Below are 72,089 nucleotides of genomic sequence, written 5' to 3'. Positions count from 1 at the left end.
GAAATTTGAAAATATATAGTCGACCTCGCGGTAGAGTCGTCGTACTATTAAAATTTCTAAAAAACTAATTTGAATAAATTATGCAGAAATTTAGCATAAAAATAGGGTGAGCAAAACTAGAAAATTTACCCTGCTGAAACGTAACGACCGGCACAACACGCACATATTATTATAATAATAATAATACAATATCATAACATAAAATAATGTGTACTACGAGTCTACGACCAACTGTGCAGGTATGTACCACTACCGACTACCAACCCCACTCCACCATATATATATATATATATATATATATCTGTCTGTAATATACTCACGAAGTTTATCAATTATATTGTATTATTACTCGACCCGGCCCCTCAGCCGACGCAAAACTTAAACTCCGGTCTAACACGAATATCGGAATATCATAATAATAATAATAATAATATATAATGGCGCGCTGTGCATAATATTTTAATATGCATCAATGCATTATATTTCACACACGTACACTGCGTGTGCAGTGGTAGTCTGCACAAATGCATCTGTCACGTGTACGCGCGCGGCGCCGCATGTAATAATAATATAATATTATAACTACTGTACCTACGCCCGTACGACATAATAATATTATTATTCACGTGTACGGCTATGGGCAATAATATAGGTCGGTCGGTGTGTCTGTCTGTCTGTCTGTCTGTCTGTCTGTCGGCCTGTATAATGTACGCACACAGCACGTCCCGCGTTCGAACAGCGACGTAAATAATGTCGTCCGCGTCGTAATTTCTGCATTTCGATAAAACGACTCGCATGACATTATAATATGTGTATTACGGTGTGCAAATAAACACGGTTTCTGCGGAGCGTATCGAGACAGCAACGGCGAAAAATACCGCACGTATTCGTGTGTCTTTTCCCGACTTTTTCGATACTCGAGGCACGGCTGCATAATAATAAGCTCGACGTACACCGCAATGGATCACCAATTAATTATGTTTTTGGAAGTCCAATATTAAGGAATTCGAAATGTGTTCGGGGGGGCTTCGAAATAATTTTTAATTTTCAATATTATTTATCTCAGTAAATTATGAAAATAGAATAAAATTTATAAAAACCTCGTTTAGTTCACAATAAAAATAATAATAATATTTTAAAAATACAAATTATCCGTCTATGGATAAGATAAAATTTGTCCGTTGACTGCGTGTGATCCACGATAGACTGAAATTTGGTAACACCTGATCTATACTATAAAGGGAAACCGTATTTGAAAAATAAAATCTTATTTTTATTTACACCCCACTTTAGGGGAACCATAGGGTTTCGTAACAACCCCCAAATCAATTTTAGTATCCTCTCTTCGTCCAACAAAATAGTTCCAAATCGTTAGGTTTAGTGAACTGTGGAAAGGATTTTTTTTAACTATTATCAAAGTTTTATTGATTTTAGTTTAAAATATAGCACCCAAACTATACAATTCTATGGAGAATAAATATTATTATATTTGACAAAACGTTAGGCGTTGTACGAGCCCATACATATTATATATATAATGGTAAACACTAAACAATAATCGTTTAATTTTATGAAAAGACATTTAAATGATAACTTCATCAGCACTATATTCGCTAAATTTTCTTGAAGAGTAAGCCATAAGTAAAATATAATATGCCAATCTTTATTTCCGTTGTTCTTGGGAGAGTAGTTGATTTTTGCATTGTTAATTAAACTGTTTAACATAAACAAATAAATTCGTGTTTAATTCAAATTTTCAAAATATTACCTTATAAACAGTTTCTTTATATTATTATTCTAATTTATTTGTTTAAAACAACTATTAATAATACTGAAATTTGTAAAGCTATTGTTAAAAGTTGTGATACTCTGGTAATAATACAGTCTTAATAAACGTTTTGTTATAATAATGTATGCAATGTATGTAGGTATATTGTATATATTATATATTACATTGTATGAGATGTTTAGTAGGTATAAACTATTATATTTGAATAATTTAATACTTGTGTCCTTACTGAACAAAAAAAAAAAAAAATATGTGAACAATTAATTTTGAAATATAAAAATTAATATTTAAATATGAAAATAAACGTAATAAACTATATATATATATATATGTGTTTAAGTAAAATAAAATAAAAAAATAATTAACTTTATGGTTACAAATTAATTAACTTATTTTAGTAATGTGAGATATTAGATATTTACATAATTTTAAGACTAAACAGCTAAACGTATAGCCTAAATAATTGTTACAAAAGGAGTACTTATATCGATTATTAGGCGACTGCTATAAGTTAATATACCAACTATATATCAATTTCTTAATGTAATATATATATATATATATTACGGTGTATGTCCATAGTTGGCGAATGCTGACAGTCACCTGGTGAATGTCGACATGAACATCATAAATTAATCAATTTCGACACACACAACACGGTTTTGGTTAATGTTATATAGTGTAGACTATAGAATAGATGATATATAAAATACAACGTGTTCAATTCAATCAATGAATAATACATTATTATTATTAGATAATATATGTATTATTCATTTAAATTATGTTTGTTTTATTAAAAAAACATTGTCGATCCCTTAGCACACCAGTGATTGATAATAAATTTACTTTATAAACTAAAAACTGATATCTGGCACGTAAAAGAAAATTATTTAAGTTGTTGTGCGAATCAATTGCACACAATGTATGACTGCGATGAATGACAATTATAGCATATTAAATGACAGTATATAACTAGCCCGAGCGAGGCTCTTTGCCGGTATATAATATTATAAAATTTGTTGGGTAACTTGTACAATATTATCTAATATTTTATAGGTAGTTTGTATGTTAAAATATATTATTTAGTAACTTTTCCGTTATTATGAGATTAAATTTAAATAAAACATATTCTATATCATCGATATTCACCAATATCGCTATATAAATTTTGTTATTCACTACTGAACAAAACACACGTAAACATTCACAGTAACACAATATATATATATTATTTAAATTATAAACTAAAAAATGATGATAAACGTTCGTTACGAATATTAAAAAAAACCTTTAAATGGTTAAACTATATTTAATATATGTATAAAAGTTATTATTTTTAGCTTTTAGAAAAATTGAATTTTGGTAGTATTTTATTAAAATATTTCAGAGATCTATACAATTATAGATATTTACAGTATTAAATAATTCTCATAACTAGCTAATGGCATTTCAATTATGAGAATAAGACATAAAAATAACATTTCAAAATAATTAACAAGAAAATATATTTTTAATTTTGATAAAAATATTCTAAAAATATAAACATTATTTACCGTAAAATTTGACTATGAATATTAAAACATTCTGTCAAAAAGTGATTAAATAATCTCAAGTTGGGCAAGTAGCAAGTTTATAATAAATTAAGTCAATAGGACTAATTAAAATAACTTTTAAGATAATGATTATTTTTTAACACAATTAAGTAATAATATAGAAACCAAAATTAACTTATAAACTTAGGAAATCAAGTTGTTTTATAAATAGTCAGTATATTATAGAGTTTAAAAAAAATGAAAAAAATAACTATAAATATAATTGATGGCATTGCTCACGCAATATAATATTTAGGATTTAATTTATAAAAATTAATTTGAAAAATAATAGCTCAGACAAAAATAAAACGTAGTAGTAAGTTTTATGCGTTAATATACTAAATTATTAACATAAATAATAATATATTAAAATTCTTAATACTTATAAGAACAAGTAGGTATAATATTTTATGATTTATTGACCAACCAACAAAAAAGTGGTATTGATTAATATTAAAATATTCCTCGACTATTAATAAACATAGTTTATAGTTTAATTAACATGACACTAGACATATTGATAAGGTTCAAAATATGCAATCGCTGAAAGATAGTACGCGAAAATATAAGTCAAAAATTTAAAAAATATTTATTCGAACTATTCAAAGAATAGTTTTTGAATCATTTAATTCTGTATGCGTAACTGTAACGTTTTCCTTGGTAAATAAATAAGCTGTATGAAACATTGTTGTGACGTGTTTTTTTGCGTCAGATTGACTGTCTATAGGTACCGACGGACACGCGCAACAGAGTCCGTGCTAGCAAACCTTTAAGGGCCCTGGGAGGCTGGAACAGGTAATTGATTGTGGGCCTCCAACAATGTAAAAAAACATACTTCTTATCACTGTGTAAACACTATAAAATTTATTATTGCTGTATTCGCGGTGCACACGAAGGCATGATAATTTACCATTGATTAAATTTACCTATTACGTTGATTTAATTAATGATTAGATCTCACATTGGGAACTAAAATTCTACACCAAATCGAAAAAAAAAATATATTTATTTTATATATTTTGCTTTTTGCGAAGCAAATTCTTTTAATGTCTGTTCAAAGACAAAGTGTTTAATAAATCATTTTCTATTGTTTGTATTAAAAATGTTAAAATGTAGTATTTTCGTACAAAAGAATCACTAAATAATTGTATGTTAATAAATCCGCAAGCTCTCTTAATTTTTTCCTATATTCAATAGTAAATGAAAATAAGTCTCAGACGAGACACTTGAAGCACGTGTGCACCAAGAACGGCTTTTTATATTTGCGGACGTTTGAGAAATGGTGTCACCACCATACTGGTCAGTACGTGATTTCAGCCTATAAAATATATGATACATTCGACGTTTATTATATTATAAATACATTCATCGGATAATCGGAAATGTAACAGGATTAACTATGTATACGCACATTAAAGACGACGATATCGATGTGTGAATGTTACAGCCAATTGAAATATTTTACTAAAATATTGTGTTAGCTGTTGATGATAAACTAATAAAAAACAATTAGTTAAAATTAATTTTTTCGACATACTTCTGAGGTAAATCACAGTTGCTGAGGTTCTTTAAGGCGATATAATGCTATTGAATATTTATAATTCTGACTCGTACGCACCAATGTGCTATATGCGCTAAAATGTGCGAAGACCCAGAGCACAGTTCAAAACTGACATTAGTAATTTGTCACAGGACACTCAAAATATAAAGATTTTTGAAAATATAATATGTATTAGGTATGATTACATGAAAAAAAAAATAAAAATGCCAGGAAAAGTTAAATAATAATAATAATTAGGGCAATTCCTTCTCGGCGAATCGTGTGCGCCCAAGCTTTACCGAGGCATATATTATAAAGTGGGTTTCGCAATAATTCCGAATTTAGCCGTGAATAGAATATGCGATTACTATTCGCCGTAGTGGTAATTTGTGTACATTATATTTTCAAATCGAATTACCTACAAATCCACAACACTGTTCGGCGTATAATACTACGGAGTTGTCGTCTCATATTATACGCCACATAATGATAGTAACCACCAACGACTCCGCAATTAAACTCTATTGGGTTGCTGTCACGGCCTATGTGACGGAACACCGTCCGGATAGTGTCGCTCGCCCGTGTCGCGCTAAAAGTGCGCACATTGATTGCACGCGCGTATATTTACATTGTCACGTAATTCATCTTGTTTGCTACGAAATCTCGTATCTCTCTCACTATACTACAATATTAGTATATACTATACTATAATATTATTATAAATCCTGCTTAAATTATACAAACAACAATAATAATACGGACATCGCAACCGTTCGGTGTTATTGTACGTTGTAATTTACACGCAGTGTTTTCGATGAGCTGGAAATCGCCAAGAGAATATATAATATTATAATATGATATTTCAGTGTGAAATTATTGAGATATCATAATACATATATATTATCGGAATCTTCTCGTCGTTGTAGCAAAAATAATCTGAATCCATTATTGTAAGGATAGCCGATGATCTATAATAGGATTTTTGCCAAAAGTAGATATACTGCGCGTAACGACGTCATTTATAATATTATAGAAATTAAGGAAATTATATGGGAAAAACTGTTACTAATATAAAATATGATGTACAATAGCGTAGATATGATGGGCACACATCAGAATGCATATAATTTTATATCGATAGCGTCTTGGCTGGTGTTGAGGATCTTCGGCGGGCGGCTCGAATCGTCGTATATGCGTATTGTGATAATGTGACGGTATACTTGTAGGTATACGATAATAATACGGCCGAGCTCAGTATAATATAACAAATTTCGGTATACATAATTATCATGATAATGTTATGCGTGTGCCTCTGCCACGACCAGAATATAGAACGGTGGTAATAACAACGGTAATAATAGTATTGTAATCAGTTTGCGTTTGTCTTGAAGAAGACACGTGACCAGACCTAAACGTAAAGCTTGTACGGCGTGCAGTGCAGTGGGGACTCGTCTCTCCCGGAGCACAGCTGGTTTTGCACGCGCCGACGTCATTGCGCCGCGTGTGCGGCCCGCAAACATCACTATAGTAACAGAGTCTAGTGGGTTTGTGAGTGCTCACGGAGCAAGAAAACACACACACACACACACATATATACACATATATATTACTGTTCCGAGTCATTTGACCGTTGCGCTGTTAGGGGGGGTGGGTGGGTGAGTGGAGGGACTACGGTGGTATATAACGGTGTAATCGAGTTATTCGGCGAGAAGGGACTTTTCCGGACGCCACCGCCGCCGCCGCTGCGGAGAAACTGCCGGAGAAGACGATATATTAATAAACGTGTGTTGTGTACAGGTGGGTGTGTGTGTGTGTGTATATATATATATTATAAGTTACACTCGCCCGTGGGGAGTGCGCGAAGACGATTTTCGATCCCTACCCGATCGTGTGGGCAAGTGTATGTGATGGGTATAATATATATATATATATACATACGCGCTTGTGTAATACCGAAACGTCTGAAATCCGCCCCCGTCTGCTTACACACTGCGTATATTCTGACGGTAGGTATTTATATATTATATACGAATACGAGTTGTATATTATATTATATTATATTATATAGTCGGCGGCAGTGCTTGAAAACGTTATGCATGACAAGAAAACGATTGAAGAACGTAAACGTAGTTAAAACGGATGATAACGATAAACAAATAGATAATATAATAGAATTACACTTGAATGAAAAAAAGGAAAAGAAATATATATACATATAATATGATATTATATGGATCGTCGTTAAATAAAAAATAATAATGTCAGACGAAATAATAATAATATTTATTGTATATTAAAACCGTTTTATTTCAATTTTACGACGTGATCCGTTTAATGTAAGACGCTAATTATTTCAGAAAACTGTAACGTATAGTAGTTACGGTACATGATTTTGAATCATAACGAAACGTTGTTTTTGGAAAACAAAATTATATTTATATCGTTCTTAGTCGGAAAATTTCGGGGGATAGTATATGACAGCAGATTAGATCGAATTGGTACTTTGGGGATCAAAAGTTTAAAAAAATACAGTGCTTTTCTTAATAATCGGAAACAAAAACAAAACAAATAAATAAAATGGGAATTGTTTTCGACAAAATTGAAAACGACCGTACCGACTTGAAATGTTGACCAAGAGAGTTTATAATATTATTTTATATACATGGAATAACGCTTAAAATACTTTTTTAAGCAAATTAATTATTCGATTTTTTTTTTTTTTTAGGTTTTTTTCTCTACATGTTAATAAACAATATTTTCTTCGGTAAATAGCTTCAAAATTGTAATACAAGGTTCTTCTTAAAATGTTGTATAAAATAATTTATTTTACATGATACAGTTTAGTTTCAAATTTACATGAAATTATTTGTAGATGTTTTAAGAGCCTATTTAATTTTAAACATCTCGATGAAGTGTAATAATAGTGAGAATATCAACTGTCATTCATTTAAAATTATATTACAATTATATTATATTATATTATTATTATTTACACTTCTTATGTTCTTTTCCACAGTCCGATATAATATTTTGTTTTGTATGTAAAACTTTAAAACCACATTTTAAAATAAGTAAAATATATTATATTACGTATTAAAGTAATTATAGGTAACTATAATTACACCAAATGATGAGGTATACATTTCTCAATACGATTTATGCATAACAAGAATTTATGGCATAAAATTCCATTTACATCGATATAAAGGTAAAAAAAGTTAACATGTATTTGTCTTTATGATGATGATCATTATTACTTTTTTGAAATATCTATATACTTAAAATCGAATACTTTTTTTACTTATCACCAAATACATAGTCTTAAATACTTTCCACAGTATATGTGTCTATAGTTTGGTTGAGTCTGTACATTTAAAAAGTATATTTTTCAATACTATACTTAGTTCGTATATAGCATGAATATTAACTGGTGTACCTAATTCGTAGTAATTTATTACACTTAAATAAAGAATATTATATCGTATATTATTATTTTAATTTACTTAAATAATAGTAACTTGTTACACGTCTCGCTGTAATTGAGAACTAAACACTATAGTATAAACTTAATTATTAACTTAATTTAAATGTCCATGACAAACTGAAAGTTTAACGCTGGTTTTGCTCTAAAATAGTTGTCCGTATTCCAATTTCCCAGCATTACACAAATTTCTCTCAGATTAAAATCATAATATACGTCCCGTTAAAATCCCTAATCTACATATCAAGTGTATAATGATATTAAATCGGAACCCGCCTGCACTGTATGCGGTGTACGGAATACACTTCGTGTGTTGTAGAATGTCAAAAATATGGAAAATTCAAAACGTCACGGATGTGCGTGTAGAAGTTCACGAGAGTCTGCAGCTCTAGTGGCCCTCGATCTGAGACCAGACTAGTGGAGAAATGTGTTGACAATTATTGTCATTATTACAATAACCTGAATCGCGAAAATATTGTTGCGTTATTTTGCACGTACGCATTTTAAATATTTTGACAAAATCTTGATTTTTCTCGTCAAATCGAGCAGTCAGCGGCTAAACAATTTTTTTGGAAGAAAAGAAAACTATTACTATCGCTCTCGACCAGTCACAGTATGATAATAATATTATACGGATAAACTCTATTACCCGTTGTTAAAAAATGGCTTTCTCGTGCCGTGACTGAAGAAAACCAGCTCAAAGTCCGTCCACTTTCAGACACCGTTTCCTGTCCGTATTGTTTTTACTTGCGTGCTCAGCTTTTCCTAATGGTAGCGAGGTATATACATTATATACAATATAATATTATGTTAATGATGGTAATAATTACAAATAAAAACAATGCACTAATGATTGGTATACATATTTGTTATTTTAGGAGGCAAGTCTAACTTATACAATTACGATTGTTTTTGGGCGTGACTAAAAAAAAAAAACATTAATTTTCTTAAACGACAATAATCATAATAATAATAATAATAAAGACGTCCATCCAAGATTGACATTTTACATGATATTATTATATATTACGTATGAATAGTAAAAAATAAATCCTCATTAACCATCCGATTTCAAACAAACATAATATTATATCGATGAATACAAAAAATTAATGATAGGTATTTAAATACATTTAATATTTAATTGATATTAACTGGAGTACTGGACTAAACCGAAATATTACTAAAACAATGTAAATAATTAAATTCACTTTAAATATTATTACTGAAATAATAATTAATGCACAGCAAATTACAAAAGTTACTAAATGACAATAACGTAGTGCATACGAAAATAATTAATATAATGTCAATAACGTCGGTCGCATTCAAATTTCGAAATATAATTTGTGCTTTGCGGTTGCATTCGTCCATTAGCAATCAGACGAAAAACGAAATAGAAGAAACCGCCGCGGACTATCATAACTAGAGCGCGGATTTCTATGCAATTGCATATTTTTTTCCTTTTAATATTTTTGGATTTTGGTCAGTTATCTTCACGAATCATCATAATTTTAAGCTAATGGTGAAGTTTTTTTTTGCATATTTCTGCATATTTAAATGTTATTGCATATTTTTGCATATTTTGGCAAAATTCAAAATTTATTGCATATTGAAGCGAAAATTTAAAAAAATGTATAAAATATTATTTTGTCAAGTAGAAAAATTAAAAGTAAATTTCGAAAACATTTAGCTCGAAGATCTTTATCAAGACCCGACAATACTAAGTTGCTACAAATATGCCCCAATAACTTCGGTTGACGTCAAACGTTCGTTCTCAGTCTTTAAAAATACGTAAACCGATAAACGACACAGCTTCACAAAGGAAAAACTTGAAATGCATATGATTATTCATTTTAAAAATAAATTAAGTTCAGAAAATTCCCTAAATTTTTTTTTATTAAGTATTTAAATAATTAATTATTATAAGTTTTATTGTAAAATTTAAATAAATAAAAAATTCTTACATATTTTCATAATTTTGACTGCATATTTTTTTACATATTTTCATGATTTAGACTGCATATTGTTTGCATATTTTCATGATTTTTACTGCATATTATATGGCATATTTCGATAGTTTTAAGTGCATAAAAATCCGCGCTCTAATCCTAACCTATTGTTGTGTACAACTAAATATTATTATTGTTCGTGTGAAGAATAACAAATAAATAATTTATACCAACATAGTTATAATTTTTGTTTATCTGAAAATTAACTTTATCTGCACAGCTACACATCATTAAACCAATATAAATTGAATTAAAAAAACGCATTGGAAAATATGACAACCCCACCATGAACACTGCCATTATATACTTTTATGTTAAAATATCCTGATTTTTTTATCATATTATTTATCAAATTTTTATTTTTTGTTTGTTTTACTTTTGTGTGTATTTATTTCGGTATTTTATAACTAATAAAATAATTTGAACTGTCATGAGATATATAAAATATATTTGTATATTACCATATAATACTGCCTACTTACACTGCAGTGTTACGACATATTGTATAGTATAATATGGTACGCTGTAATATTAATTTCTGTATATTATGATTACGAAACAGTCGTATCGTAAACCTTTTAAAAAATAACATTTTTTTGTTTGGTAGTGTAACCACGTCCCATATTGTCACGTCTCGTATCACCATTCATACCTATTATACGGTAAAGAATATTTTCCATTATTATAATTTATTACTCAACTTGTCAACTTTCTTCTTGTTTATTTCTAAAAAAAATATATGATATCATACACTTATATCACGAGACCCGAGGAGATTATCCGGACTGAACCATATCTATGATGACTAGACATCGAGATAGGTAATTCAAAAATAAAAATAATCAGTAAATGGCAACTGCGATCGAAGGTGACTTTAGCCGGGAAACCATTACCTCGAGCGTACTTCGGCGATGCTCTTTGCCACCGTGTGGTAAATGTGTTATTTGGTAGCTGCAGTGTATTATTATTATATTAAATTACACAGGCTGTTCTTCAAAGTTTAATAGAATATTTAAGACGAAAACGAGTATGACATGACGTTATACGTTATTTCGTATGGTTTATACCAATATAATAATATCTTATTTACCGATCAATATTTTTTAGACACAGATTTTCTAAGCATTTTTTTCCATCGTTTCTATATCAAAGTAGTGAAGATTCAGGATATATAGCTCTGCTTAAACTATGCTTATTGTTATTATTACATTACATTTTTCAAATTTGAGCTTAATAAACATATATTATAATTATGAAAATATAAACATGGCGTATTACAATTATATATAGGTATTATGTGATCTACGTCTAACGAGGTAGACCGCTTATTACGTGAGCATGTCGATAGTCGGCATATGAGAGCAGTACCACAATATCGTAGCTCCTCGAAATGCTATTAATAACAATATTATAATAAACAGCTACCGATTCCATAGGTATTTCACAAGCGCATCAACATTTGGCTGCAATATTTGTCATTAATAAAAAAAATATGAAATTAAAAACACACTGTAACACGCGTAGTATAATAACGGCGTGACGAGGCCCCCGGGAAAGACGGAAACTTTGGTTTTCGATGGACGAGGGAAAGAGGAGCGCAAAAAAAAAATAACGAGTAGGCCAATCTCTTCGGGAGAAATAAAATATTATGTCGAACACAATCGGGAGCCGCAGATTGCGGTGCACCGGACACGCGCGGCGAAGCCACAACAGATGATTTTTACGAATCGTATTTATGGAAGATAATCCAAAATAGAAAAGTGATCACTGGCAGTATTAAGGCGGCGACCGGTAGTGCGTAAAAAACAAAATATAATATATTATAATATTATATTCTAACCGTTAGACCTACCGCCGTTTACACAAACGAGCGTATTACGTCGAATATCCTTAAAATGGGACGCAAAAAACGGAACCCGTTACGAGGAGGATGGGGAGGAGGAGGAGGAGTTATCGTGTTTTAATATTATATATATATACGACACGACGGCGATATTATATATTATGTAATGTAATTATCACGATGTTTGTTCACTGCGGCAGGACAGTGGACGGTAAACACGGTAAGTATATAGGCACCGTAATTTATCACGTTTAGATGTTTCGGGCACAATATTTAAGCAAATACAAACATTATATTGTGATATCACATTAATAACAATATCGTACACGTGCGGGCGTTTTCGCTCTGCCGCACCGTCGACCGCCGCCGCTCGTTTTCGGTTGGGGGGAGCGGGCGGCCCCACCTGCCGCAAACGGCAGGTATAAGTGCCTATATACTGCGCGCACACGGCAAGTATAATAAATTTGTTGTTATTATACGTATATTATGAACTGGAATATTCGACCGTCGTGGCGTTTTAAATTTTTTTCCGTTCGCCCGGGCGGCGCCCTCCTCTCCTCCGCACGCGCCGACGAAACGTTAACGCGCGCGTATAACGATAAATTATTGCAAACATAATAATAATAATAGTATCGCGACGACGAAATTTCTATATAATAACCGCACACACCGCCAATATTGTTATGTGCCGCGACGACGCGCGAAAAAAACGAGAGGCGCGTTATACGATTACATTCCATAGGTATAAACCATAGTGTTATACGATATATTCTGTGTGTCTGAAATCCCTTAATGTGAGAAAATTGTCCACGCTCTGCTCGGCTTTCGCGTCACTCATAAGCCGTATTATTACTGTTCGATAAACGCGCGGGTATGAATAATTTTTTTTTATCGAAAACGAAAGTCGAGCTTTTCGATTTGCGTCGAGCGACGGAATTTATATTTTAATGCTGTACGGGACAGGTATTATATATATATATATATATAGCAGTCTTTGTGACTTGTATATAGAAAAACCTCGTATTGTACTCCTGTGATAACCTCCGATGGGCCAAAAATATTATATAAGAACTTAAAATAAACGCGCCGCCACTCCGTATGTGTTTTTAATACAATAATATAATATTTGTCGGATTCGCCGGAATCGATGATGGCAATAATGCGTGTGATAAAAAATAAAAATGTGAAATCAATAAGCAACACAACATTCGTCTGTCGTCGGTGTGGCGTTTTATTATTGCGTGCACACACAAAACATGATAATATAATATTTTATTATAATATAACAATATAACACTGCATCGGCGTCTCGGAGAGGTTATTTCGTTCGTCTTCTTTTTCTTCTTTGATTTTAATTTTTTTTCTCTTGTTCTCGTCCGTGAAACACAATAAACAAATAATGTGGTAATACGTAAAATATAATAATATTATAGAACATACAACAACGAAAGCTTATACGAACGCTTAGCCAAGACAGTAAAATAGTGTGGTGTGTGGTGTGTGTGTGTGTGTGTGTGTGTGTGTGTGTGTGTGTGTGTGTGATTTATAATTGATATTTGACCACATACATAATAGTATTTATTATAATTATGTAACTACAAAATAATATTGTTTCTGTGTTGATGACGACTACTATACAATATTATCGGTTCTATTTCACGTTTCATACTAATAAAATAATGATAGAAATAATAATAATAATAATAATAATAATAACGATAATAATAATTATAATTGGCTATATATTTGGTCATCGTATAATATATTTTACGCGGGAAACGAAAAAAAAACAACAACAACATCTAGAGAGAACGAAAAAAAATCAAATGCACTATATATTCACTAACAAAATATAATATTATACCGAAATAAAAGCCAATCGCTTTCGACTCGAGTCTTATATGATAATATATAATATAATATATTATAAGACACCGTCGTCGAGTTGTTCGACCTCATATCGTGTCACTACGTGTTATAATATAATAATAATAATAATAATAATAATAATAATAAATCGATTTATTGGGAAATAACGCCGTACAACAAACGTAGTGTTAGGTGTAAATATATATACATACATATACATATATAACATTCATTGTATAATAAATATATTTATATATGTATATGTATGTATATATTGTAATTTATAGTTTATAACATTGCCAAAAAGTGATTGAAACGAATAAATAAACGTATCGGATACGTTTTCCGGACGAGACGTCCGGTGCCGCTCCGAACCGTCTCGTCCCGAAACGGTCGTTATAAAAATAATTATTATTAACGTTGACGCGCAATAACATTGATTTGTCACCGCCGAATTAACACAACATTTCATGTCTGAAAAAATATAATAAATGTATATTTTGTTTTCTATTTTCGTATATGGCTCTGCGGAAGTGTCCAAGCCGTCCACCGCCGGCGCCGCGTCTAGGATGTCAGGAGTTTGAAAAACATCAGCGCCAACGATATGTTGACGATCAATATGACCAACACCAACTGTTGCCTCGTGAACCAATCCTGTAACGAAACGAAACACAAGTTTAATGCTAAACATCGTAACAATAATATAATATCATATCGTCGTCGTCGTGGTAATAATAATTAGGTGTACCGCGTAGACGCACACACACACACACACACACACACATACACACACACACACACACACACACTCGCGCGCGCTAACGTTCGAAGGACCTTTGAGGTGGGCGTTTGACGGTCGAGAAATTCCCCGGGGGGCAAAGGCTGACATTTTATTTTTTTTCGACTCTGCACATTTATAACAGTATAATATTATTATTATAGTGCAGCAGAGTACGACAGCCACAAAGCGATATTACAATTTTGAATATCACGATGACGACGAATACTTTATTATCGTAGGTATATAATGGCGGATTCGTCATCGGGAGCTAGTGCACTCGGTGGTGTATTTGAGTGGCTGGTAGAATGGGAGTGAGGGCGAGTGAAAGGATTATTCGTGTGGGTATTTTTTTTTTTTTTATGTATTATATTATCACTACTGTCGACTGTCGTGAACACGGTGATTTCTGATTTGCGCTGCAGGTTAAACTCATTACTGTATACAGTAGTTAGCGTCCGCTAAGTTTCGTCGTTGTTTGTGTTACTTATTCGTCGCACGACTCACTGTATTATTGGATAGAAAAGTTTCCTAATATCTATTGGATGAGTGTACAAAGGATGATGACCAGTTCAGCATTTCTAAACATAATGTGTATATATCGCGTAACGTAGAAAATATAAGAACAAGAACTAATCACAGATAGATTTATCGAAATGAGATATTAATTAATAATAATAATATATTTCACTGGTCGTTGTGCAAAAGCTTTTACTATATTATAATAATACGTAAAAGTAACTGCATATGATTTTATTTATATATTTATATACAAATAGGTAGATAGTTAATATTATGTTTCATTCGATCTCAGAAAATAATAATTTGTTTAGTGTATACCAAAAATAAATTTAAAATGTTTTACATTTATGTACATAATTGTAATTGTATTAATGTTATTCTTCAAAAGCCATACAAAAGGATTCTATTCGTTTGCAGAGCAGAGAACTTGAAGATTTTATGCAGAAGTACTCTGCACAGAAACCATTTATTGTTTTGAAAAGAAACCAACAAAGAATAAAATATTATGTCTGTGAGGAAAATACCAATTAAAATTTTAGAATATGTAATAGTGTAATACTATTGACTAGGTACACATGCAATTAATTGTATATTCATAATAATATTTTGTTACTAAATTTTATAATAACATAACCTAAATGACCTAAATAAAGCGTTTTATATTTATTATGAAATATAAATTATGTATAAAAAAAACAAAGCAACGAGTCTTACGATAATTACGAATGTAAAAGCAGTAAAATAAATAAAGGTAAGTTTGAATAGTGTTGTTGCAATACTATTTCTGTATTATTAATTCTACTATGTTCAATGTCGCTGATTTGATATACGAATAAGTATTGGATAAATGTCACAATTATGTACTCAAAAAATATCAACGCAATATTAAATCGAGAATTAAATGGTCGCTGCTGAATAGTTGAACGTAAAATAAACATATTACACGTGTACGAATAATAATAAATAGGTGTGTATAAGCACGACATTAAAACGACTCGACAGTCATCGATAGATACATCGTATCCAATACTATATTATACACGTAGTAATGTTTAAAATTGAACATTAAATAGTAGACAATTAGCGACACGGCAAAATATAATAATAATTGTTAGGTTGTCGCACGGAAGTCGAGAATTCGGCATATTAGGTATACGTATGCCTATACATTCGATATCGGTTCGATGGCACACGGTTGTACAAACGATATTTACTTATTTGAGCAATAATTTGTTGCTCTCTGCGCCGTTTAAAGATTAAGGTAAGTGTACGTATCCCGCCGAAATCATTACGATCTTATGTTAATATCAATTATACTGTTGACGACGTCGAGAAGAAGTCGTCTGCTGTACCTTTATAGCGAAGAGGCGTATGAAATCATACTCCCCCCTACCCCACTCTTTGGTCGTCGCTGGGTTACATTGATTTGATATAGGACGTCGGCGTTTGAACGCATCATACGCTTAAAGTACCCATTATAATAATATGCTGTTTCAGCGTTTTTGTGGGACTTTTTTTTTATATTTTCGTTTAGTCGGTGCGGACGTCTCACGACCGCCGAAAAACATGTACCATAATAATAATAACAGCATATAGTATATCGCATAAAATCTCCCCAGAAATGTAATGATATAGAAGTCGAGATTGCATTTACGTGTTGACACAGTACGTAGAAAATTACGTTATCGTGAACATTTGACGATATCAAAATACAAACTAGTGTTGGAAATTCAATACAATAAACAAAACGTATTCGTCAATATCAAAGACGTGATATTTACCGTATAGATTTGTTTTCCCCTACGGTTTCACGTCGTGGTACGCAGTATCAGTGCCTTGTTTGGTTTAGTTCAGTAACATATATATATATATACATAATATATAATATAAATAAATACACTGCGGAGCACGATTGTCTCCGCAGCATACGAAAAATGTATTTTTCGAAGGTGCAAAGTCGTCGTCCAATTATTTTTTATTATTTTAATTTTTTTTTATTTTCAGATATCGATGATGGATGGGAATGTTAGCTTTGCAATACGTGCCTTTTTATTTGATCTATTATTTACCGAAAGTCACTATTATAATATGCTGGGTAGTCTAAAAATATGTACACGTGCAGACGTTTCACGTGCTGTGGCATCAATCGAATGGTAAACAAACTTTGAGGAGGTATAGCTTTTAAGGTTACCGAGTAGTTATCGAACAACAGATATTATGTATAATGATGTATACGTAAGTCTTAATGTTTGTTCAACAATCGCTCGTTGTACAAGGACGTTGAATAAGAATTATTTGTATTATGTCACCAAACAGACGTTTGTACATAAATTATATTATAATAATGTTATGATAATATTTATTACCAACAATGAATTATTTTTAATACAGAAAAATTAGTCAATAAAAATAGCATGTATAAAATATACATGAGTATAATACCGACAGTATATTTAACAAAAAGAAAATTGTCAAAGAAAATAAAATGTTTAAGTCGTTTGCTATCTTAATGCGTTTACCCAAATGTCATCAAATATTTGTTCATCACTGATTAGCGTTTTATCCGATCCGTATAAAATAAACAAAAACTACAAATTGTAAATTTAAAATTCATATAATATTATATATAACTGCAAACTACGTTTACAGGTAAGTACACTGCACAAAAAGCGAGGCTACGCAAAAAAATAAATAAAATAAAACGCTTAAATGTATTTTTTAATCATACATTTATTCGTACATCATACGAAAGTTAAGTATGTCTAGTAATAAAAAAAATATGATAATTGGAGTGGTTCAAATAATGCACTGTATTCTAATACTAAACTTAAAGTTAGATATATTACATTTTAGCAATAAAATATTAATGTAACTTACAACTCATGACTCGTACTTATTTAAAAACTAGATAAAAAATAAAAATAAATAATACAAAAAAACCTTGAAGAATATTATGAAATAGTAATATTCATATAATTTATTGATAACTTAATTTCTCATCTACATTATAGATTTTATAAGACAATTAAATAACTATACTACAAGGAGGATTAAAATCATCTTATCTCTGTTATGAAAACTTAGGTGTTTGGAACTTAACAGTTTTGATGTTAGCAGACACCTAACTATTTTATTTATATAATAATAATTAATAAAAGCATTATTCAATTTAAAATTTAATTAATAATTATTGATCCTTCAGTATTATTACATTAAAAATGTTCGAAATGTGGATGTAAATAATATACAATTAAAATTAACAAAAGTTCTCAAAAATATGCAGTTAAAATTATATGAACAAATCGTATTTATATGAAAATATGCTCTAATATGATGATAATAATTGTTAAAAATGCTTAATTTTGTCAAAAACGTATTATGCAGAGTAATTCCGGATTTGCCAACTATGCTATTTTGGTATAATAAATTTTGAAATATGCCGTTACCGTATTTAAGTTCTTGAGATTTTTTGTATTACTTAAGAAGTATTCTATACAGATATAAACTTTTATTTTTCATATGACTGGCGACCTTTTCTGGCGTAAATAATTTACTGGAAAATTTCTAGAAAATGTTAACGTATCATTATTAAAATTCGAACGAGTAGTTTTTAAGTTATTTAACTTGTTGTATATTAAGGATAATGGGTTTAAAAGAAATCGAGACTATGTTAATTTGAAAATGGATCAAGTATAATAATTACTAGATTCAATAATTTTGAAGAACTATTATCCTTTTTATAAACACTTTTAAAAAACTATTATTCTGAATTTTTAATTAGGTAATCAAAGTTTTTAAAAACATTATCTATTAAATAATTTAGAGTAAAAAGGGGTTTCTTATTTGAAAAAAAAATATTTTGTGACACAAAAAACTCCTTGAATAGTACAAAATATCTTAAGAGTATATAAATATAGTTTTTAAGTATATTTAAAAATTCTATTTGGATAATGAAGTGAAAATAATAGTAATAATAAAAAAAACGACTATAAATTGCTGTCGACGCAATTTAACACTGAACAGAACTTTTGATGAATATAAATAAGACTCTACAAATATCTGTCTACCTTTAATGTCTGTTATGGCTGAGAGTACATTTTCTATTTACAACAGACTAAATATATATTCAAGAGCTACTAATTAGTAATTACAATTAATGAGAAAAGGTTTGGCTGTTTGGATAAGATAAATAATGATTATTTTGAGTTTGGAAATGTAGAATAACATCGTTTATACCTTTTATAAACTAATCTTCAAAAACAATGACTATTTTAGATTGAAAATTGCACACAATTATTTATAAATCCATACTAATAAATAAAATCGATATATCTATCTACTTTGTCCGGATTAATTTTCGAAGATTATGATGATATTTTTATAGCAAGTAAACAATTTTAAAGAAGTGATCTAAGCTACCATTTATCCTGGAATTTACACACACAAATTTTGTTCTTTAAATACGAAAATAAAATGGTTTTTTTATTTCCGGTTGCCATTGGTTACATAAAAGATGACAACATATCATAGTTTTTATTATTTAAATTTATTAAAACGGTAATGTCTCCTTTTAAAAAATATTATGTTTGTATATAGTTATTTTTTTTTTAAATGGTAACGTTTAAATATTTTAACTAAAAATAATCAATTTAATCGTTATTTCAGTAAAAATGTGTATTAACGATTAAATTTTGTTTTACATCAGCTCCTCCGTTCATTTTCCGAAAACGTTTATATTATTTGACACTATTAATATTATATGATTTGGGATGCTTATTAAAGAAACCTATAACCATCACGTATCGGATCGTTTTTACAACTGCTGACGATTATAGTATCGGTTTTTATTTTACAGCTTCCCGAAGTTGTAGTCAATCGATCGCCCGGGGCACACGAGATAGTGGTGAGTGAACCGGCACTGATAACGTGCTGAACGAATAACCTACGAAAATCACACCGCATAAAGTGTTTTTTTATATTATAATATGTGCACAGGTAGGTACACTTGGTTCTGCGTTACACGGAAATTTCGTGTACACATAAAATAATAATAGAGATAATAATAATAATAATAATAATATGATAGTGGTACGGCGACCGTGGGGCTTGATTACACGACGTCTTGAACTCGGTTATTCCGCGGGACTACAGCCCATTATTTTAACGACGTCATTTTTTTTTTTTTTTTTGCTTTCCACCAAAAATCCCGTTCCACACCCTCAACCTGCCTTCCCATCGCCCCCCCTCCCAACAACCACCATTGTCCACCAGCTGTGCGCTTGACGTCGCTTAAATTAAGCAATGGTGTGCGTGTGTGTGTGTGCGCGAGCGCGTGAGGGAGAGAGAGAACTGCGTCTGGTAGACATTAAATTATTTAAGCATAATATATATATATAATGCGAATTAATGTGGAAAAAAAAATGAAATTTTTACAGAATGCTGCACCGCGTCACCGTCGGTCGCGGTCTTTATCCGCACAATATTATTATAATATTAAATATAATATTAATATTACGCACCACCGCAGACGCGAGAGGCCATTAGTCATATGGGTAGGAGGAGGGAGTCCACTTAAGCACCCATCGAATTTTGTTCCGATAAAAAATTACGTGACTCGACCATTGTTTGAGACAGGGATCGCCATTATAATAATCGTACACTCGGCTTAAGGTGCCCGCGAACGAATAATAATACACAGTTAAACCATAAATACTATGCATTTATATGCAAAACAAAATATAAGACGTGTACCTTTGTACATAAAAATGTATTTTTTTTTCCTCAATTGTTTATAGACGTTTTACGTGTGTCTGCTTTAAAAATCACGCAATCATGCGACGGAAACATATTATCATACGGCCGTGTATAAAACTTGTACTCAGCCATAGTTTTTCGGTAAACCGTTTTTTTTATTATTATCGGTGACGGAGATCGGTGGTTTTAAGCGTTTTCAGCGGTCTTCCCGTGGGTCGATATCACATTATTATAACAATACGAGTGTCCAGACAATTTTGTCAGGTCATTATCGCAGCTTTGTATTACACGATAGCATTGCCCGACAAACGGCGTGTCTCCGCGATTAAATATATTCAAGTATTACAATAGTGCTGCAGCAACATGCGTACTGGCGCGTCCCGAATCGTATCAAAAGTCAATGTATACGGGGATTCATTGTCTCGAATAAAAAAACAATAACAATTACACTGTCGGACCGTTATTCTGAATATTTCCGAACTTTTTATTCATATATCCTCTTACACGCCCATAATGATATAAATAAACGTCGAGAACCTCCAACGTTTTCGAAATGGGTCGACTGTTAACTTTAAATTATTGTACCTATACGCTATAATATGTCTTATGATATAGTAAAAATATACCTATAATAATAATAATAATAATAATACACGATAATAATTATAATATTTTAATACTTAAAGCGTATACAATAACGTAAACGCATTCATTATTATTATTCAAAAATGTATTTTAATATTGTGGTGATATTCTTATAAAGGTACGGCTATATTATTATGATAAATTTGAACGAGGCTCCTACCTCACTGCCACAACCTGGCAAACATTTGCGAATTTATAAATATTATTACTACAGTTAACTGCAATTTCCGAGCTACCGTGCTGTGATAACTAGTTTAAGCTCCTTAAAATCCAATCATACAAAAAAAATGTAGCTGACGTCCTGTCCGTTATTTTATAAAATATAGCTGCAACCCCTCGGGAATTTTACAAACTAACCACCATCTGTGCCAGCTTTAACCAACTATACTTTAGGTATAATTGTATGGATTTTCAACCGTATTCGTATCTATTACTGTAATCTGTAAATTCCGATGAAAACACAATGTATCGACCAATCCGCACTGAATACTTGGAAAACATTTTGAAAATGTCATGAAATGCTACAAAAAAATATGTGTTTTCAAATACGAGTTTTTGTTTTTATTTTTATTTTATACGTCGAACATTAAAATAAATAATAATAATATTTCTTTGACCAAAAAAAACATTATTTTTATTATTAATTTACTACATAAAAATACTTTTCAATAATACGTCGCTAATTTGTTGTGTCACACTGGACCGCTTGTAATAAGTTCCTACATGTGATTAAGTATATTTTTAAATTATTTAAGGTTTAATTACAAGATAAAATTAGAAAAACGAAAAACAATAACAATGAAAGTATTTAAAAGTTGTTCGTATTTTTAAACAAACACAGATGAGTTTTTTTAACGAAATTATTCCATCGTATTGAAAGTTTATAAAAACAATTAATTACATGTTTTACGGTCTCTATCACAATTTTATCAACATCGGATTGAGGATTATTTAAACTGGTAGAAGTTTCTGATACTCTGAGTGCTCGCTTAGCTCCAAATTATATGCAAGTTGACTACGCAGTTGTAGCGGCTTAAAGTTACTTATGTACAAAAACCATTTTATGAATTATTATTTCATGATCAAGGGTCAGTAAGCGGCATTAAACATTTAAACCCGTTTCATATATTTAATGAAAAATGTCAACAGAATAATAATATCGAAAACAGAATGACGCGCAGGTGAACAATTTAAAAAAAAAAAAACGGGATTCCAATCGGAATTCGGACGTTTTGAAAAAAAAAATGTTTAAACATTTATTTGAAACGCGCGGGCGAGACCACGGGCCAGCTGCAGACGTCGGCTAACGTTAAACGAGATTTATTTTTTCTCGAAAATTGTTGCGAGGAAATTCGTAAAAACGATCTATTTAAATTAAAAACGGCGTTGTTTGATTTCCAACACAATAAACGTCGCGGCAAATAGATATATACGACACAAGTTGAGGCGCTCTTCGCGAAACGTTTCGTCCCTTTCGACCGGACTACTACAGTTATAAAGAGGGTTTTCCGAAAAATACGCGCAGAAACGAAAACGCGCGGCGCTACGCAGCCGTAAAACCAATAACCCTCCGGCCAAACCGTGGAAACTGCGGCGTAATATCCCGTGTACGTAATTGCGCACAGTACACGCTACGGACTGTTGTAAATAATAATAATAATAATGATAATAACGATAATGATAATTATACGCGAAAGTGGTGTCTAGAAACCGTTTATTTGTTGTCTCGACGCGCACTGCGGTGGCACGCGCAGGTGGACGGAAAGGTTTGCGGGGGGTGTGATGATCGCGGATGTGGACAGCGTAGGGGAGGGTATCACGCGAGCGATTAAACGATTACAAATAAATTTAATTAAAGATTTTAATGATTCGGCGGCCGCATCTGCAGCTCTCCTGCGAGCGCGTCGTTTGCAATATTTATTACGACGGATATAGCGTGTGATTGGCGCATTAAAATCAAATATTCTTGTCGTTACAATAACGCCGCGATCGCCACTACACAATGATGTACGTCCGTTCTGCACGCGGCGGCTGCTAAGGTTACAACCGGTGAGTGGGTGGGCGGATGTGGGTAGGGATGTCGTCACCGATCTTTATTATATAGACACTTCGCAGTTCGTGCAACGCCCGTCAAGACAGTTGCGGTCCGTTGCAGTTTGGTGCGGTTTATCGAAAATAGGTACGAACCGGAGGCATTGCGGTTCATAATTTAATATCATAACAATGATATCGCACACGGCAGTATTGCTCGTATATTATAATAACAGTGATAAACTACGCCGTATAGATTGCGCAGAGCGTAATCCTGTGCTGGTGGCAGATTTTACATTTGACCTATCATAATAACTCTGTAGAACTCTGGAAGGCAAATCCCGTTTTTTTCAATCGTGCTTTGAAAATAAAATAAATTCAATTTTAAACAACTACAGCTATAGTATATTATTTATACAAATTTTACCTAAGTGGTTATTTTTTTGAAAATTCTCGGCAAAATATTGTTTTATTCTTGAAAATATTAACTTATTTTAAAAAATGACTATCTATTGACTGACATCAACGTAACCACTCCGCTTCCCAGGTCTCATACATTTATGCAGAAACTAAATTTTCAAGAACTCTATTATATTTATAGTATTTTGAATGACTGCATTCATTTATTGGTACTGTATAATTTAATATTGTATAATTTAACTTTTATTTAAACAACTCATGAGTTTTTACATTTACTTATGGATAAATTATTATTCAGTAATATAATATAGCATTTTACACACAGCTCGCTAGTATAGTTTTGTCGAAATTAACTGAAAAAGTTAAGTGATTTCAATAGTCAATCAAACTAGTTCAGTTATTCAGTTAATTTTAATATTAACTAAATAAATAATTAAGCCAAACAGTTAAAAAATAAAAATAAACCTCTTAACTAGTTAATGTTAATGATCTTTGAGGTTAAAAATATAGATTCGTGTTTTGTGATATCCATATCGTAACTAAGTATGTAACATTGAATTTCCTTTGATAGTTTGGAAAACTATATTATATATAGTAATTTTTATAGCTGTAGTCAGGGACAAATTGGATATTGTAAATATAAATATTTGGGGTGACGTATAGTTTGATTGTTAATAATATGAATGTGTTCAACGTCAATGTCCAACATAACTGGCAATAATTGACATCTTTGACCGGGTAATTTCAAGTTTCAAACTTCAATTTTAACATTTAACAATTTTTATGAAAACGATGAAACTCTATACAAAACAACGTATTTTTCATCATAATATAATATAATAATATATAGAAGTGCATAGGTACGTAGATACGTTTAAATAACTCTAAGATAAATGCATCCGGTTTATCGTTTTAGAATTACTGGACGACACGTACCAACGGGTATGTTGTTTTTTTTTGTAAACTTCAAGTGACTATTATAATAATTACCTAAGAGACTAAGACCACATAGGTGATTTAAACGCAGCGATTTGCCCGTAACGCGACACATACAACAGTACAACACACCTACCCACCGAATATCAAGAATATCTCCGTCGCATATGTACCGAGCAATCTGAGAGAACACGTGCTATCCATACGAGACGGTTTTCCAAGAATTATTGTACATACATAATATACTTATTTACACAAATACACAAACATATAATATATATATACATCGATGCGTGTGTCCTCGTTTTGTCGGCTCAACGTGTAATATGGAACAGTAAATATTCCATTAAACTTGGTGGCAATCAGTGTCAAAATCCCCCACGAGGATTTATCGCGTTTTCTTTCCCCTATCCTCGTCCCCTTCAACTTACACATCCGCGGCGAGTTTGACAAATGGCGGACGGGCGGGATCGCGCAAACTTTCCACTCGGATTTGTGTACAAACTTTACTCCGGCCGACCACTATACAATATACGCTGCGAGATGACGCCCGTCTCACGTATTACGTATTATAATATTATAATATTAAACGCGTACGTATATATAATATAAAATGTGTGTTGAACTATATTATTATTATTATCACTATTAAATTGTTGTTTTGTATACTCGTGAAGTCGTAAGTAAATTACTTTCGATAATGTGCGATACGTGTCAGATCCGTATGACACGACGTGCGACGGCGGTGATAAGTAAAAGTAAAAAAAAAAATTGCAACTCGAGTCAGTGATGTTAACGTTATTACATCACTGACTCGAGTTGTTGTTTGTTTTTTTTTCGTACGAGCTATTAAGTTCCGGGTGGTTAGTGCTTGACAAATAATATTATTTTTAACTCTAAAAGTTTAAATTTGATATGCAGTTGTCAAATTAAGTCGACTTTGTCCTACACCAGCAGTAACAGTATTCGCACTATTGACTTAAAATATTTAACTAGTAAATAATATTGTAAAGCGATATCAAAATATTTATTATAATAATATAATAGATGCGATTTATTTATACGCCGACTGGTTTTACTAGTAAACAAATTACATTAATACTTATATAGAAATATTGGTCGACGGACTATCATGTCTATCATGCTTAGAACTGTTTTTCGTATATATACAATCATTTATCATTGAATTCAAATTTTAAACATCTATTGCATCGGTCTATTCAATGCTGGCGGCGTACTATACAACAAAACGACTTCCTCCATGTTTACCCTTAATTTTCACCTGGGTCACACATTGTATTTGTTCAATTCGTTTAAAATAATTATTAACCGTTTTGCTAACTACATTCGTCCTAATACTTAATGCAAACTGTAGCGGTTAGGCAATTACATGTTTGAATAAAACATTTATTGGTTTATATTTGATTAAAAACATTGTAGGAAAAGAGGATAAATCGTAGTAATTATAATAATGGTATATGCGGAATGATACGACAAAATATATATATATATATTTATTATTTGAAGTAAATAAAAATCATAATTTGATTTTATATAATATATATAATAAAAATAAAAAAGTTATATAAGTACTATTATATAAAGTCCATCAACTAATCGAATCCAACGTGTTATTCTTTTATGATTATAATAATGTATTATTATTATATTATATAATTTTAGTTTAGTAAGACTCTGTAATGTTTTCTTCTTAACTTCTTAGTTCGTGTATTTGATGAAATGTATTTTATTATTAAATTTAATGGATTTGTAAAAGGTTAAAGCTTAATAAAATATATTAAATTAAGTTTTAATCTTTTATCCACGTTTATGGATATTTATTTCGGTTGAATACACGATTTCAACGATAAGTGTCCATTATATTTTTTAATTAACCGGAAACATTTGATTTATAGGATCGTTACATAAACTAGTGAAATCACTAAATTAATTTGAAAATTAACTAACTAAAAGTTAAAAGTTTTAAAAACTATTATATATCCTCGGGGGGGTATATATTTTAACATCACCAATAAAGTGGATGCTATCCGATAATTCGATACAGCTTGACGATATTAATAATATTATAATGTTTGCACATCGCGGTTACGATGATTAAATCTATGGCGAAATTTTAACGGCACCTACACGATAGATATACCTATATTGCATACAGTTTGTAGGTACAAACTCGTATAATATAATATGTTCGGTTCTTTACGGCGACCCCACGGCGTCGGCGGTCGCAGTTAATTTTTACTGATTGTAAATTTCCTCTCGACGTCCATGATCATAATAATAAAACATAACGGACAATGACGGTACAGTGTAATCCAATTAAATGGGACTCGTTCGTTGTGATATAAAATTATATATATATATATATGTTGTAATCACGCGTGCCCGACGTCCACTCAACGGCGGCGCCAGACGAGAAAAAAGGAAAACTGTCTGCGACCAAAAAAAAAAAATATAATATTATCAAATATTTTTTTTGGACCAGTACCAAGTGACGATCATTCGTGTCAAGACTCGAACTTTTGAATTTTTTTTGTCCATACGCACTATCCTATATTAAATGACATGATTGTGTATACGAATGTCTGAATGAAGTATTTACTTGATATTTTTTTTTTTTACTGATTTTATAAAGGGATATCAAAATAGTAATGAAAATCGATTTATTTTTATTATTCATTAAGTTACATAATGGAGTATCTAAATTAGAAATTGAAATATTTTTAATCAAATTATTAATAAATTTCATAAATTCATAGATAATTTTTAATAACTGTCAAATTATACACTCTTGTTGTGCTTATGATTTATCCCTGCAACAGTTGTCGTATCAGTGATTTTACAGTATAACAGTTAATCTGCGATTTTACAGTTATACAGTGAGTCAATGCAACTTAATATAATTTAAATATATAAAAGTATAAAATACCTACTAAGTAATAATAGTATAAAGTTATGTTAGGTTAGGTTTATAAATTTTATTTTTGTGTTGCATCGTACCAAATTTGCATTTAAATATTTCCGTTATCCAGAATTGCCGATTGTCAATTTAACGTCCACATTAATCATTTTATTTAAATACTATAATAAATGTTTTATTTAAAAATTATTATATTATTATATTATTCTAGCGCTCTTATATCCGTTTCAAAATTTGATTAATAATTATAAAACGATTTACATATGATATTCATTTATTGTAATATTAGAAACTAATAGTCAATAGTGTCATACTAAACATGTTAACTCATTTGATCATCGTTAATATTGTACGTAAATTATTAATTTGAACTATTATTACCAATTGATTTTTTACAGATTGGTTTAAAGCCTTTTTGTGCATATAAACGTACTATCTGAGAATATATCTGAGAGTTATCTACATATTTTGTCATTAAATTAATTAACTTAACGAATAATATGTTTTAAGCTTTTAAACATTATTAGTTATTATATAGGTGTACTTATAATAGGTATTAATTCGTGAATCATATTGAGCACTGAACTGTAATTTCGACAAGTCTTAGATTGAAGAATTTCACATTAAAACCCGGAGTTTTCTAATCGGTTTCTGTAGGTCAAAAACGTATTTCCGAACACTAATCCCGGAATTATTTGAAAACCAGTATCTAATTTTGTTTCCCTCAAGATTCTTCGTGAATAATAATAATACAACACGACGATGAGTCGTTAGTCTAGGCCTCAGAGTTTGGAACTTTATAAGTATACCATTAGGAAACTCAGTGTCAGATATCTATTTAAACTCCGAAAACTGTTAACGCATAAACGGGCATAATAATATTATTGTTCGGTAAGTTTTTAGCAGCAAAAATTTCTTTTTTTTATTTTCGTTTCAGTGACAAACAAAGCACACGATGGAATAATGAGGAATTAATTTTATGTTGTCTAACTTGAATGTAAATTTAACATTAAAATAAATACGTAATAAATATTTTCCGAATGAAAAAAAGCTATAATTTTTCATAACTTGTGCAAAATTAAAGCATCTCAGCCCTTTATCGTACCAAAATTTAATTATTTTAATTGTCGTTGCATAATTCGTTTGAGTTTTTTAATGCATATTTCACTGTTTTTTAAGCGAGCGCACATAGTTCTGAAACCTGATGATTTTTTTTTCACGAGTAGAATGTATAACACTTATCAAGTTTAGCCATTTAACTACATTTTTGAATTACGACTTTCAGTTTTTCTTGAGAATAGAAAGTAAAAACCTTAATAAAAAATAACTAAATATAAAATTATAATTAACTTTATGTAAAAGGTGTTGGATATTCTTAAAAAAATTAGCACCTTTTCACTTTGCTCATTAAATTTTATAAAATCCAATAATTATTTAGGTGTAAAATAAGAATGGTACCTAAATTAAGCTAAATATTAAACTACATTTTCTATCATATCTTATTATTTAATTAACCGAGTTTTACTTCAGTTACATAGGTGCGTGGTTAATTTAAAAGAAAAAATGATATATATGTCAAATTACAAACCAATTTTATACAACTGTAATTTTTTTTTTTTAATCTGTAATATTGATATAAAATTTAAAATTAGTACCCATTAAATATGATATAAATAAATAATTTATTATCATAATTTGATAAACAACATGAAACGTGAAAATGTAATAATGACTCAAATTGTATAGAATTATTCAGAACATTTATACACACAGCATCAAACTATGAAAATCAAATTTATAACTTAATTTCAAGATAAGTACATTACAAGACGATTTGAATAATTACAATAAATATTACATTTAAAATCGAGGTTGGATAAAATAAAATATTATATATCATAGAGATTTTACTAAGTATTGGTACTTTTTACCATTTTTAGAATATCTTTATATTTTACTCATAAATACTAAAAACGACCTTGTTTGTCTCTACCATTTTGTTTTCAATTTATATTGTACATGGGCCACACACATGAAACTTCCATTCAACTAGCAAAGAAAAAACCGTTAAAAGTCTTAATAAAAAACAATTGTTTCCTCGCTGCATTTCCAGTATAAAATGAAACTTTATTTTACAAATACGGGATTTGTATTATTACTTGAAGCACCGTCTCATCATTTCTGTCGGTCGGGAAACATATATAAGACTATATAGACTATATAGTTATATATATATATATATATATATATATATATATATATATACAAGAGTATAAATATAAAGTTTTCACAGACATCAGTATACATTTGATTAAGAATATAATAATATTATGTATATCCTACATGAGATATTATATTGTATGCAATTTATAATATTATGGATCTTTGGATTTTTCGCATACCCCAAACATGGCGGATGAACATCAAAAATAATGTTTATATACGTTGTACATTCTGGGTTTTTCGTGTAGTGTGTACGTCATAGCGCGTAAAATAGAAAGCTGAGCATAATATTATACAATATGCGTCATACTTGCGCATATATTATTAAAGACAATATGAATCAAACCTCTATTGTAGTAATCACTATTATTTCATTGATAGACGAAACACGTCATAATATTATTAAGTACAATGCAAATATGTATGTATAGGTTATTAGATCCACTAAAAAAAAAAAAAATTAAAAACGTAAGTATATCGTAGTAAAGAGTCCGGATTTTTTCCGTGACGATAGCTCATAAAACGGATGACCCATCTTCAAGTTTGTGTATATTATATTTTATCGATAAACTTGTTAACATTTTAGGTGGCACTGAATCTTCACATATATATATATGAATACTACACATGTATATGTGTTATAGTACATTACGTTAAGCAGAAAATAACATTATTAACTATCAGATACATACATAGGTAATATATTAAAAATAAAATTGGCATGAGTAAGTTCTATATCTTTTGATTACGCGAAAGTTTCAAAATAATTTAGTAACTATTAAAAATCTGTCAGATTGTCAGATGGAAAATTGTTCAAAAATAAATGTGTTTATCCTCGATCATATTATTTTTTTTTAATAATAATAATAAAAAAAAAATCGTTGGTTGGAGATTGTGTAGGTGATGAATGTATTTTTATCATACCTTTACTAGCTTACACATTGGAGAGCCCTAACTCAGCATTGTTGTTTATTGTTAACAGTTATTGGAACGAATGAATCTTTTCAGGGTTTTAGTTCTTAAAATAAATACAAAAAAATATTGAAACTGACATCTGTTGTGTAATACGTTTTCAGTGTATGAAACTATGAATACTTTATCCGTAACACACGACGTGTTAAATTTGAATTCAAATCATATTATAATGATTGTTTTATACATTTATTTTTCAAATAAAACGATTCATAATGGTGAACCAGCGTCGTATATTTCTAATGATAGTTTGCATTATAATATTTAGCTAACTACAATGGAACACAACAAATAAAATAATCACCCCTATTATACACCCCAATTGTCCAGCCTGACTTGTTTGGCGGCTTTTACAAAAATTAACAAAGTTCGAACCAATTAAAAAAATATATAACAGATAGATTAAAGTCTTCGGGATTTATTGCAAATAGACAAATCCACAATATTATACGAGAACACCGCTCCAACAAAACTTGATTAAAAATTTAAAATCCCATTGAAAAATACTCATCTTAACATGAAGCAATCTAAATGAGACAGGTAACTACAACATAGAGAACAAAACAAAGAATATAAACGCTAACGACTTCAGAGCTACAGTTTTGGTAATTTTGACATCGTTTTAATCTTCAATGTTTTAAAAAATAATGTGTACTTCTTCATTTTAAATTAATTGTACGTACATTTTATGAACATCAATCAAAATTCAAAATACACAAAATACGTTTGAATATATTTAAAAAATATATATCATTATATCTAGAAAATGCTAATATAAACCTTCGATTAAAATATAAATTTGGTATTTCTTTTTAATTATAAAAAATACAACATAATCAATTTTGTTGAAAACGGGCGTTACGTAAATATTTCCATTTAATCACCGTGTTTGGTTATTCATAATTATCAAGCAAAGTACTGAGACTATTGTTTCCATTGTTGATCCCCGAAGTGCAAATAGATCATAATATATTCTCTACCGGAAACCACACTCGATCTTGAATAATAATGTGTTATGAAGATTTCTATCTCAAAAACAGCAAAACGCACACAAAAATATAAGAGAAAAAACACATATCACTGTAAACTCGCTCCACTTTGTATTTAATATTATTCTTACAATTCCAAATTAAAGAAGAGCTTTATACTTCATATAATTTTTATACGCTGCAGGTTTTTAGATGCATTATCTGGATTATTTTTTGTATACTTGTATTATGTTAATTTTAAAAAAAACTCCAAAAGTCCTATGACCTTTTCTACCCTAAAATACTGATGAGGACACTCGGTGACATACCTAAAAAATATTCATAATAACCATTACTTCTGAAATATACAATTTATTATTTTTATGTTTTAATATTTTGTTATTTATAATGTGTTTTTATTTCATACAAACGTTTTTTAAGCGCATGTACGAATTATTATGGACCCTGCCGTTTTATACCTGGCATTTTTCTCCATTGAGCTCACCCGCCTTGAATCATAAATCAATAATATATTATCATTGTGAGATTATTATCATAGTGATATAAAATAGTTATATCGTTCATAAAAAATCGCCGATACACACGTATAACCGTGTAGATAAAAGGCAGCCAAGCCCTTAAAAAAAACACTTTAACATCCCAGCGACCCAGCCCCCCTCAGAGAAAAAAGTAAAAATTCAGTTTTTTTTTAATTAACCTGTGAGTATCACGGAACTAACGAGTGTCGGTTACAGAAGCCACTAGACTCTTAAAGTAAGTACCTATGCATATCACGGGTTAGAGCGTGACGATTATATCGACCGGCCGATGGTGGGATGGACGGTTTCTTATTGATGTGGTAGTAATATAATTTTAAATAATTATAAAAGTGATTAAAGTAAACTTGCCGACGCAAGTACAAACAACAAAGCGGCCAGCCCAAGGACGGACGTTCCAAACTACATATAATATTAGATTACAGGGTTATTCAAAGTGATTCATCCCACTTCAAATGCTTATAATATATTATCTAAGATTCTGAATGGAAACGATGAATGTATTAATTTTATATTTATATATATGTGTGTGTGTGGTTTATTTTGTGTTTTGGCCTTTTGGGACAGTAAAATTGCTTTGATTTTCAACTTTAGAGGTAGTTTCTCATCAGAAAAATGAATCAAGTTGGTACTTTAGGAGGTCAAAGTAGAAGTTTTCCAGTATTTTTTCTGATAACCGGAAAAGAGAAAAAAATAAGGTAAATCGTAATATTCTCGGGAAACCAGTAGTTTTTAACAAAGTTGATTTCTTTAGTATATTTTAATTCAAAAGCGAATAATCGTAGAAACTTAAATTTCTACCATTATATAATAATGTTCTATACATTGTATACATTTATAAAAATCTTGACTCTACTATTTATAGACATTTGAAATTTCTACATAAGTACGTAAACAAAAAATTAAAGTTTTTGAGGTTTTTTTTTATACTAACAGTCATTCTTTTGCTAGGTTAAAAAGTTTTAACATAAAAATAAAGGTAAATTGTTCATATTTTACTAATTAATAAATTCATCAAAAATTCAAAAAAAATATATTTTTTCACAAGTATTTGAAAAACAGAATTAAAAAAAAAAAAAAAATGATCAAAATCACAACAACTTACATTCACGAGTGTTTTGTAATAAAAATGTTATAGAATGTCCAATTTTTATAGCAAAGGCTTGGAAATTTGATAAAATCTTTGTTTATAAATAGCTCATAACCAAACCCGAGGAATATTATATAGTCATGATTTTTTTTTTTTTCTAAATAGCCATTTGAAATTCAAATTTGGACGCGTAATCAGAAGTCTAAAGTTGATTGACGATTTTAGTTTATTAGTTTTAATTTCTATTGACGGCAGCGGCCAGTCCACCGGCGCAGCGGACAACGACGTACTCACACGCGACGACACGTACCAGTGATAATATCACCGTATTACTATTTTATGACGGATGTGCGTGTGATCTGTATCGATAATAGTCGTCCTGGAACCGTCGCATTAAATGTAAACAACGCGGGGCGGCACACTACACCGTATAGCTGGCAAAACACTACGGCCGAGCAGAATGATAAGACTACGCTTTATCGCATTGTAATGTAAACAAATAAAATCGCCCGACCGTATAATAATAATAATAATAATAGTCGTAGTGATATTATTATTATTATAATGTGTAACGTAAAGGACAGAGATGACGGTCGACTTCGGGACGTATTATTATAATATAACAATAATAATAATATAACGACAACGACGACGACGACGACGACGTCGACGATAGTAATAATTATACGCCCACGCGCGGGCCTATGCGTTTCTTTATTATCGCGCCGTGAACTTTTTACCCGTTCCGCTCCGACCTTTACGCCACCCCCACCCTCCGTCGCCCCGCTTAATTGTATCGCGACCGTAACGTTATATTATCATTATTATTATTATTACTATTATTTCGGTCCTCGGGGACACGACACGATTTTCCCGTCGGGCTCGTGGGGAGGCGGCGGCGGCGGCGGTGGATATATACGCGTATAAGCAGGTAATTCGATCTCGACCTAAGCCCCGCGCGCGACTGTGTGTGTGTGTACGTATATGCACACTGCACCTACCTACCGCACTCGGGGGGCGGCGCACACGGTTTTCCCGCAATCCGAGTGTGGCGGCGCAACGATAATATTATTATTACTATTATGATTATAATGCGTAGGTAGGTAGGTGGGTATATTACGGTTCTTATGTAACCGATAAATCACATTATCGTTCGTTTAAATGATATCTCGTGACAAGCGCCGGAGACGTACCTACTACGGCAACGGCCGTGCACTCGGTGGAGGTGTTGGTGGCGGTGCGGGTTGGGTGGTTGAACGGCGCCGCATTACAAACTCCTATAAATTAAAACAAGTCTAAACTGTGCTATTGCACACATACGGCGGCGGTCGTATAATATTCATAATAATAACAATAATAATAATAATAGCACGTCGATTCGTGTGCAATATTATATAAACGACGGGCGCAATAAATAATATATTACGATACATTATTGTCGTGGTGTTGGTTATTGGCTGTAATTGTCTGCGCACGAGCGCATAGAACAATGCATATTATGGAGAGGACGCGTTTGCCGCTGAAGATTTTTTTTAAACACGCATAATATTATCATATGTCGGTAAAAGATTAGATTAATCCGACGTAACCGACGTAAAATCGACTGTGAGACACATTCAATCGGCATTTGAATAATATAATTATTATATATTATTATAACTTTCCCATCAAAATCACCTGTAGATCGTCAAAAAGCAAAATAAGCTTCAATTAACGAAAATAGAATTTTATAATTATTACGCGCCTGTGCATTTAGCTATACAGCTTTATTGCCCTTATACAAAATCACAGTAAATCCTGTGACATTATTGTGTACGGCACAAACAAAGTTTAAATTGCAAAATAATAAACTTAAAGAGATCAAACAGTCCATTCTACCGTATGGCTCTATGGCTCTAACCATATCCATAAAAGACGATGCTATATAATCAAATGCCTTTGAACGGGACACACTAGCATCACACACGGATACCTCGTGGCTAATGAAGATCCACCTCTAAACACAGTAAACACACTAACCTCTCAGCTTGCAGTATATTCATTACAGCCAAATATAGAATTTTCTCCCTAAGACATATTATACAAAATTATGGAACAAATACAAATGTCAAGAAAGTCTACAAGAACTCCTCGCAATGTCCAATAAATAATGTTTATAAAATAAATAGTTATGAAATTTATAAACGCAACTGATCTCTAACGAATACTGTAATAAAATCTTAAATAAAAAATATAAGTATAAAAATAATTTTATCGGATAATATCTTTGTCGCTGATGCCTATAATGTGATAAATATTTATAAATATTAACTACATAATTTTGTTTGAAGTTTTTTTTTTACAGACACTTGAAATATTTTAATATTATTTTTCATATAATAAAAATGAATTTTTGATATGAGAACAATTTTTCGGACAAAAAATAATGTTTAATTTATTCTTATAATGGTTGTATAAACAATTTAAAAAAATATTTTTAGATTAAAAAAATAATAAACATCTCATTAAACATTCAATATAATACTATATAAAATGGAAGTTTTATACAAGTATGAATAATAAATAATTATCAATTAAGTTAGAATATTATTATGATAATCAAACGTCCGTCTTTATATTTATATTTCAATATTATTGGGAACGTCAATACATTTTTAGTTTATTTTTATAAAACTATTTTTACTATCAAAAAATATTATACATTACGTAAAATTGAGCGCACACATATTAACATAATAATAATAATATAAATATGTTATTATATAACATCTCCAGGATTATTATAAATTACAAGAATAAAATGCTTTAAGATGTGCTCAATAATAACAATTATTGTTATTATATACCTAATATAATGTTTATACGTCCAAAAATTGAATTATTATATTTTATATAGTACCTATCTAATATAATATAATATGAGTGTAACTCTGTAGCCGTATTTATGTTTATATTTTATTATGTACGTCTATATAATGAAAGGTATGTTGTTGATATGTTTTTTTATATAGAATTGCTTATAAAAAATTAAAAATGTCTAATATATCTGAAAATACTGTCCACTTAAACAGTATAAATATAATATAAAATAAATATTACAGCGTTATCCGCGTAACTGCATACTATAATTTAATGTGATTTATAAAACAAAGAATATAATATCTTACAAACGTCATTGAACGTATCCAAACCAAATAACCAATCACTCCGACTGCAGTTTTGCTGTGAGGTTGTTTTAATTCTCCACCCGCGTAATGTAAAGAAAAGTTGAACATTCTAAATGTACAAGTAATAGGTCCCCAGTGTCTTTTGTCCCCACGTCTTAGACTATACTCCAGAGCGATTTTTCTCATTGTCGGTTCATTACTATAGGTATAGCCGTGTTAGTGGCTAAGTACTGCCATAAATATTCTTGTGACAAAGTGTATCGAATCATAGGCGTGGTCATGATGGATAGCCGAGGGTAGCTCAAGTCCTCTACCGCCTCTATTGACGTCAGAAGTTATGGTTTAAGAAAACTGATTTTTGGTACATAGGTGTAATATTAATTATTATACATATACAATACAATATATTATATTTCTCAACGAAATTTATACAATATTTTCAATGGTTTTCATGTTATGTTTATAAGCAGTGACGTTTAAAGTATGTCGTTGTGTTACTTTTCCATTTGGTTTGTGTAGGTATTTTCACTTTTTAGGTGGGAAATCCGCTCTTAAGACTAGGTAGGGAAGTTATCTTAACTTAAAAGTAGCCTTATATAATACAATGTGTAAACCAGCAGAGATATTCGTTATTTTTCATATAGTTAATGCACTTTTTCAAATATTTGCGAGAAACTAAATCTATTATCTATATAATTAAGTATATTTAAAAACTACACTGAAAACATGCATTGTTATTATTAAGGGACGAAGGAAATTCCCGAATAGAATTTATTATTATAGTTATTTCAAAATCAGCACCTTTATTCCAGTCAAAGTGTACTTTAGTATCTGTATAGTTAAATGATGAATATTTTTAATATTACAAATTACTTTTTATTAATTTTAACTGCGAACGAATGATTAAAGTTTCTTGTATAAGTTTCTAACAGTTGAAACTGCAATCCTAATAAAATAATTGAAGTTAATGATGTTTTTGATGTACTTATACTATATGAATAGTATAAATTAGTTTTGTATTGGTGAAATGTTATATTATGATATTTGGAAACTTATTAATAGCTGTTAGGGACGGAGATCAAACAGGAATGCCCCACACGATCCCCTTTGACCTATGCAAATACGACTGGAATTTCATCACCCCTTTCTAACATAATAATATGTTATTATATTAACAAAACCACACTGGTTATTGACATTCATAAGCAATAATAACTCAAGGGGCTTTAAATCGTTACCGATTACTATGCTAATACTCTTGAGTTTTTTTCCAAGAACTCTGGACTTTGTATGACATTTTAAAATACCGTTATTTATTCATCGTGCGTTTCAATTGTATATGACGGGCTGCACTATTTAACGTGAAACACTCGTTATTTTAGAAAACACTAACGAAAATATTTATTGTCTATACATTTATATCGTTACTTAACGATAACGAATAGTAAAAATATTCATTTTATAAGAAAAAAATATATATTTTCAAAAACGTAAATAGTTTTTGAAAAATGAGTATCTTACTCATTATCAATGGATCACTCAGTGTAATAAATGTATTTTGTGAGCTACTCTATTATTATAATTGCAATAAATTATTGTTCGTCCACAACATTATTATTTCATTGGTAATAACACCTATACGATTCGAATTCACGTGTAGAACCTAACAGTCCTAACCTATAAATAAATCCAAATACATAAAATAGTTGTCAAGGCAGTGTAATTTATTAGATGGTCTTTAAAAATATTGTTTGCTTATTTTTCTCTGGAAACAACTGTTTAATGGACACTACCTATAAATTATGATTTGTACCACAGGAATCCGGATTACGCAATCGAATATTAAGTCGACAACGATTGCCGAATGATTTCAAAATAATCAACCGTCTAGGCTTTATGCGAATAACACGATGAAGAAAGGTACTTTTTAAAATTAATTAAACGTTATTTACACCGCGCTGACGCTTAAGTTCGATTCGAAACAAAACGAGTTTGTTATTGAAAACGTACAAAACTGCGTACTATAATATTATGTTACCGACCTAAAAATAATTATAGAGCTCAGTGGTGCGCGATTCGAATCGAAATTGGTTGGTCAATTATAAGTCATATGTATGAAATTGAGTTAAGCTAAAAGTTAAACTGACGGAAACTTAGCGAAACTCGTCAAGTCGTCATCTGAAGGCTGACTGCTGAACTTTATAACAGCTGCGGTATGCGTAGGCACTCGCCTACAGAAATGCACACGCCTCGCGCGGGGTAGCGGTATATTATTGTATTATTTCGGCGGCACGTACCTTCATGTGCGGACTGACTAGGTAGAGCAGTGGGTTGGCTCTGAGCCGTTCGTTTTCTTCTTCCACCCTACGCATCTCTTCCCTCCTGGCCGAACTCAACACGGACACCTCTTCCCGGGTGATCGACGCCGGAGCGTTCAACGGCACTTGGACGTCCGGCAGACTCTTTTTGCGCTGCAGTGCCATCTGGACCGGAATCTCCTGCGCAAAAAAAAAAAAATACAATAACGATGTCATTAGACTCGTGAAATCATCTAAAACAGTAAAATTATATTATAATCTTGGTGTTTTAACGCCCGTTTTCGAGATTAGACTAAACGGTTTTGCAGGTTATGCTATGCATCATAATTATCATCAATATGTCGTTATTCCCGAAACAGAATGCGTATCAAATATAAATTCATTTCTGTCGAGCCGATAGTATTACTTCGTGTCAGTGGCGTATATAGGGGAGAAGTTAGGGGTTCAAACCCCTCCCGGAATGTGCAGTGGGTACAGACATTGATTTTGATAATTAATTTGAATTTAAGAATGGAAATTTTTTTTAACCCCCTCTGAAATTATTTTCTATATACGCCACTGCTTCGTGTTATAGGGCAAATCAGAATACGTTAAAATACGTAATATTTCACGTGTATTATATATTACTGTGTAATAAATCCTTTCATTGTCTATACTATATTTTAATTTCAAATTAAACTACGAACAATGATGATGTTGATAAAAGTATAGAATACTACGTAGCGTTTTGACTACGATGTTATCTCATTATTTCATACATATAGCTAGCACGGGAAAACAAAAGTGTGGGACTTCATACAATTTTCAGTTTCACGATGATATTTTATGGTTGTCTAAACATTTATTGTTTTTCTGTCTGATTTAGGAACGAACTCCAATTGTCGGGTGTTATATTAAATTTAAAAATCGTCTCCTGTTCGTTAAATAATTGATTTCAGTATACGAAATAATATATTATTATTTCTATCGAATAAACTGTGATAATGGTTCACTTTCCTGCACACCAAACTTTTTGATTTTTAGGGCCGAATCATAATAAATATTCGTTGATTGCGGATAACAATAGAATATACAATTACATAGAGCCATAGAAGTTATATTTTAAATTAATTCACCCGTGGTATTTACGAAATTGTCCGGCAAACGACCATATAATAAAATGTAAATTTTAATGTAAAAAAAAAAATAAACCATGAAAAATGTGTTTGCCGTGCAGACAGACTATGGTAATCTCGCAGCTTTGTTCATCTCGTCACAGCCCAGTTTTGTGTAATTATTTCAAATCTGAAAGAAATCACGAAAGCCTATTCTGTGCACACCTCGGTACTTACAAAGTGGGTAGGATTTTGTTAATAACAAGTTTACCGCAAATGTCACTGTTTTGAAAAATGATCTTTCTAAAGTAGGTACTGTCTGCGTTCAGTTTCCTGTATTCGAGACAGGGTTATAGCGATGAAAGTTTTGTAACAATTTTACCGTCTCGCTAAGTGTTTTTCTAAAGAAAACTAAAATAAAACACGGCATTATAAAAACCAATAATACACTCGCCCTGCACAAAGCTTGAAATCAATCGCTAAATTTAAATGCGTATACTCAGAATCCTATAAATATAAAACTAAAGTATTGAAATGCTTTCTAACAAATAAATCTTACGGTAAAACTCCTGAATGGGGCGGTATGAAATCACTTTGGTGTATTTTTAATCGCACTGTATAATAAACTGCATACATTTCAACTTTGTCGCCTCGTATGCGTTACACTTCACCACGCGATCTCAATTTAGAAAAAAAATTTATATTATCCATTTACGCGACTCAATTTATTCAATTTATCTTCGTTATTACATTTTATAGTAATTACATACATTATACCATTTTAATAACTCATCTAATATATCTTGTCCGAAACTAATTACGTGTCGTCCTTATATGGAAAAATAAAATTTACCGTCTCGTCACACGTGTATAATATATGCGTATGATATTATTACTGACGCACTATAGAAATAATAAAAGATTCGAATCTTATAAGTCATTGAAAAATAAACATATCGTACCTAAATAAATAACTAATAATGTATATTTTCACGAGGTACGTTCACATCATGAGATGCCCTATGCGTACAACCCCCCATAAACTGCTATAATACGGATGCACTGGATTGCTGCAGTATGCCATAGACCTTATTACCGTAGTAGCAGTAGGTATTATTGTTAACGAGCAATATGGCGGAATCAATACACAAACACAAACACACATAGAGACAAGAGAACACAAATATTGAAGATCGGCCAGTTGAAATAAGTAGTTTCACTGTCGAGTGATTCTATATTTATATCATGTACACGTCGGACGGCAGACGAGACGTTCTCGACAATAATAATTGGGAAAGCGTTTAAAATCGATAAATATCGTGCCGGGTCCATCTATAAGAGCTGTACTAGGCGAGTTTGTTTTTATTTTTCTCGCTCCTCAAAGATGTTTTATCGTTGCACCGCGCGCATTATCGAAGGCCTCCCCCCTGCCGATATTTACTGCGAACGAGTGACTTTGAAAGTTTTCACATTTATAACGGAAACTATTAGTATCGCTGCAAACTCTGACCAACTTATTGTCTATGAATAACTATTTTAAAAATACGTTTACTCTCGACTAGAGCGACGCGCATCTATTTATAACTACGGCCCGGGCCCATGGAACACAGCTCATGATTAATTCATTTGTAAGGCCCGCGTTCGAATTCAATCGTTTTAGACTTTTAAAGTAGTATACAGTCGTCTGAAAAATTAACGAGTAAATACATTAAACAACCGTCAATAAACTAAAATAAACATAAATATGAAACACGTTACAAGACGATTATACAGTAGGTACCTTCGAGCAAATTTAAGACATTATTAAGTATCGTATATTATATCATAATGTTGTTATACAATGTTACCGTGTCTCATTACATTAAAACGTCATATAGATGAGAGTTTTTCCAACGAGCGATTCTTTTCTCAAGACTGATAGACGCGTTGATCGATTATTTATCATTATAAGTTATAACCAACCCACTGCACATCATAATATTATTGTTTAGCAAAAAACGTTCAGATTATGAGGTTCTGAAATTTTCGCATTAAAATTGGTAACAATATCCAGGTGGACGAGTCGTATGCGAGATCATAATTTTACCGTCATCTATGAATCTATGATAATAATTATTACTCGTATTGTGGACTTATATATTTTTTTAAATGTAATTATAATATATACTATAAGCGCCTAGTCGACTCTGATCAGTGGAGTGTAGATAATATTATATTATTAAAATATTGTCCGTTTATCCATAGGTAATTTGATAATGTGTAAAATAATTATATTTTGGACGTGCGATGAGATTTTTTTCTAAAGAATATTTTCTGATCACCCACCTCCTCCACTACAAAACTAATTTGTTTTATCTTTTCCTGCGACTCAAGTGGTTTATAGCTGGTTTGTAATGCTTTGAAAAGTTTTTAATTTAATGACAAACTTGAATAATTTTTTTAGCGGATTTATTCGTATTTTATTTTAAAACAACTTTTAAATTATTTAAGGTATTACGTCATAATATGTTTGTTGATTTTTTTCAAAATTGTCTGAGCTAAGATATCTTCTTATAACTCTGTCCATTTTACTCTGATATATAGTTATATTTATCAAAATGTATTTATTTTATTTATACGTTTATTACGACCACTGCAGTAAATTGAGACGCTAAAATTATTTCACTGTTATAAACGAAAATATGACTATTTTAGCAGAACTGTTTTGTTGTACCTAGTCGTCTTAAATGTATAAGCATACAATTGAAATATTACATTATAAATTATACGATTATATGATGATTTGTAACTTTTGTGGTTTTTATATTAGGATGATTAATTAACATTAAGCTAACGAATTTATTATTGTAAATCAAAGATAAGTATAAAAATACATTGTAGGCGGTGTTATCTCATCGGTTTTTGACAATATATAGTTTTCTAACCGTACAACGTTTTAAATGAGTTTTATACAAATCTTACTACTCTCACTTATTAAGTTATAACAGATATTTTTTTGGAATTTAAACATCGCAATAGCTGCCGATAGAGTCATTTGATGTCACGAATATACATAGTTATATGCCATCGGTTTACCAGTCGTTTTTGGCCAGAAGGCTATATAGTTGGTAAAAATAACCGTTTATATTATATGAGTGATTTATCGTGTTGAGCTTTAAGTAAATGGTTTTAAAATAATATACTACATTTGGGCGATTTTTCATTATTAAATTTTCCTCTCATCTTAAAAGTGTTAGACTACACATCAACTCAGCGGATTAAACGGTTAGGTATCATATAAATAAAGTTTGCAAACGAAATATATTGTTTATATCGAATTGCTGTATAAACGTTAATTTATTTTAAAATTCAAATATACCTACTCGTATTATCCGATCACTTAATGTGTCTAATGATCCTGCATAACTGATATTTGTTAATTAATTAATAAATTTATTATATAACCACAATTAAATCATAAATAGTAACCAATATATTGTCGGTACCGTTAAATTAAAATCGATGAAACGATTTAATCATGCTTGCCCGAACACATTGCTTTTTTATGTGGTTAATAGACTATAACGACCGATTTCCTTCATCAAAAAACAACGTTTCTATTTTCATATTATTACATTATTAAGCTTTTTTGTTGGTATCGCAGTAATTATTTTGATTATTTTCTTAAAGTGTTTTTAATCGAAATTTAAGGAACCGCACACTTAAAAATTAGTGTTGTATTTTATGTTGAAAAGCTCTATACATAAAAACCCCTATGTGGTAATTTATGGTTATAAATAATTATTAATGATTTGTTTATTAACAAATAACTGTTGATTATAAAAGATTATTTTCTTATCGCAGCAGTACAGCATGGTTACAAGTTTACTACCAAAATGTATGTATGTACCATTTATGTTTATGTACTATATATTTTGTAATACACATACATTCAAACGGTTCTAGCGGTGTTATGCAAGAGAGGGGGGAGCTATAGAATTGCTCGACACAAAACTTGCATCATCAGTCATATACTCGTGAATAAAATACTTTTAGTTTCGAAAAGAACTGATAACACATAATATAAAATATTGTCCCCTAAGTTAGTCCCTTGTTGTATTCACCGCTACACCAACAATATATCCTTAGTTGGATTTTAAAATCACAAGTTATTGTTTCAATCACGACAATTCTGTTGATCATCTTTAACGAATAAAGTCATCGTACCTATTGTAACATATTGTTATATGATATGTTATAATATCTAGATTTGTATACTTATTGTTAGTATTTAAATGCACAGTCGATAATATTATTTCTTGTGAATTTTAAACGAATTTGAGAAACTACTATATTAAATTAGTTTTCAATAAAACGTCATGTTCTATAAAAAAACAAAAAAAAAAAATTGAACGTTTCGGTACATCTACAATCACAGCGAAATCCGTACCACAGTTATTTTCTTATCGTTACGTTCTAATATTGTATACATATATAGGACGCTCGCACATTGTGTGCCGGAATACACGGTAGACAACGCCACCATATGCACCCCAACCGGCGCGATGTGCGTCAGAGCGCGGCGGCGTATATTTTTCAAAAAACCGATATGATAATATAATGCTGTACGTACACGAGTGTAAAATTCTGAAAAGCGTAAAGTCTGCGCCGCGCGGACGAAGTTTGGGGGGGAGGGGCGAGTAGGGACGTTAAACTATACGACTGCTCGGCACTGTTTTCCGCCAAAGTTTTTCGGACAGATGATAAAGTACTTTGTTGTAATATTTGCACGATCGAACTGTATCCTGCAACTAAGCGATTTCGAGTGACAGACCTATGCAACACCGGCCGCCCCTCCCCGCCGAACGCCGCGGGCACAGGCGAGAACGAAACGCGGAGGAAAAAAAACACGCGCGCGCAAAACCAACAAAACTTTTATCGAACCCCGTCATTTTCCAAACAATAGACTTTACACTCGTCGCAATAATAGCGGCTGCCATAGTCCTCCTCCGCCGCATTTTTCCGAGACAAACTTTTCGCGCACGCACACACACACACGCAGAGACGCACGTGTAAAGAGTGTATATATATGCACACCGCCGTACACGAATATAAGCGTTTATACACACACACACACACATATATATATATATGTACGATATACGTAACTCGTATAGACGTGTAGTGTGTGTAATACCTAACCGGCAGATGTCCGCGGTGAATTTCGCCAGAAAATTCGAGGCGATCGATTAACTCGTTTTCGGTGTTCAAACGGTTTTTTATTACGGTATGACGCGTGTACAAGCTGTACGACATTACGTCATACCGTCCCTTTTTAGACACAAATGACGATGAAGTTTAGCGAACACAATATTGTGCGTATAAAAATGTTATTTTTAGATGAAAATTTGTGCAAAATATATAGTACCTAGAAGTATAATAATAAGTGTTATTACCGATTTTTCGAACATACGATTTCAATCGTTCCCCGTGTATGACGAATAGGAAAAAAAATCATTCCACCTGTCTCGTAACATTTACATAATATTACGTATAGTAATCAATAGCTGTGTGCCAACGTCTATTTAATTTGCGCATAGCCGTGAAACTACGTTTGCCAGGTACCTATTAATCTATTATTTGGCCATGTCACTTGTAAAAACTTAGATTCCTAAGTTTAGAAATATGTTTTTAGTTTCCTTTTTCTTTTTTTAAACACAATCCAGTTTTATTTTTAGACGATTGTATAATATTTTTATTTTTGATTCAGTAGTATATAATATCAAATTAACATCAAATATAACTGACATACAAAAAGATTAGATTTTCACCGCAGTGTAATCATAAAATCTGTCGTGCAAGCTTATTAGTATATATTATGCATTAACAAATTGTCTAGTATAGGTATGTACGGTTATTAATTATTTATGAACCACAATGAAAAAAACAAAACCATTTTTTTTTTCTGTGCGTAAATATTCCCTTTTATTCGTACAGTATTTTTTTTTCATTTTTTTCCAGTACTTTTAAAAATAACTGGAAAATAACTGGAAACTTTTCATTTTTTGACTATCCTAAACACAAATTAGATCCAATTTTCTATCAGAAACGTTCACCTTCAAAATGTCTCTACTTACTTATAATCTTTTAAGCTATTTGTTTAATACTCGATATGTATGTACAAATTATTTTTAAGATAATATCTATTCTGTGTTTGGTTGTAAAGTTAATATCATGAGTTAGCGTAAAAAAAATAAAAAACCAAGCCATCGAATAAAAAAATTTTTAGAACATAAATTTGTTACTAAAAATGTACTGTGACAATAAAATTAGTCTATGAGTATAGCACAGTTGCCTCCCTCCTCCACACAAGTTAAATTTAAATTTAAAATTAAAACGTCCACTTAAAAATAATCATTTATATGATTTATCAAAAGTAAATTTTATAAAAAAATAAACCTGAATATTATAATAATATTATATATACACAAATTGTAAGGTATTATGAAATATTATATTTTAAATTAATATTTGTTTTTAAACGCACTAATAAGTTTATTGATAAATTTTAAGTAGGTAAGTGAAGAATAAACGGAGATGCATATATAAATAAAGTACATATAAGTAATTATTATAGGTATGCATAATAATATTTTAATTTATAAGCATATCTGTTTTGAAGATAATATCTTAAGGATAAGAATAATGTTCGGTAAACATATCTCAAATGTGGTTTAGTTACAACTGATTTCGAATTTATAATCATGTCAGTACCTTAAATTATACCGAAATACTGTATCGTGCTGAATAGTTTACTTTGATCGTGGTTTTACTCAAATCCGTTCAGACGATATGTTACCGTCAAAGTCAGATTGCTCGGTAAAGCTAGGTTTTACTAGTTAATGCTAGAATTTACTATTTGTGCTCGGTTACTGAAAAATCATAAATTTATTCGAGCTGTAACTGAAACCGTTGCAAACATTCTGGGATGTACATACCTATATTGTGTTATTAAAAACTGATTAATACAGAACAGAAAACAAATATAAAAATTAAATTATGATCAATAAGCTGTGTTATCGCTTTATTGGTCCGATTTGATTTTACGTGTTAATTAATGGATCGATTTGTATTGCAGTGTGTTATATGTTTACATATATTTTTAATTTCTTGGTATTTTTTTTTTTTTTTTAATTTCATTCCAACGGCATAAATTGAAAGGTTTTATGTGATTTTAAATTAAATTATTAAAAAATAATAATTCTAGTAATAATTTTTATTTAACAAGAGAAATTTACAATACGTATTAACGAGAAGTACCTACACAGTATTGTGAAAATGAATAATACATGACTCAATTTTTAAAATACTTTTGTCCTTTGTATAAATAATTTAGCATTTAATATGTTTCAATATTATAATACATAATTTAAAAAATATATGTATATACATATTTCAACAAACAAGTGCATCGTTGAATTTATCATAGATAGACAGAACTTAGTTTAATTATTTTTTATATTAACTACCAAATTAGTATTGGTTTTTTTATAAATTTGACTTGAAATAAATATTTAATATTTTTCAAATACCCTATTGATTTTCTGTCGCGTATTAATCATGTTTTACAAGTGCAATTTGTATACCCTAGGATGGTAAACCCAAATGAAATTCTGAGACTTTCAGCTTCAAGTGAGTATAAATATTAAATTTTAACGTTAACTTTTAAAAAATAACTTTACCTAGTGAATGGAATTTGGTGGTAACAGATATAAGGGATAATGTTATTAAAATAATATACATTGAATTTCGATTTCTGGCCCAAAGTCAGAAAATACAACTTTGTGTACAAAACACGTTATCCAATTTTGCTTCACAATGATGAGGCTTTTCATTCATTCGTCTGATACGAAATGACAACTCAAATTTCTATAATACTTGCGTTGATTTAGGGCACGGTTGCTTTTGAGCGGCAGACCGTGCAGCATGTGTGAAGGCCGAAGGGTAAACGAGATTCAAACCCTCTATTGAAATCAAGTGATTTTGAGATTTCTATCAGTTTTGTATTTTATTCTTTTTAGCTTCTATAAAAATAAAAATAAAACCGATTTGTGACATCAAAATCCTCGACCCTGCACATAATTATTGATCTTATTCGCATCCCTTCATCATCGAAAATATCCCTCAGTCGATACGCATCCCTCGCCGACACGTGTCAACGAAATGTCTCATATAAAATATAATATTATAATGTTTTTATTTTTATCGAATCGGAGTTTAGTTTCTGAGAAGAACAACTAGCTAGGGGCTGCATGATATATTTATTTTTCGCCAGAAAACCACTTTTGAGACAGTATAAAATAAAATGAATACATCAAAAAGATTCTCGCTATATATGTATGTGGTTGTACACATAGATGAGTTTTACTTTTGAAATTTTATATTATTCGAATGTCTAGAAGCAATTCCAAAATGTAGATCGATTGTAAAAAACTAATTAACAACAATTCCCATCAAAATCTCGACCGCTGTTTTTTTAATAAATGCAATTTTATTCACACTTTAATTTTTTGACATATTTATTAAAATAATATTTAGATACTATTATTCATGTACCATCATATCTGTAATATTTTTAAAACCTTGTAAATTTATATCAGCTATTTCAATGGTTTACTAAAATAGCATATACAATTATAAGTCAAATGTATGCATTTTAAATGTTTAGCTTATAACAAAATATATTAAATACACAATAATTTAAGAGCCGATAAGTGTGTAAATAAATTATAAGATATTTTTTTAGTAGTTTTCAATATTTCCGATGGATACTACAGAATAATTATAGAAAACTTCCAAGAAGTATAAGTGCAAAACTTTTATGGCTATACAATAAAACTTACATTGATGGATCTTAAAACAAATATGGAGTAAGCTAAACCATTATAGAAGAAACAGAAACCTTACAATTTAAATTGAAAGATAGTGCCAGTATTTTTACATTAGAAAGTTCTGCAATCAAAGAAAGTACCCGCCATGCCAATACACTCGAAGCCGCAAACGGAGAAATAACAAGTGACTTGTTAAGTAAGTTTATTTTCCTATAAAAATTCTATCCAAACAAACGAAATAATAATAAATATCTAGCAAATACTTTCAAAATCTGATCACTGAAATAAATTAGGTAATTATATTCATCATTCGGATCTCGGGGAAATAAACAAAACCATTGTATAAAAACGGTTAAAGTATATTGAGGAACCAACAGAACCAACTAATTCACTTTTAATTATAATCAAACCAAAGTGGCTTAACAAAATGTAAGCCACCGAAAAATTAAAAAAGGAGTTGCAAAAACATTATATTAAGAGTAGCAGCTGCATGGATTTGACACACATTTCTAACTGCAGTTTCGTATTTAATAATAACAACAACAAAATCATCAACCTCTGATTTCGAGTGAAACTCAACTCTAACCAACAATGCAATATTATTCAATAGCCAAATGTTTGATTAAAATAAATATATTATTATGTAGATCATATTTTTTTGCGGCCGTGAAGCAATACGACGACGGCAATAATAGTATAATACATTAAATAATATAATGTAGTATAATAATAATAATGTATTTATAGATATTATTATATATTTTATAGCGGGAGAGCGATGATGCGTTTAGTGCATACGCTGGACCATAATACTCGTATTATACGCACACGATTCGACTTCCAAAACGCGCGGAGAAATTATTATTATTATTTTTTTTTTTATGTCACCACAAAGCCCAATTTTTATGTCCCTTAGATTTCAAATATTATTATGTACTTGGGCGCCCGTATTCTATAATTCATGATATTGTACGAATATACGAGTGTACAGATAAATACGATAATGCATTTTTATTGGTCACGGACAACCGACGACGACGATCCGTATTCGCGATGATGGTTTTTTTCGTAAGATGCACAATATAATATATTCTACGTATATATGCATAATCGTGATATCGTAAATTGAATATTTATAATAATATCGTGAATCCTGAAACATTATCAATAACGACAATAGTGATAATACTATTAAATAATATCATAGTATTATATTCCTTATTAAAAAATACGACCATTTCGACGAAGTGCGTTTTGTTTATTATTATCTCTTACGATTTCTGTTGGTGTTATTTATATAAGTATATTATCGTTTGCGTAAATAAAAATTTTAAATAAAATAAAAAAAACGCCCAACGCACATTTGAACCCCCGTGACCTTTAGAGATAATCTCGTCAGGGGGAGGGTGACCAAACATAATATTGTATAGGAACGTGTACGCCATACATACAAGTCTCCGGGGACTAAATCCGTTTCTGTGATTGGGTTTCATTGTTTGGAGCTTATTATGATTGTCTATTTTGATATTGTCAACTGATTATTTCAACAAAGAGCGAAGTGTCCTTCAAAAGCGGAATTTTTGTTTAAAAGCCCGTCAATTATACTGCTAAGATAGGTTTGGAAAAAAAATAAAGTATTAAATACAAGTAAGACTAAGTATATTATGACGAAATGCATATTATTTTTAAATTACTTTACCGAAAATTTCAATAATTTTTGAATCAATGTTTACATTGAAATGCACATTTCTTTTAAACAAAATGGCTAGTCGTCAGGGAAAGTAAAAAATCGATAGTAATTTTTATATTCAGACGATGTTATAACATTAAACATCAACTATAAATTACCTAATAAACCGAATAGATAAATTTAGCACGCACGTTAAGTTGTAATGGTCAAATAAAAAATTATAAGTGAAAAAAAAACAGATGACAATAAAAGGTTCAAATATAAATCACCTGTAGGTTAGGCTTATCGACGATCTTAGCGAATAAATCATTGTAAAACCAATTGACTCCAAAAGAAGCGTTATAAACAGTTAACGTTATTTATGTAATAAAAATTAAATTCGTTATTTGAATAATTAAATTATCGTTCAATTATTATTACGGCAATGCCTAGTGAGATAAGACATTAATAAAATATTAAAATACCTTTATGAGGTTATGATCTATATGATAAAATATAAGAAAACTACTATGATATTAGAAGTAATTGTTGAGACTACTAACAGAGACCATATTAGATATCGGCAATATCGCACACGAAGTCGGCATTTTCGACGAAGCTTGTCAACTCGATCGTTTTATCGACATCGCCCGCGGTAACGTATTATCTATTATTATTACTACCATAATGCAATTATATAATACGCATAATAATATTATGCCATACTCAGCATAATCAACTGCAGCATATATTACAGAGAAACGTTTGAGGTTTGGTAACGATTTGCGGAACCAGTCATCTCGCGGTAGGCAATAATTATAATATCTAGAACCGTGATTATAGAAAAATGGTCGAAAAATATTGTGATAAAAACTCTACGCCATTCATTCGATCCGTATGGGGTGACGCGTGTGCGATTCGTCTGCGACTTCGTTCTCGGTCGTCTCTATATAGAATAATAATAATAATAATAATAATAACAACATGATATTATAATACACACTATGTGCGTTGTGGTCATAGAAAATCGGACGTGCTAGAACCGCCGTAAGTATTGATCAGGCACGCACCACTTGACCGAGCGCGGCGGGGTCGCGGTGTCGCGTAGTTAAATCGGTTAGCGATCATTATCGCGGAAACTATAATAATAATATAGTGCGTAATATCAATCGCGCCGAAACTCGAAACCGTCGATAGCTATGTACCTACATATTATTATATAGCCATCCGGGACCCCGACGATCTGTCTACGCCGAATCGCATCATACGAATCGCAGCGACGACGACGACTGATCGAACGAAAACGGCAGGCGTATTATAACGTAATAATAATATACGAAACACGCCGTCCGCCGATTTACTACGGCTCTGATCGTTTGAGACAATACTAAAAAAAAAAAATAATATTCTTTGGGACCGCCTTTGATTCCTTAGCAGCGCTGCGCTGCCGAATAAGGGCGATGTCGACTTTTGTCGGCAAACCGGAAACAATATGTAATAAAGTCGTAGCGACGGTCCGCGAGTCGAAATCGATCGGTCAATCGGTTTCACATACACACACGTATATTATTATGTGCATACGAATATCACAAAAATAAAGTTAAGGGCGATTTTGTGAGTGTCATGTTATTATAGTATTATGGAAGTCGTGATTAGAACGTTAACCGCTCAAACGGCCGAGAGTTAAAATGTTTAACGTGATTGCATATTTTTTAACTGGTTAACGTTCAGATTTGTCGACCATAATCTTTCGTGTACGATAAACGGCGACGAACTGTGAAAATCGAGACGTAATATTATGATAAAAATTGTTTAAAATATCACTTATGCATGTGATGCGCGAAAAAGGTACCAAATTCGTTTTTAATATATATACTATATATAAACAAGTAAAACACAAAACATTATCCACGTCTTATGCTATAGTTTCTTGCATATTTTTAATTGAACGCATAATAATTGTACCGTAATAAATGATAATATAGTCAATAGTCATATTGTTTTACTCGGCTAACACATTCAAATTAGTATACTACAAGTGTTTTGTTATTGTTTAAATAATAATAAGACACAAAAGATAAAACAAAAACCCTCTTAAGATGACGTAATGAACACACACAATATAAGATTACTGCAGCATCCATACACATTCAATGTTCGCAGAAAATATAAATTCAGTACTCAATACAACAATGAGATTTAATGTAAATCCCCGACTGAAACGTATAACAATGAATGTTTATATTATTATTTCATAATCATTTTATAACGATAAAATTATTTTGATGTAATTATTTATTGCATTTTTTATTTTCGTCGTTTATTCCGATATACATAATTCCAGTGACTACAAACGCATTAAGTTTGAGATAAAATGCCTTAACAACATTTATTCGCGATCGAGATTGTAAAAACTAATGTCCAAAGTATCATTGAACAATGTATAATATTATATTGAGAGTAATTATAAATATTATCAAAATTCAGTCTAAATGTCAATACTTAATTTTTTTCTTTTAGGTCGTTGGATGAGTGTTAACTTATCATTTTTGTTTTCTACTGTAATCATGTCACAGTGGCGTAAGCAGGATTTTTCTTCGGTGTGGGGGGGAGGGAGGCTGGTTAATTTTTATAAATTACAATTTAAGATTTTTGTTGCGATTTTCATAAACCGTTATATTATATAATATAATATATTGTAATTTTTAAATTTTCTTAATATTTCCGGGAGGGGGGATTGCAACTTTCTCAGCCACCCTCTGGCTACGTCACTGTCATGTCATAATCGCAATGCTTTTTTCGCTGCCACAAAACGAACAAGACTAGAATTTAATTTATATTCGTAATATTATTGTTGTATCACTATACTATTATATAGTATTGCACGTCGGTGTATCACGTACGCGTATATATTAATATACAACTGTTGCAGGTGATATGTTATTTCAGATTTCGTATTTATTATACATATCACGAGAATGGCAGTATTAATCTCGGTAGTGTACACTCTCACTACCGGCCGTTAATTGATTTTTCGTGTAAATGAAATTCGTTTCATCATTTTGCGCTGGGCGACCAAATATGAGAGTGCGGTTCGATGAACGCACTCCGCCAATTACCAATTTTACACACACATACACACCATATACGATATTAAATCCACATATTATAGAATACGATTAAAATAATAATATTTTATGCAAGCGTTAGACAATTTATACATAACTTTGATTCTTAGCCCTGCGAAAGAGGCAAACATAAACTAAACGTTTTATATAAGTAATAGGTATATTATATTATTATGCTGTAATAATATAATAATATCTTCATAATATTATTACATTATATTTTACATTGGACGGTTAAGCAGATTTATAAATATAAATATATATAATATATATAAATATATTTCATCCGTTTAGTGCTTGTACATTCCGTTTGCAGATGCTATAAATAGTGTACTTCTAGAAATAAAATAAAACAAGATGGGAGGGGGGTGAGATAAAAAATAATCATTGTTTTAAAAAGTTACTAGCCATAAACTCGTGTAAAATAGAGTTTAAATAGGTGCTGTCGTAGATACTAAATTATCGCACTTTTTTTATATATTATAAATTGACATAACACAAACAAGAAATATATATCCTTACTATTCCTTGGATTACGTCTTTACCAATAAAAAAGTGCATTAGCTCTCATTGATTATTTCTTCCGTCTATCACCCCACGCAGTGTATACATTTTATCAATTTTTTTATTTTTCAGTCGGCACAAAGAATAAATTATCTTTTTATAAATATACACTTTTGTCATTACTTGTGTTCAATGTTTAAAAGTCGTCACCGCCCGCATGAGTATTCTATTTTATCCGTCTAGTCGCATGCCAAACCTATAACGAACGACTATTCGTGTGTATGTAAAAAATGTATATTCGCAAAATGCATACCACTAATTAAACGAATAGCTAGCACACAACATGTATACGATGAAATTATTGTTATTCTGAAGTCGTAGTCATATTATTATTACGTACACGCGTCACATAGTATACTGCCATTGAGTCATAGCAGCTAGATAGTGCATAATTATTTCTGTATCCGACGGTGTGCACATAAAAAGTATAAGTCACAAAGGATTCAAAGAAAAATCTTGAAAACATATTTCCACGATACATGTACAGGATAGGTGGTACTGTTGATTTATTACATTTGAAAAGAATATAGAAACACATAATTTATAAAAGGTAGGTATTATATTATTATTACCGCGATAAACATGATAGCGTAAGCATTTTTAACATTAAAAAATAAAAACGATCTACCGGAATTCCTAAAACTCAGACGTCTGCACGGTTCTCTATAGACTTCGCCTCACACATTCTACGGTAATATCTTTCACTTTAAACGTCACGTCACGAGGACACGGTTCGATAATATTAGCGTCTGTTGCAAATTTAATATGTATTAGATTACAACCACGGACGTTGTGAAACATTTAGAATTTAAGCCGACATAATATGAGTGTATAAAGTGGTTATATTAGTCAAGGGATGATGTTCTCGGGTGACATTCGATTACTACGAATAAAACGTTTTACACCGCCGATTAAAATTCTACGACACTCTTCACTCGTCATCGGCAAATACGGTGGATTTTATTCCGGACCATGCGAGAAACGTATTAGTCTCACTGCAACGATTGTGATGTGTATTTATTTTCATTTTGTGTCTACAACAGTCATTTCGTATTTGGTCGTAAATACCTATAGTGTTCATTTAATACACGGCATATTATTCGATCGTCATAACAGCGCAAAAACGAAATATTGTTCAAATTTATTGATTTCGATTTTTTCGCCGTCGTAGTTTATAAAGTTGCAAATAAGCTAGATTGGTAGGTACTTGAAACATCACGCTCGACGATGCCGTTCGCCGTAGTTGAATTCAAGTAGGACTGAAGTTTGGGGTTGTATGAGTGTTTTGAATAATTGGAAATATTGAAATGTTTCGCGGCGTTTTTTTCCCCAGGAAACATTGCATTTATGGTTCAATCAACGAACAATATGTGATGAGATTCAATTATAAAAAAAGGTTTAAGGAAAAACCTTACCGAAGCCTGTATGTTTTCTATGTAAAAATTTCGAGTTTTCTATAATAATATTGTGGGACAGTAGACCTTAATGTATTTATTGACTCTGTCTACCTAAGAGTAAAACGAATACACCTACAGTGTTGTTCAGCATTTAGGTTAGCCTGCAGCATCGTGTATTATAGGTTCCGTATTGTATATCGTTCACGAAACTGTGTAGTAGTGTAGTATTTAATAAACGGATCAGCTGATTTTGAACACTGATCCGGCTAAGACAATTGTTCAAATTAAATCATAATTAATATTTGTTCTCGTCGAACAAAAATGATTTGTCAAGGTTGTCCGCCAATTTTCGAAACGTATAATAACTGTTGAGAATTATGAGACTTGACCCTCAAAAATATAAATTATAGAATCGACAGTGTTACTATGATACAGCGGAAAAATAATACGGTTAATATAGATCAAAAAATATTTTAAAATGCTGGTAGTGCTAAAACAAAATACGAAAAACAGTTCACATGCACCTCGTCTACGGTCGAACATTTTTCTGATTATAGACCCAACAAAATAAATTCAAGCTGTTTAATAATAAATTGTATTTTTATATATTAAACAATAATTTATTATAACCATCCAACATTTGAAATCGTGAAAAAAAATGTTGGACTAAGCCTCTCTCTTTTACCACTCTACGAGTTCTTAAAAAATGCAAATTTAAAGTTACCAAAACGCTCATCTACTCGGTCGTAAAAATAAGAATAAAACTGGACAAGTTTAATGGGTGCTGAACTGTTATGTGTCCCCCGTCTCGTCAAAATTGTAGCCACTGATGGCGCAAACAATTCGCGTTTAATACTTAAATAATAAATAGAGGTTAATGTATGCCAAATCACGTCAAATAATATAATAAAGTCACACATAATTTATCAAATATTCAAAGTATCAGAAGATGATTCAACGTTGTCAAACAATAATATGTTTAACAATCGAGTGATACGTCAAAATAATGGTATTTTGATTGACTGATCAATGTGTCACTGTTATTGGCACGGTTTTCGATTCATATTAATTTTTGACGATCTATAACACGTCTTTTTATTTACTTTTTTCGGGACACGCTCTGACTCGTGAAGAACTTCATTTGGAGGGGAGAGACTATTATAATGTATTGTCGTATCGGCATTACTGGGCCTTACTGTTTGACGTAAAAGAATAAACATTCATATTCACGATTTCCGAATGCACTGGTTCCGGTGCTCAGTTTATGGGATGTTGGAAAATAAGTGGAACCTGGTGGTGATACGCGTAGTGTAAGTGTATAGGTAAAAACGACGTGGCGATGTATGAGGGTATTCGGATACGCAAACGGAGGCAACCGTTTATCATTATAATCCCGACACTTTCATCGTTTCAACGTTTAGCGCACCGCCGCCGCCGGAAAGAGCACTTAAGTAATCCTCTTAACATATTAATATTATCATCGAAAGTCGGTCCATAGTGGCGAGCGCCGGCGCCCCGTGAGTGTACCACCGTGTTTAACCGCCCTTTTGGCGACGTGTTCGACAAAAGTTATTATAATATCGCGGTCTGAATATTGAAAAACCCTTTTGCCTCCGCCGCTGATGCATCACGTAAATCACGGTCTATGAATATTTTCACTCACTCTGCAGTATTTTTGACCCTCTGGCCAATCTATTTTTTTCCATATCGTAATCGATCGAACCGTGGAATCGATACAAAAGGTGCTATCTCAAAACATCGAATTGTTCAAAAGATCGATTTTAAGGAATAAATATTAACCGCAGACATAATAATAATATACGACCACTATAATATTATATAACCGACTCGCCATATAACACGGACAGCTCTGACGACGTACGCGGCTTCCCCTATTTGTCAGGCCAGTGCAATGTTTACATAAAACGCCACGACAACGTATTCGTTGATAGCATTACTTTTATGTTGATAATAATAGATCGCGATCGATATTCGATGTGTATAATATTTTAAAACGATCCATAAGAGCTGTATAAAACTTACACTATCACTTTGCCTGCGATAAGCCGCGTAGGTATACCTCTTATATTATAAACATTTCCAGTGTGACGAAATGCGGCAATGCAACAGATATGAAATCGAGTCGGCTATCTAATTGTTTTATATGTCTGCGAGAGACAAATAATGAGACAATATGTTTTTTCACTCGGAAATGTGTGTCGTTTTTAATTAAATGCATGTTTCTTAGTAAACAAAATTCAGTTAAACGCAATATGATAATATCGTGTCACGGTGTTTGCACTAAAATAATATGATGGTATTATTATTTATAGAACGATTTATTTAGTTGATAAAAGTACAATAATTAATAATATTGTACTCAATATCATCTTATTGTTATTGCGTGGTCGATACAATGCATATGAACTAGTAATTTTTGATTATAATGCGTAGAAAGAAGTTATTTTATTTTAACACTACCTAATGTTAAGAATCGAAAGACCACGTTTATTTCGATCAAAATTTATTAAATGACAAATGTGTAAATTATGTTGGTTTATAGTTGTTGATAACTCTTTAAATAATGTACCTAAATTATTATTGTTTATTTGTGAGCTTTATAGAATATTAATAACTAAATATATATGTATACCATTAAAAAAAATCATTTTTAAATGTTTTGGTTCAGAGCCCACAAATTTAATACAAATTATTATTGATTTTGCAATTTTTTTAAATCCAGAATATTCATAGGTGATGCAAAACGAATGAACAAATCTATTAAACCATATTTCCTTTTAATTAAAAGTCATTATTGTCAGTTATTGTCATACAGTTGATATTATATTGACCGCTGTAATTAATATGCCGTTGTAAGGTCCTATTATTTCGTCCGTCTTTACTATTAGTTGTGAGGAATTTTAATATACTGTTGTCACTATGATTGATTATTTTTAATTCAAAGACAATAAAATAAAATAATTGTTAAATTTTAAATATGATTGACAATAAATTATGGAATTAATATACGTAAATATATAATACTATGATTACATATTTTATATTCATATAATATTATTTCTCATGATACGTCAAAACCGAGTTCAACTTGTTTAAAAACTGATTTTTGAAATAAACTAAGAAAAAAATAATATAATTTATAGGAATATCATATCTTAGAAGTGCATTATGTGAATACGTATACAATATACAATACATACAATCATATTATAATGTTGTATTATAATATTACGTATTATTGTCATTATTATTATTATTATTTTCTGAATCCAAAACTTTTATTATTTAGCATAATTTAAGTTGTTGATTCGTTTCAAAAAATGCATGTGTAGTTTTCATTTCATCCCTCTTTATGAAATAAATAAATAGAAATTTCAAACGTTTTTAAAAAGATAAAGTCTCGCTATAAATTGTTGAGCGGTTTAATATAATACGTAGGTATAATATAATACAAATTAAATACAAGAATTTATATTAAAAGTGGTCCTATGGTTGATGGATGTTGTATAATAATGAAATAATATAAAAATTAATTTAAATATGTTAATGCACGTCAACTATTACTGCACACAATGTGATTTTAGTACTAAAATACTTACTCCTCATAAAAATGAAAGGTAATAAACATTTTCAGCTGCAGAATCTCATAATTTATTTTAGATTCAGAGCGGAGCAATGAATATATTGATTTTTAAAATGAAGTGCTTTTAGATATCAAATTGAGTCTAGTTTTTAGTTTGGAAAAGTCAAATTTAAAAATTTCAAGTACTTATTTTAATAATTGGGAAAATCAAACAAAATGTTAAGGAAAAACGGGAATTTTTACAGAAATCCAATTTTCGACTCGAAAACGAATAACCATAGAAATACGATATTTTTTTAATAATTAAATACTAATAAAAAATAAATACTAAATGTAATATTTTCTGAAAAAATTATATCATCCTACAATAATACTAAAATTAAAATAGTTTAATTTAATACCTATATTAAATAAACATACCACTTTCAGTGATATAGGCTCGTTTCCACGCAGAATCGTTTTAAATACATATTATACGATGATAATAATATATCATTGAATTCAAATTTAACACACCTATAATAGTGATCTACTTGACACCTAATGTACATCAGAATGGTACTCATTTAACTATCTATTTTTATTTGACTTTAGTCTCAATATAGGTACCTATTTTTTTTTTTTAAGTTACAATTACAATATTAAAAATGTAATATTACATGCCATTTTAGACGTTATAACCTACGTTTTATAAAACATTACTTAAATTGGATGAGAAAAATAATAAATATCTTGTCTATAGGAAGGTATAGTCTGTTTTCTGTACAATTTGGTAGTTCTTAGTAGTCTATTATGAAAATATATTGAGGTAAGCATGGTTTTAGTATTGATTTGGAGGTTGGTCTTTTATTTAATTTTTTATATTAACTGCTTTTTTTAATATTTGCAATAAAATCCTTTTTAAAAACATATATGAAACAAATCCCAACATTTTGTCATTTTTAATTTTAATAACGTTTGTTTTATCCTTACTATAGTTATTTGTTGCTATAACACTTACGAGTATGGTTGAACGTGTTCAAGTACTAATTTTTGAGGACTACGTCTTATCGTCTTATAATTTCCATAAAGATAAATAAGACGTGAGAAATTGAGTTTTCCGATAATTAATTAATTGTTTATTAAGTAGGATTTTCTTGTAGTATACCCATAATATTTCCTATTAAACTAGTTAATAATTTAACAACGAAATAAGATTAGAAATTAAACATGAAACCCTTTTCAAAAACGAATAAATTATCTATAGGAATCGTCGTATCAAACTGTACTGAATACCATTGATATATTAAATATTTGAGTAACCGAATCTGAATATTACTCTATATATATAATTTTTTATTAGGAAATGTGTTTACAACACAAGGTGTGATTTAGTTTTAGGTGTTTTTTATTATAAAATAATGTCTGCAATCTACACACAGGTAGAAAGGACAAACAATACAATGCGTAAAAGTTATATTAGATTTTGGACACCACTTGAAATTTCAGAACTCATTATAATTAGATGTGTTTTTTTTTATTCAAAACTTTTTATTCTATTTATTTAAGAGGTTTCTTCGACAGTTGCCTTTTAGACAGTGTCGGGGGAATGATAGGATTAAATAGTGATTGGTACGATTGGGAATAAATGGATTTGGGTGTTGTTTTTTGTGGTGGTGTGGAGATTTTTTGTTGTATTGAGTAGTTACTTTAGGAAGTTTTGGCATTTTTAAGTAGTTGTCTAGAGAGTTATCGCTATCGCACCAATGTTCACATATGATAATGCGTAAACGTATTGATCGGAAGGATTGATGGATATTTATATTTGACTTTTGGCTATACCCTAAAGTTGGATACCATACGTCATGAATGGTTTTATTATGTATTTACTGTTTATACATATCAGGATTTCAGTTCTTGGTAGCACTTTAGAGCGTAAAAGGTTTCTCAAAGTATAAGGACATAAATTTAGTGATTTTTGTTTTGTTTCTATGTGTTATGCCCGATTAAGTTTTTTTTCTCTATATATCGTAGGCTATAAGTTTTAGGTGGTACAATAGTATAAAGTCGGTGCTACAGTCAGACCATATGGTCAATTATTTATTGTACGCACTGTCTGCCCCCAACATATACTGATATAGTGATATGCCGATATACGGCCACCATATATATTGCGGTGCAATCCAGATTGACTACAAGGAATTTTGACTTGCTGTTTTGAATAAATGAAAATACAAAATGAGTATATACGATGACATTCAAGTATTATGTTATGAAACTGTAGGAACACGTAAATATTATTTTTTTCGTGACGCTATAATGATAATTATTATTAGATGCCTATATTATAATAAATGTAAAGACCATATTTTTTAAACACGTCCGAAATAATATTAAATATTATTGAAAACGAATTTATGAATCACATAATAATTCAATATAAGTAACCTATTTTTAGTATTTTTATACGAATTTCGTGATGTTTTATATAATAATTGATAATGATATTATAATATACTACTAAGTATTCTATTTAAATAATAATAACTATCAGCTTTTTTTATATATATATAATTTATTAACATCATTTAGAATTTTAGAATCTTAATGTTAGGATGCATGTTTTTTTATAATTTTCATACTAAATAATATTTATTTTTAAAAAAAATATCAAAAACATTTCAATAGAATCTATATATAACAAGCTTATTTTTATTTAATAACAGTCTAAAACGATATATGAATTTTTTTAATGATTTGTTATCTTTGGTCATGATATGAACAATCTTACCGTGCTTTCGTTATAATTGTATATGCACATTATTGGCGACAGCCGTAGTCACAATCCTTTTTTTTAATACGTTATAGTGATTTACATAAATTATAAATTATAATATACAGCACGTTAACTTCTAAAATCAAAACATTTAAATAATTTAGATTTTTTTTTTTTTGAATAATTTATAAAACTTTAAATTTTGCATAAATCCCGAAATTCTCTGTTCCCACTTTTATGCTTGAATTAAATAAACTTTTGATCTTTAAGTTTTAACCTATGATAACAATAAAATATATCGTCTTATTTATATTTTAAACCCGGTTGTAGTGAATTTTAAAGTTTCGACGAGTCACGCTTATAACCAAAAATTGTCTTCTAAAATAAATTGAGTGCGATATTCGATTCACGTTTAAATAAAAGCACTGTATAACTTACACGTGTTATGTTAGGTTAGTGACAGAATCGGACGTATAATAAGTTATGTAAACTCTGTGTGCGGACAAAATCAAAAGCTATAACAAACCACGGCTAATAGTGAAAAAAAAAAACATTGAACACGATCAATACGAGATTTCCTGAAAATACATACTTTATACTTTTTCGGTAACCTATGGACCGGGGTGTGTGTAATATATTAATTATGAAAGCGATTATAATAATATTATTACGCTGTAAAAACGGTTTTCAGCAAAGTTGTTCAGTCAAGTTTTTCTAAATTGATGAAAAACTAAATTGTTTGCTAATTAGTTTTTTCGGCGGAAATTATATAAAGCTATTTCAAACTTTACACAGTACCCCAGTACAATTTAATATATTAATTATAATTACGTGATTAATAATACTATTCATATTCGTAATTTACTATTAATAGTGGTTTATCAGTCGAGTCACAATAGCAATATATTCATAATATTATATTGTTGGTTTTTGCGACCGTCCCGTTTCGTTTAAATAAATTCACCAATGACGATATTATACAATATTACGAATGATGAGTTTTAGAGTAGTAGAAATAACGCTATGCAAATTTATAGAGGTGTTATGAGACTCGCATAGTGTGCGACACAAACAAAATGTCTAGGTGATAAAATATCACAAAAGGTGTATGACGATGTCGAGTATTTGAAACTGAAATAACAACTATGCCATAACATACAAAAAATCAAAGCAAACTATCCTATTTCACAATTTATAATATAATATAATATTTTTTGTCGTTATGCAAATGTTTCGTAAATCTATAAGATTTAATATATTCGTGTAAATCGTATACTATACCATTACATTTCGACTTTGATACCGCGTGTTTGCAATAATTGTTTGTAATTCACTAGACATAAATCTCTCGATTTTTGCCCGACTCATGCATGTTAGTTATGTACCTACGTAACACACAGTTATACTATTTACATAATATTTTCATATTGTAAGACTTTGGATGGTTCGGTTATATTAAAAACTTACACAAGCGCCACACTGCTTACTGATACAAACATTTTACTATTTTTTATTTTTTCGATCAGCTGCCAACACCCATTTTAGTCACCGTGTCCGGTCTCCCTGCGCATAAGTTATAATATACCTCTACCGAACATAATATTATTATTGTATCATAAAATGTGTAAAAATAATAATGAAATAATTGGAAATTTATTAGGTGCTTTTTATACTTGCAGTACTTGTTACATTATAGTGTTTATTCTGACGTTAATAAAATTATATTACCTAGACATATAATAATATATAAACCTACTCAGCCATATATAAAATGTAACTCATATGCGGATACATATTGGTTAAAAATTCACTTAATTAATCTATGGCGTGTTTTAACGATGTTCATGTTTTGTCTATCACAACTACCTACTGTAATATCAGGCTGTCAATATAAATATAAATGTATAAAAAAATGCGATACTTTTTATGAAAGCGTTGGGACATTTCACGCCTTTTGAGGAACGACCTAATTGCAGTTAGATCACAACACACCGTAATTACGAGTACATATTATTCATCGCTGCATTTAACAAATTGTAATTAATTTTTCCCGAGGACATTGGATTTGGTATTATTAGATTTACAAGGGTCCGGATGTAAATAAGTCAATCGGTATTGATTGTTTAACCCTTTTAAAACACAGTGATTTATTGTAAAAGTTATATTTTTTTTTTCAAACAAATACTCAATCAAAATGAGACGACCTTTACATTATAATATTGTTATTTTTTAACCTAATGTAAACCCTTTGCAATAAATGACTAATTTAAAATGGAAACCTCATCATTAAATTTTAAACTACGTCTAGACAAAAAAAGGACAACTCGAGTAGGTAAAAAATTGTTTGTACCACTTATCAGCATCGATAAATAAATAATATTATTCTCGCGTATTCCGGCAATAATATATTTTTATAATCTACACTAAAAAAACAAGCAAACACACCTAATCGCATTGTCTGTAATTATTATGACATCAAATAAACCATATCGTGGATATTCAGGGAATCTTATTTTTTCAATAATAATTATTATTAGTGGTGTATTGATTTAGAATTGTATGTTCGAAGCAAAAATGTAGGACAGCGGCGTGACGCCGCCGATATACGTAGGTATAATAAATTAATTCGTTTTGTCCTGAGTTTGCTCCGTCGAAGAGCAAAATTTAGAAGTTAAAAGTTTTAAGTTTTTCTATAGTTCTTTTGTGTCGCATATTATATTTATTACGTGATTCGATTTTTATCGGGTCGCCGAAAGAATGTTTAGCTTGTCGTCAAGTCCATTAGCCACAAAATATGAGTATATTTTTCGAATTCGATACGTCTCGTGGAAATAGCTCAAACGCAATGGATATATTGGATATAATATTACGATTTTATGTTTCATAATATCGATGGTAGAAATGCAAAAAGGTCGTGAACAACATTTTCCAAATATTTTTAATTATTCGGGAAATGCGAAAAACGAAATCACTAACATGTCGTTTATTATGGCGTTTAGACCAAATTTTCAAATAATAATAAACTGCTGTTAAATTATCATAGAAAAAAACAGCGCTAGTTGTACATACAGATACAGAATTCTGCCCTCTATGCGTAAAATATCAAATGTCGTTTACGACCTTTACCTTTCCATCATCGATACGTGTAACAGGTTATGTTTTTGCCGAAGCAACGTATACTATACGTATTATATCATATTATTATATATTATATACTAATTGAACACCGAATTCTTCAGTTTACGTGATATTTATAAATCTCATTCTGTTCGTCATCCAAGAGTTGATTTTTAAATGTGCGCATTAGGTTGTCGTTCGTTACGATCGTTTCAGAGGAAATAAAAACGGTTTAATGCAATATTTTATCTTGCCAGTAAAATACAATGACTCATACGTATTATCTTCATTCTATTGAGAGGACATCGTGGTTATAACAAAAATAACAAACTACGCAGCTACATTATATGATATTCTTTAATAGAAAAAATAATAATAGTGGACATATATATATATATATATATATATATATATATATATATATATATATATATTGTACGAACTCGGATACTTTAACGGTTTAGCTAATAATAAATTACAAATAATAACAATAATATTATCTACACACATGATGATATTATTATATCATCATGTTCATCTATCGGCGGGATTTTTTTTTTATTTTGAATTTTTTCCTTCGAGTGGTGTTTTGAGAATGTACCCGTGTATAATAATATAATAAATCTTATCCATGTTTAACATTTCTCTGAGGTCCTTCGATTACAAGACGTCTAGATCATGCACTGTACGGGGAAAGAATGTCAAACGAGAAACAAAATTGATATAAAAATATAATTTAGCGTATTACGTCGTCGTCGTAACATATGCAAATAAAAATATTCCGTTTAAACCCAATAATATAACAGCATACATTTTTCCCGGCAAGCATGGTTTTGCTGTAAACACATAGTAACCGGTACAATATTTTATAAATTGCAAATTCTTTCCGCACTATCTAAGGCTCATAAGTATTGGAAAAGAAATAAAAAGGCTCATCGGTAGTGAGCATGGTCAACAAATCATCGCATATATTATAATATATATATCGCAATTTATAATAAGTAACTCCAGACTGATTATAATATTATAATACCTAGTAAAATTTAGATTGTGGGAAGTGAACGATATATTATTTGATAAACAGATGAAATGGCTGGTCTTATTACTGAGTGCGTACGATTTTCGCGTACTTCGTTTCCTTGCAGCAGAACAATGCTGCAGTATAATACTCATAAGTAGTAAGCTGCCTCCGTGTTACAGTATCATAAGTACGAGGCAAAACGAGAGACGCGAATAATGGTTATGGTGTATAATATATATATATATATAGGTACCTACACGGGTAATGATATTTTATAGTAGTATAGTATAATACAATATCTTTGTTATACGCAGACCCCGGTGGCGATGACGTGGCAAAGGGATTCGAGAGGCAATCGCCTCCGAGTTATTATTGTTTGTTGTAAAATTCTAATCCCGAGTACAGAGGAGTTGTATTTTTTTGTTTTTGTGAGTATATAATTGGTGGATAATCGAGTCGGTGGACAGAAAAACTTAGAGTCCTGACAATCGTTGTGTTTATAAAACAACGGAATATTGAATAATCAGACGTACTATTTAATATATATAACCTATACATATATATTATATGAACATAGATTGCTAAACAATAATAATGATTTCATTCAGCCAGACTATACCGCCGGTTAATATTGAATGGGAGTAGGTATATTGCGTAATACGATAAGCGCACTTGATAATAGGTAATAATGAAGAGAATATTATGAAGAAGTTGATGGTATAACATCGTAATTAACAATATACGTACCTTTATAATAATATTATAATGAATTCTGCTTGCCGTAATTTAAGCGAAACAGCAGCGGAGAGGTTCTACTGGCTCCGGCCAACCCAGAACTACTTTAGAAACAATTAATGAAAATATGTAAAAAAATTAATAAAAACTAAAAACGATTACCTACTGCGGTAGTGAGCTCGTAACGAAAGAACATCTATTTTTTTTGTTAATAAATATAATGATATTGACACCAGTCAGCATTTCAAACGGTTCATTAATTAATAAACTACCTATATATTTTGTACATATAGCATATTCACCAAGCACGATCACTTATATTCATTAATACATTTGAGTTTGATTTTTGGAATGTTAAAATATATACCTATATATACTACAAGGCCATTTTCAAATTTTCAAAAATGTTCTTACTATTTAAAAGTGTTCTGTGACAATACAAATATCTGTTTTTCAAACAAGAACCCCTTACCTTATTTTGATATTTATTGATAACTTTTTTTTAAATGTTAATATAATTTATGTTATTTAAAATTTGAATAGATAACTTTAAGTTAATATATTTAAGATAATAGTCCTAATAAAAGGTTTTAAAAAAATGTATAATATTCGTTAGATCTTAGATATATTGGGTCTTATGTGTATAGTAAATGCATCATAAACTATTTTTACAAATAATAAATGTTAATGGATTGATATTAACTAATATCTTTTAAATTTATTTTCATAAGCATATTATTCTTAGAACACAAAGTTTAATAACTCGAAAATACTGAAAATAATAGTTGTTTTGATACATCAAAGTTTTCAGAAAAATGATTTATTAAATAATATACAATAGAAAGGGCGGGGAGGTTTCTAATTTATAAACAGAATTTTCATCTTCACATAATGACACTCCTTAAATTTAAGTAGTACAAAATAATCATAAATTTGAAAATAAATCTTTAGGTATAATATTAAAGAAAACAAGGGGTGAACATGCACAGTGAATCACCCTGTATATATTGCATAATATATTACGTGCTATAGCAGTAACTGGTAATATTATAACGTATTTATGTAGTATCATGTCGATAAACAACCTTATAAATCCTGTATGCCGTAATATATATTATGATATAAACTTTATTATTTAGTTTTTTGACAAAAATATATTTACTCATAAAATATAGCAATGCTAATCCAATTGAAGCGAGAACATTTTCAAAGTCCATGTTATTTTTATGATATATCGGATTGGACTCAATCCTCCTTACCCTTCCCAGCCAACCAAAAAAAAAAAAATAAAAAAATAAATAAATAAACGCTATTTATGCCAATGAAATCGACCATTGTCCGTCTGGATGATTTCAAATTTATTCCATATGCGTACAACACTTAAAAACATAGCTAAGATTACAAAAAAATTGTTTTCCGCTGCTTAAACCAATAATAATTATATTAAATATTAATACTCAGCCATTGGATTACAGAATTATGCATTTATGCGATACGGCTTTTTGTGAATAAATTAATAACATTAAAACGACGATGATAACCACTAGACGATTGTCAGTGTTGGTTAATGAATATTAATAATTAACACCCTCTCCTGAATATTTGGACAAAATTCACATAGCGGGCAAAAATTCCATAATTATGACACTAATACAACAGCGATGTAAGCGCCTAAGAGAAATTCCACTAAATAGTAAGAAACCTAAATTTAATTACATTATATTTTTTTTTGATAATAATAGGCGCGTACTAATCACATTGTCATTGCGTAAAAAATACTAATGTTTACTTAACAACCTGCTTCTATACTGCAAATATTTTCTGGTTTGAGGAATCACAACTCTGTCATAAGAAAACGAACAGTTGAAACATTTTGTTTTTCAAAATTGTATACTTTTGTTGAATTAAAATTTAAGTTAACTTTAATCGATATTTTGACCTCATCGTATTTGTTGATAAAATGAATAATATTACATCAGACGTATAGGTACTATTTAAATATAGAACTCTGTAAATGTTAATATAACATTTGTTTAGGACCTTCTTCTGTGTACACCTCAAAATCATATCTGATGAATGTAATTGCGGTAAATGATGTACAATATTAAATAATATTAGTATACACTTAAAGTTAATTATTTTTTGGTGTTCAGAATTGTCGGTCTAGCGGTCACCCTGCTATGAAGGGAAATATACGTCTTAGAGAAAGTTAAAGTTTAAAATAGTACCGTAAGACTGCGTGCCATAAACATAATATTCTCTCAAAATTGGTCATCCAAAATACCATTGTTGTTCTATTAAGTTTTAATGCCAAATTATATAAATACTGTGCAGGTAGTAGGCGCCTATAATATCAATGATTATAAAATTATAAAGGTCTAACGAGAATAATAATATATGCGATACAATTACAGTAAGAACATTAGAAATTATTGAAAGCTTTAGATAATATTGAAAACATTGTCATTTTTGTCATTAGATAATTTTCGAACAAAAGTTAAAGATCGTCGCTGTCACTTTCCGACGGTGATTCAAATAACAATAATTGAGAAGACAAGCCACTATGGTCTATAATAGTTGAACGGTTTTGAGTTTTAAGTGTAATAATATTTACAATAATTGGTAATACTGATAGGTCTGAAAAAAAATAAGACTTTCAGACGGTATTTATAATTGGAAATGTACAATTTACTACTAAACTTATAGCCTTAAAATGGAATCAGATTTTCGAGAATTTTCCGTTCGGGCGCTTACGCGGAGGTTTCGCGTTTATTAGACTTTAATAGTTTCTGCGTGTAAGTGTTTGTAGTTTTGTACGAATTTTGTTGATTCATGCGAAACCATATATATTATCGGACGACAAAAACGTACGTATATTGACGATCGAAATGAGCGCGTACGACTGCCTACGTATACTTGCCTACACGTTGAACGCCGACCAAAAGTTCTAAAAACCGACCGAGGTCCGCCTGACGACCGCATAATACATTATTTTATTATATCGTCCAAAGACGCCCGCGAGACGACAATCTTTCGACGGTACGATGACGGCTGTCGACGTTATTAATATTATCGTCAATAGAAAAAAATTAAAAAAAAAAAAACGCAGTTTCGAAAAAAATCATTTTTAAAGATACCTCTATTGGCGGTGTATCGATCCAACTCTCACTGGCCCTCCGGGCCATGAGTGCGGGGCTAAAGAGCAAGTTTTCGTCCTCCTCGTCATCGTCGGCCGAAAAAAACCAAGACATGATGATTGTCGGCGATGAAATACTATGCGATGTCCCGCGTGCGGCTATCTACTGCGACGTAACGTTATTATGTCACTTATTGCAATCTATTGTACTTTTGAGACGGTAATGCCCGACGACGTTGTATATATATATATATATATATATATAATATGATATAATATTCTACGGTGTTATTATCGCGTGGGCAGAGCTGCAGGTCGCCAGCGCGAGACCGACGCTCTCGGGTATCTCGTCCTGAGAAGGAAAAATAAATTTACCACCGCCGCCCTCGATCGAAATTCGACGCACCCACAACACTTGAGGTTTGCCCGTACCGTATTATACGTATATATTATTATTATTATCTACTACGCTATACTGTAATATAACGACGGAATTCGGCTAACCGTGCAACGTTATACGTTTTAATATTATTATCGTCTTGACGTTTCGATAAATAATATATTGTCCGTTCGCGGTTTTCGTATTTCGATTTTTTATATTTTATTATTCTTGCGTTACAGCGGACACGGTCGTGTTTTATTATTATTATTATTATTTTATTGAACGTAGTCCGCAAAACAATAATAATATTACGGCACAGCGACCGCAACGACAAACGACCGCGTGTGACGTATGACTGCGGGAACTCCGTGGCACGGCGTACGTACCTAATATTTTAATATTGTATCATAATACGTATTTTATTTGAATATTATCCGCCACTTGGCAGACTCTCCGCTGCGCTGTGCCGTCTTACCTGGACGAAATCCAAATTTATATTTAGCAGAGTGCCCGGCGGCCCACGCGCGTTCACCGTACAAAATCGGTTGATCTATAAAGACAGTTTTGAGGAGGGTCCCCTCTCCCGCGTAGCCGCGCAGCAATTTTCGACGGTCATTTTGAGACAGAGAAGTGAAGAAGAAGGGTGTGGAAGAATTGACCGCAATAAAAAAAAATAAAAAAATAATAAATATTATCCAATGTTGCGCTATGTGGTGTTCACCAAAAAATTTGCGATTTTTTCCATATCCATGTACAATGTTTGTGGATCTATCTTCGCAAGAAATAAAATGATCGTATATGTAATTGGGTCTTACCGAAATAGTTTACCATAATAATAAAAACAGTGTACGTATAACTTATGTAATATTCAAACCTTGCAAATCATAAAAAATAATACGCGATGACACGTCTTAAGTAAGAGACCTCGTTAGCTGTTTATTTTATAATCAGCTAAAAAAGTTAGTAAAGGACTATAAAAATAATAAATTCGGTCTGAGAAAGCTATTTGACCGGTCCTCAAATATATTTCGTTCTGGATATATTATTTAGTATTCAATTATAAATGCATACATATTTTGAAGCTTTATAGAACATGATCCCATAAATTAATAATTGTTATAAGCAAAATAGCTCATATTTTGCACTTAATGAAAACAGAATATAATATT

The 72,089-nt window shown here is 30.7% G+C and overlaps 1 protein-coding gene across 1 annotated transcript; it reads right to left on the bottom strand.

Annotated features, from left to right (window-relative positions):
* Positions 1 to 13,467: 13,467 nt before the first annotated feature.
* On the bottom strand, positions 13,468 to 71,300 carry LOC132927722 (uncharacterized). The gene is made up of 3 exons (XM_060992308.1): positions 70,540 to 71,300; positions 39,428 to 39,628; positions 13,468 to 14,783 (listed from the first exon to the last, which is right to left on the bottom strand). Exons 1-3 carry the CDS (start codon positions 70,651 to 70,653, stop codon positions 14,694 to 14,696), a joined length of 405 nt encoding a protein of 134 aa, XP_060848291.1. The 5' UTR covers positions 70,654 to 71,300; the 3' UTR covers positions 13,468 to 14,693.
* Positions 71,301 to 72,089: the final 789 nt, after the last annotated feature.

This window comes from Rhopalosiphum padi, chromosome 3 (genome assembly GCF_020882245.1).
Source record: "Rhopalosiphum padi isolate XX-2018 chromosome 3, ASM2088224v1, whole genome shotgun sequence".
In the NCBI taxonomy this organism is placed as follows: Eukaryota; Metazoa; Arthropoda; class Insecta; order Hemiptera; family Aphididae; genus Rhopalosiphum; species Rhopalosiphum padi.
Note: the sequence above shows the minus strand (reverse complement) of the source record. Positions and strands in the feature narration are given on the sequence as shown.

Excerpts from the sequence above, each read along its gene's own strand:
- LOC132927722 (XM_060992308.1), bottom strand. The coding sequence starts at position 70,653 with ATGTCTTGGTTTTTTTCGGCCGACGATGACGAGGAGGACGAAAACTTG. Across the intron at positions 39,629-70,539 it reads TCGATACACCGCCAATAGAG|GAGATTCCGGTCCAGATGGC; the intron begins GTATCTTTAAAA and ends TTTTTTGCGCAG. Across the intron at positions 14,784-39,427 it reads TAGTCAGTCCGCACATGAAG|GATTGGTTCACGAGGCAACA; the intron begins GTACGTGCCGCC and ends GTTTCGTTACAG.